General features: G+C 36.8%; 1 pseudogene; it reads left to right on the top strand.

Annotated features, from left to right (window-relative positions):
- Positions 1–46,156: 46,156 nt before the first annotated feature.
- On the top strand, positions 46,157–60,458 carry LOC113176081 (stathmin-2 pseudogene; annotated as a pseudogene).
- Positions 60,459–72,089: the final 11,631 nt, after the last annotated feature.

Below are 72,089 nucleotides of genomic sequence, written 5' to 3'. Positions count from 1 at the left end.
CGGGTAGTGGCTGTGCTCCTCCTCTAATTATGGTGGTCTGTCTACTACGCTGATCGGTCGCAGGTCTGCCCCCCCTGCGGGCACGGGAGGCGGCTTTGCTCTGCCCCCACTCCAATTGTGGTAACATAACTACCATGCCCTGGGGTCGTAGGTCCTGATGTGGATGTGGGTGGCGGCTCTGCTGGGTCCCCACTCCAATTGGTGTGATGTGTCTACCACGCTGGCAGACCTCTAGGCCGGTGGGTCGCAGTTCTGCACAGCCCCCACTCCCAATGGGGGTACCTGACTACCTCTCCAACAGGCCGCTGAGCCCCCTCCGGACTCAGGCGGCGACCCTGCTCCACCCCCACTCCAACCAGTGTGACGCGACTGCCTCGGTGTTACGTATCCCCCACGCTAGCAAGCTACCTGGCCTGACTTGCCAGTGGGCGGCAGGTCTGCCTGCCCTGTTTGCTCAGATAGCAGCTCCGCACAGCCCCTACTCCAAATGAGTTAACTTGACTACCGCGCCTCGGGGTCGCTGGTCCTATTCTAGGCGTGGGCGGCTGCTCTCTTCAGCTCCAGCTGCGTTTGGGGTGTCATGATACCACACCGGCGGGTCACTTGGCCTGCTCTGGGCACAGGTGGAAGTTCCACTCTGCCCCCATAGCACCCAGCAGGACCCTGATTGAGAAGCAGTCACCACCGGTTCCCTAGCCTTGGGCCAAAGCAGCTTAGGTAGCCGGAACCCCACCTCTCCGATCCCGATACACTCTCCACTGGGAGCTGGCTCCAGTGAGCGACCCCCACGGGTTCCCCAGCCCCAGGCCAAAACTGTTCCGGGAGTCAGAACCCAGTCGCCCCAAGCTCAGCGCTCCACTTGGAGCTGGCCTCCACAGGCAGTCTCCGCAGTTTCCTCAGACCTGGGCCATGTTAGCCCCGGGAACCAGAATGCAGCTGCTCAGTGCCCGGCGCACGCCTTGCCCAGCACGAGCCTCTAGGAATATTCTCCACAAGATCCCCAGTCCAGAGCCTGAGCAAGAAATCTGTCTGTTAGACACAGGCAACTACCAGCCTGAAATCACCTGTTCCGTAGCTGAATGAGCTGAGATCAGTAGAACATGGGGATGATTACATCATCTCTCCGAAATGGCAGCTGCTGTCCTCCACTGTGGTCCGACCGGTGTCTGGAACCAGGCTGGACTGCTTCTCTCCTCTGTCTCAAAGCAGGAACTCAGCACTAAGGGCTGCCAATGTACCCCTGGCGTGAGCCCCCACAAACCTGTTTTGATGTTGCAATCTGTCGGAGAGTGGTGGTGTATCCTTCAGCTTTCCCAGATGGTGGCCGCTATCTGCCTGGATGGAGTGTCCGCTGTGGGGGATGGGACGGGACTGTACTGCTTCCTTTCCCTTCTGAAATCCCATACTCGGTCCAAGGGTCCGTGTGGGCTTGGCTGGCAGGATTCCACCTAATGGCAGGCCCTAACCTCCCTGCTTGCTAATTAATGGCTTCTCTGAGGCGCCAGGCCTTCTGTAGCCGCAGGGCAGGCCGCGCGGATCAGTTGGCCTGGATCTCCTGGGTCCTGCTGCTGGCTGTTGGGATCCCCGGCACTCTATCACTTTGATTTTTTCTGCTTGCCCCTCCCCCAGTGCTGGCTAGCCAGGTTTCGTTTTGGCTGCTACTGGGAGGAGGGGTTGGAGGTCAGGTGACTCAAGATTCCCACCTAGCCTTTATGCAGGCTCACTTTGATCCTCCCTCCCCCGGAAAGCTTAGGAGAGATTTTATGCGAATTCCCGATGTCTGGGAGGTGAGCTGATTGACACAAACCTGTTTTGGTGTTGCAATCTGAAGGAGAGTGGTGGTGTATCCTTCAGCTTTCCCGGATGGTGGCCGCTCACTGCCTGGATGGAGTGTCCGCTGTGGGGGATGGGACGGGACTGTACTGCTTCCTTCCCCTTCTGAAATCCCGTACTCGGCCCAAGGGTCCATGTGGGCTTGGCTGGCAGGATTCCACCTAATGGCAGTCCCTACCCTCCCTGCTTGCTAATTAATGGCTTCTCTGAGGGGCCACGCCTTCTGTTGCTTCGGGGCAGGCCGCGCGAAACCGGGGTCCTGCTGCTGGCTGTTTTGATGTTGCAAGCTGTTGGAGAGTGGTGGTGTATCCTTCAGCTTTCCCGGATGGTGGCCGCTGACTGCCTGGATCAATTTTATTCTTCTTTAAGGCTGAGTAATATTCCATTGTGTGTATATACTACATTTCCTTTATCCATTCATCTGTTGAAGGATACCTAGGTTGGTTCCATAGTGTAGCTATTGTGAGTTGACACTGATAAAACAACCTAATCAATAAATGGACTAAGGAACTGATAGACATTTATAGAAGAAATATAATCAATCAACAATTAGAGAAATGCAAATCAAAACTACTCTAAGATTTCATCTCACTCCAGTCAGAATGGCAACTATCAAGAATACAAGCAAATATAAATGTTGGCAAGGATATGGGAAAAAAGGTACACTCATACATTGCTTGTGGGAGTGCAAATTGGTATAACCATTATGAAAAGCAGTATGAAGATTCCTCAAAAAACTTGGAATGGAACCACCATTTGACCCAGCTATCCCACTCCTCAGTTTATATCCCAAGGATTTAAAATCAACATAGAACTGTGACATAGCCATGAAGATGATTCTTGACACAAACCCATCTGCTTATTTTCCTCGGGGGAAAAAAAAAAAAAAAAAAAACTTAAAACTTTTCCATTAAATTTTTTGGGGGTGAGGAGATTAATGACTATATGTACTTTCCACCTTTGAGAATTATGGCTTAAAGCTGTCTAATAAGGTTTACTCTTAAATCATTAAGCAAAATGGTGGTGCAACCTCCCTGAAATATGGTTAGGATATTAAAATAAGAGTAAGTGGTAGTTTTGAATGACTTGTGCATATATTAAAAGCCAAGATGAGCATGAAACATAAAGCCATGGTATTATAAAAAAGTTTTAGGGGCTGGGGATGTGGCTCAAGCGGTAGCGCGCTCGCCTGGCATGCGTGTGGCCCGGGTTCGATCCTCAGCACCACATACCAACAAAGATGTTGTGTCCGCCGATCACTAAAAAAATAAATAAATAAATATTAAAAAATTCTCTCTCTCTCTCTCTGTCCCCCTCTCTCTCTCTCACTCTCTCTTAAAAAAAAGTTTTATCAGTTTATAAAACCGTGTCTGAGAAATGAACTGACATATATTCAAATTCCGTGTATCTATATTTTTGTCTAAAACATTCTAGGTATTAAGTATTTTTGTCTTTTAATTTTCTTCTTGTTTTCCCCAAAACTCTAGTGCATGTGAATATATAAATCATGTAAATGGCAATTCTCAAGAATACAATCACCACCAGAGACACTCTTTTTATGCCAGTCTTCCCAAAGATAACCACTATCTGCTTTCCAACTTTGGAGTTTAATGTTGCCTTTTATTAAACTGTATATAAATGGTGTTAAACCAAATTCTAGAGGCCAAAGGATATCTGAGATAAAAGGGTTTATTACCAGAAGTGATACTAACCAGGACTGGGTCCTGGGACAAATGCCTCAACTACCAACTACAGCATTAAGTAGCTGTTGGGAAATGTCCACTGGACCAGAGCTAAGAGTATTTTATTTATTTTAGTTATTGTAGGAGAAGGAAAACATTGCAAATGCGTTGGCTATAGACACTCAGAGGGGCAGGATAATGCAAACAAGGAAAACTTTGGAATAGAAGGACAATCCATAAAAAGAAGTAATTGCTGCTTCTAAATTGGTTGAGGTTTATAATAGTGCAAAATATTTACACATAAACAGAGTAGAGAGGCCCTGGTGGTCCACCATGAAGGGAGTTCAATTATGGTTCCAACACAAACTATCTTTTTGTTAGTTTTGCCCAGGTAATAACTGCATATCTTCCCTAATCTCTTTCTTTTGTCTCTTTTGTCAAGAGAATCACTCTTGCATTACCTGTCTGGCTTCTCTGACTCAGCATTAGTTTTGCAAGTTTTCTACATGTTGTTGGGTATAATTATTTTTGTCTATTTTTGTATCTGCAAAGTATTCTAATATGTGAATATCACACATAATTTATGCATTTCAGTATTTTTGGACATTTGTGTAGGACTGTGAGGAATTAATCAGTTATGTGCACTCTTACACAGGTGTTTATGTGATTACATGTGGGCCTTTTTGTTGGGCAAATACATGGGAGTATTTAGTATGTTTCAGTTAACAGCTTTCAAAAGGAATCGTACAATTTATAATCCCATTTGGTATTATAAAAGAGTTTTGGATTTTTTATATTCAAAATTTGGTGCTTTTTTGTCTTAGTTATTCTGGTGTTTGTGTAATCTGTCATGGTTTCAATATGCATTTTTCTATTAATTAATAATATTTTGTAGCTTTTATATGTATTTCACATCTGATCACTGTTTTTTGTGAAATTGCTCTTCAAGTCTTATATATATATTTTTTGGTAGGCTATTTTTCATCTGTGGATGAGGTAGTGCGAACCTGTCTGAGGTGTGAGCTGACTAAGAAATAAAAGCTATAAAAGTAATATTACAAAAATAATCATAGAAAGCCAGAATTATTTTAGAAGCAGGGGCCTGACAGATTGAGTCCATAGTCTTGCTATTGTGAATTCAGCTGCTATAAACATTGATGTGGCTGTGTCAGTATAGTATGCTGATTTTAAGTCCTTTGGGTATAAACCAAGGAGTGGAATAGCTGGGTCAAATGGTGGTTTCATTCCCAGTTTTCTGAGGAATCTCCATATTGCTTCCACAGTGGTTGCACCAATTTGTAGTCCCACCATTAATGTATGAGTGTACCTTTTTCACCACATCCTCACCAACATTTATTGTTGCCTGTATTCTTGATGATTGCTATTCAGACTGGAGTGAGATAAAATCTTAGATTAGTTTTGATTTACATTTCTCTAATTGCTAGAGATGTTAAACACTTTTTTATATATTTGTTGATCAATTGTATTTCTTCTTCTGTGAAGTTCTGTTCAGTTCCTTAGCCCATTTATTGATTGGGTTATTTGTTTTTTTTTTTTTTTTTGGTTTTAAGTTTTTTGAGTTCTTTATATATCCTAGAGATTAATGCTTTATCTGACGTGCATGTGGAAAAGATTTTCTTCCAATCTGTAGCTCTCTCCTCATGTTATTAATTATTTCCTTTGATGAGAAGAAGTTTTTAATTTGAATCCATCCTATTTATTGATTCTTGATTTTCTTGCACTTTAGGAGTCTTGTTAAGGAAGTCAGATCCTAGGACAACATGGTGAAATTTGGGCCTATTTTTTTTTTTCTACTAGGAACAGGGTCCCTGTTCTAGTGCCTAAGTCTTTGATCCACTTTGAGTTGATTTTTGTGCAGGGTGGGAGACAAAGGTTTAATTTCATTTTGCTACATGTGGATTTCCAGTTTTGCCACACCATTTGTTGAATAAGGCTATCTTTTCTCCAGTGAATGTTTTTGGCACCTTTGTCTAGATAACCATGTTTATGTGGGTTTGTCTCTGTGTCCTTTATTCTGTACCATTGGTCTAAAAGTCTATTTTGTTGCCAATATCATGCTGTTTTTGTTACTATGTCTGTGGTATAGTTTAAGGTCTGGTATTGTGATGCCTCCTCCTTCACTTTTCTTGCTAAGGATTGCTTTAGCTATTCTGGGTCTCTTATTTTTCCAAATAAATTTCATAATTGTTTTTTCTATTTTTCTGAAGAATGTCATTGGGATTTTAATAGGAATTAAATTGCATTAAATCTGTATAACGCTTTTGGTAGTATGACCATTTCGACAATATTAATTCTGCCTATCCAGGAGCATGGGAGATCTTTCTATCTTCTGAGATTTTCTTTAATTTCTTTCTTTAGTGTTCTGTAGTTTTCATTGTAGAGGACTTTCACTTCTTTTGTTAGATTGATTCCCAGGTTTTTTGTTTTTTGCTTTTTGAAGCAAATGGAGTCATTGCTAATGTATAGGAATGTGTTTGATTTATGGGAGTTGATTTTATATCCTGTTATTTTGCTGAATTCATTTATTAGTTCTAGAAGTTTTCTGGTGGAATTTTTTGGATATTGTAGATATAGAATCATGTCATCATCAAATAGTGATAGTTTGAGTTCTTCTTTACCTATTTGTATCGCTTGAATTTCTTTCTTTTTTCTAATTGCTCTGGCTAGACTTTCAAGGATGACGTTGACTAGAAGTGGTAAAAGAGGACATCTTTGTCTTGTTCCAGTTTTTAGTGAGAATACCTTCAATTTTTCACCATTTAGAATGATGCTAGCCTTGGGTTTTACAATGTTGAGATATTTTCCTACTATCCCTAGTTTTCTAGTGTTTTGAACATAAAGATATACAATTAATTCTTATATATTGAACTTTTACCCTATGATTCTGCTAAGGTGTCTTTATTAATTTTACTAATTTATAAAATATCTGGACATTTTGTTTCACAATCCTATTTTCTGAGAATTACAGCTACTTCTTTTATTTATTTATTTATTTTGTAGAATTATTTTATTATTTATTTTGGGTTTTTTTTCTTTTTTTTATTGTTGGTTGTTCAAAACCTTACATAGTTCTTGATATATCATATTTCACACTTTGATTCAAGTGGGTTATGAACTCCCATTTTTTACCCCGTATACAGATTGCAGAATCACATCAGTTACACTTCCATTGATTTACATATTGCCATACTTGTGTCTGTTGTAATCTGCTGCCTTTCCTATCCTCTACTATCCCCCCTCTCCTCCCCTCCCCTCCCCTCTTCTCTCTCTACCCCCTCTACTGTAATTCATTTCTCCCCCTTGTATTATTTTTCCCTTTCCCCTCACTTCCTCTTCTATGTAATTTTGTATAACCCAGAGGGTCTCCTTCCATTTCCATGCAATTCTCCTTCTCTCTCCATTTCCCTCCCACCTCTCATCCCTATTTAATGTTAATCTTCTTCTCATGCTCTTCTTCCCTACTCTGTTCTTAGTTACTCTCCTTATATCAAAGAAGACATTTGGCATTTGTTTTTTAGGGATTGGCTAGCTTCACTTAGCATAATCTGCTCTAATGCCATCCATTTCCCTACAAATTCTATGATTTTGTCATTTTTTAATGCAGAGTAATACTCCATTGTGTATAAATGCCACATTTTTTTTATCCATTCATCTATTGAAGGGCATCTAGGTTGGTTCCACAGTCTTGCTATTGTGAATTGTGCTGCTATGAACATCAATGTAGCAGTGTCCCTGTAGCATGCTCTTTTTAGGTCTTTAGGGAATAGACCGAGAAGGGGAATAGCTGAGTCAAATGGTGGTTCCATTCCCAGCTTTCCAAGAAATCTCCATACTGCTTTCCAAATTGGCTGCACCAATTTGCAGTCCCACCAGCAATGTACAAGAGTGCCCTTTTCCCCACATCCTCGCCAGCACTTGTTGTTGTTTGACTTCCTAATGGCTGCCAAACTTACTGGAGTGAGATGGTATCTTAGGATGGTTTTGATTTGCATTTCTCTGACTGCTAGAGATGGTGAGCATTTTTTCATGTACTTGTTGATTGATTGTATGTCCTCCTCTGAGAAGTGTCTGTTCAGGTCCTTGGCCCATTTGTTGATTGGGTTATTTTTTATCTTATTGTCTAATTTTTTGAGTTCTTTGTGTACTCTGGATATTAGGGCTCTATCTGAAGTGTGAGGAGTAAAGATTTGTTCCCATGATGTAGGCTCCCTATTTACCTCTCTTATTGTTTCTTTTGCTGAGAAAAAACTTTTTAGTTTGAGTAAGTCCCATTTGTTGATTCTAGATATTAACTCTTGTGCTATGGGTGTCCTATTGAGGAATTTGGAGCCCGACCCCACAGTATGTAGGTCATAGCCAACTTTTTCTTCTATCAGATGCCTTGTCTCTGATTTGATATCAAGCTCCTTGATCCATTTTGAGTTAACTTTTGTGCATGGCGAGAGAAAGGGATTCAATTTCATTTTGTTGCATATGGATTTCCAGTTTTCCCAGCCCCATTTGTTCCTCTCTAATCCTTACTTGTATTCTTTCTTTTGCTTGCTTTGAAGTGAATAGAAAATCCAATGCAGGGCTGGGGATGTGGTTCAAGTGGTAACGTGCTTGCCTGGCATGCTTGGGGCGCTGGGTTCGATCCTGAGCACCACATAAAAAAAAAAAATTAAAAATAGAGATGTGTGTCCACCGAAAACTGAAAAATAAATATTAAAAAAATCCTCTCTATCTCTCTCTCCTCTCTCTCTAAAAAAAAAAGAAAAAGAAAAAAAAAGGAAAATCCAATGCAATGTTGAAAATAACTAGTGAGTGGTAATTCTTTTCACATTCCCAATCTCAGAGGACAATCTCTTAATATTTTACTATAAAATATCCTCTTTCTGATAATTATTTTCTAGGAAAATTAACTTTCATTTCTAATTTGACACAAGTTTTTTTAATGAATACATTCTTATCAAGTACAGTTACTATAACTTCAATATGATTATAAAATTTACTCTTCCTTTTAAGTTAATGCTATGAAATGGATTGACTGTCTTGCAAATGATAAACCACTGTGCCATTCTGTGATGTATTTTCCTTTCAGATATTGTTGAATACTCCTTGTTAATATTATGTTGTAGTTTTTTTATTTTGTTCATAAAATAGACTTACCTGCAAGTTCCTATTGATGTGATGTCCTTGTCAGATTTTGATATCACTATGATACTGGTCTCTTTTTGTATTCAGTAGAAGATTTTGTATGATAATAGTGTTATATCCTTAAAAATTATTCAAATTTACTGTTGAAGTTATTGAGACTTACATTTCTTTAAAGAAAAAAATTTTAAAAGAACACAATTGATAATTGTTATAGGACTATTTAAATTATATCTCTGTTGATTTGTGTAAATTATAGTTTTGTTTATTTCATTTAAATTTTCTAACATTGGTCTGTGTCTATTAAGAATATCTTCTATCTTTTTAATTCTAGTAAAATTTGTAGTGTTCTAATTTTTAATTCTAGACTTTAATTACAATGTTTCTAAGGTTTATAAATTTTGTTGCTCTTTTCACAGTGTCAACTTTTACTTTGTAGATTTACTGCATATTTTTCTATTTGATTAGTTTCTTTTATTTTTCTCCCTTCTTCAACTTTTTTTTCTAAATTCTTTATTTTGAATATAAGATTATTGACTTCCCACGTTTTTTTCTTTTCCAATACATGCAGTATCACTGTAATCTCCTTCTACCGCTTAACTGAATCACAAGTTTTGAAATGTGGCTTCATTGTTTTCCAGTTTAAAAATTTCCCAGTTGCAATTTGATTTTTTTAATTGTATGTCTTAAATCATTATTATTAGTATTATTATTATATATTGATTATACAAATTAATGGGTTTCAATGTGGCATTTCCATACATATATATGTGTGTATATATACACACACAGACACACACACATATATATGATATGTGTGTCTGTGTGTGTGTTGTGTGTGTGTGTATATATCACATTCTGCCCGCCCCCTTCTCCTACCTTCTCTACCACCTATTTTTCCCTCCCCTTGGGACCCTAGTAGTATCTTCTACTTTCAGGTCACCTTTTTTGTTTTTTGTTTGCTTATTTGTTTTTAGATTTCCATGTGTGAGAGTAAACATGCAATATTTGTCTTATAACCCAGTTATTTCATCTCTAAACATTCTTGCATTGTCTTACATATTTACTTTTGGGGGACACATAATATCTTAATTGTAAAATACACATATTTCTGCAAATTCTTATGGCTGAATAATAATACTTCACTGTGTATATATACCATATTTTCTTTAACCATTCATCTGTTGACAGGCACCCAGGATGTTTTCTTATCTTGGCTATTGTGAACAGTACCAGAATAAAGACAGGTAGGCAGGTATCTCTTTTGTATACTAACTGCATTTCCTTTCCATATCCAGGAATGGATAGCTGGATCAGATGATAGTTCTAGTTTATTGAGAAACCTCCATAATGTTTACTGTAGTAGCTTTACTAAGTCACATTCCCACCAATGTTGCATAAGTATTCATTTTTCTCTCCAGCCTCACCTCACCAGCGTTTATTAAAATTTTTTAAATATAATAGTCATTCTTAATGGGGTGAGATAATCATATAGTATGATTTGCATTTCCCTGGTGGCTAAAGATATTGATCATTTTTTTCATGTATTTAATGTATTTATTCGCCATTTGCACTTCTTCTTTTGTGAAGCATCTGTTCATATCATTTGCCCATTTGTTGATTAGATTATTAGGTTTTTTTGTTAGTTTTTAGGGGGGACTTCTTTATATATTCTGGATACGAATCCACTGTTAGGTGAACAGCTGGAAAAATTTTTCTGCCATTCTGTAGGTTGTCTCTTCACTCTTTTGATTGTTTCCTTGGCTGTGCAGAAGCTTTTCAGTTTGATATAATTCCATATGTCCATTTTGGCTTTAGTTTTCTGTGATTTGGGGGTCATATCCAAAATAATTCACTGCCTATACTAATGTTTTGAAATGTTGTCTGTACGCTTTCTTACATTAGTTTCAAGTTTCAAATTTGATATTAAGGGGGCTGGGGATGTGGCTCAAGCGGTAGCGCACTTGCCTGGCATGCGTGCGGCCCGGGTTCGATCCTCAGCACCACATACCAACAAAGATGTTGTGTCCGCCGAGAACTAAAAAAATAAATATTAAAAAAATTCTCTCTCTGTCTCTCTCCCCTCTCTCACTGTCTCTTTAAAAAAAAAAACAAATTTGATATTAAGGTCTTTGAACCATTTTGAGTTCATTTTTCTACTGGGTGAGATAACGACTTAGCTTCAATTTTTTACATGTGACTATCCAGCTCCAACACCATTGTTTGAGGAGGCCATAATTTCTCCAAAGTATTTTTTTGGCACCTTTGTCAAGAATCAGTTGGCTTAAGATGCATGTATTTATTTTGGGTTCTTCTATTCTTTTCCTTAGGTTTACAGATCTGTGTTTATGCCAATATGATGCTATTTGAGCTAAATCAAGATTCACATCCTTTTCCTTCTTTTTCTCTTCCTTATTGACCTCCCCTTCCACTTTTTCCATTCTTGACTTCATAATTATAACTTTTAAAAAGAATAAAACTATGCACACTGCAAAAATTTAGACCTTAACTTTGCCAGATAGAAATTCCCCTACTCTTCTTTGTTTCTCTCCCATTAGTAGAGACTGTGGTGTCCAACAAAAGCCCTTTTTCAGGACTGAAATACTCATTCTCCCATCTGCTGATAGTGTTGGGTGCTGAAGATTTCATCCCCGATATATACCACTGGACAAGGAACCTGCCTATCCAAATATTAACTCCTTCCCAAGGGTAGTCCACATGCAATGACTGCTCATGTAGATAAGAAGGCATGAAGGCCCAGACTCTCTGAATGGCCATACCAATTGCAGAGCTAGTTAGGATATTGACTGTGGACTCTTATGGCTACTACATCACAGTAACTTTGCCTTTTATCTTAGCCTCTATCATTTACTTCTTTACCAGTATCGCTTCTGAGCACATACTCCTCTCAACCCCCCGCCACCAAAAAAAGACCAATTTTTCTTTTATAATCTATGGCCTTAGAAACCAAAACTCTGAGACATAGTACCCAAAGAGGTGCATGGGTGCAGACTCTGAAATGGCATTTTAGAAATGGGTCAATTCTTGGCTGGCAATGAGGACACCATTACTGTTGGAAAGTGGAATCCTTATAGCACCGGGTTTCCTGTAGCAAGCCATTAAACTGAGATGACCCATAATAGGGAAACTAAAGATAATATTTCCAAGATGATTTGTGTTTTTTAAAAATTTCTTTTAAGCCTTCAGTGTTCCCTACCCTAGCACAGACATGGCCTTTACCATTTGAGTATGTTTTATTTTGACAGCAATAGTAATTTTAACAGATAATAGATCTAACCCAGATAAGTATTTATATCTTAGTTTAATGAGTCTATTAGTGAGTTCAAACTGCTTAATGCACCCAGACACATTTGTGGTTTTCGATTCCTCTTTCTTTGGGGTTGAGGATAATGAGAGGCTGGCCAGAGCAGGGTTAGTTATGAAGGACTAGTGAAATTTGACAGTGTAGAAGAAGATATGATGACAGCTGCCAATTTTGACTCTACTAGAGCAGAGGGGGGTGTCTATGCAATGAACTTCTGAGCAGAAATGTTTTTTCCTCCTCCTGTTCCAACCAGAAGATGAAACAAAGGTAGCAAATGAAGCCAAAATGGGGTGGAAAGAATAGCAATAACTGTTGCAACTAGATAGATAATGAAGTTAAATATAAAACATAAATAAGAAGAGATATTTTAAGAGAAGAAAAATAAGAACAGAAAATAAGTGAGAAGAACAAAAGAAGGAGAGGTTGAAGGAAGAAATGAAATGCATAATATAATGAATACAAAGAAAGATAGGGAAAAAAGAGAGGGGCAAAGGGACCAGAGAGAAAGGGAAAAGAAACAAAAGAGAAATACATAGCAAAGAAAACAAATGTGGATTAGAGGACCAGAAGGCCAAAACGGGGAAGAGAGAGAGAGAGAGAAAGAGAGTAGGGAGGGGACCAGAGTTGCAGATATTGACACAATTTTATACCACATCTGTATAATTCTCTCTAGTCTATGGATTTTACTTTTTTTTTCACAAGTAAATGTAAACATGTAAGTGATTAGGCCCAGTTCATAGGGGGAGTACCCTCCCGCAGCATCTTTAAGGAAAGTATATTACAAGAGAGTCATCATGGAGTATCATCTTTTTAATTATAGAAAATAAATACTAGTTTATTTTGGTTTTGCTTGACCATAAAAACCCTTATACTAAAAGGAATTCTTCACTCACTTGTAACTCCCAAGCACCACAGAACAAGTTTATGTACTTTAAAAGATTTTAAAGTTTTACATTTAAATGTATGTAAGTTTTGTTTATCTTTGCGACAACGCTAACATAAATAAAGTAGACACTGGAGTTATTTTTCTGTGAATTGCCTAATCAAAATTTTTTTGCATGTTTTATCCATGAATAAAAGAGGGTAGGAATGGTCTATGAGAGTAGATGTTCAAATAATTTATTTAAAAATATGCATATTTTTGTTAGATTTAAGGGGGAAAAAAAAGACATGCCTTTTTCTCTGGCCAATATTTTCACCAGGCACTCCTATGAAGAAGCGTGCATCCCTGTTGTCTCTGTGTTACGCAGGTGTTCTTGCTTTACAAAGCAGGTATACACTAAGAAAATGGGCTGTAAATTAAAATCACTAAAAATAAGCTCTGTTTTTTCTTCCTATGCTTCATAAAAGACATTCAGAAATATGTTCTTTTTAGAGAAGGATAGGAAATCTAGCTTCTAATTTGGGGTGGCACATAGATACAGGGATATTTTGCCTCATTGCCTGCATTATTGAGTTTTAAACCATATGTTCCTGGCTTTCGTTCACAATATTTACACCACTGGTGAGATGATAAAATTTGAGCACAGTGTGTCCTATTCAGATTTCATCCAGTAACTCATTTTTATTTCAGAATATGTTCATCACACTATGTCATATGACTTAAACTTTTTTTAAACCAGGCAGAAATACCATTCTGAGCTCAGATTATAGAAACCAAGTTTCCTCTTCTACTTGTGTGAAAAAATGAATTAAAATGATAGTATCAAGAATAGAAGTGACATTTATGTATTAATATGTTTTTATCTTTTCTAAAGTGTAAGATTTGAATATATTTTCTATTCTGGGTTCTGGCAACTGAATTATTTCCTCTCCTACGCATTTCCATATCCTACACATCCTCTAGCCCTCATGTTCCACTTAATTGAAAGGGAGATCGCATGAAAGCTGAATTATGTCCTTATTCTGCACATTCCTCTACTACCAACTCCAGAAGGAGACACAGAGGCCCACAGCAGCCTGGCTCTGCATCTTCCCCATTCATCCACTGCAACAGGAGAGATGAACAGTTGCTCTCGTTCAGATCATAGAAACTGAATTATTCTCTGAAACCAACAAATAGCATTACCACTCCACTAATATTTTTTTTCACTCATCATCTAACCTGAAAACTTCTAAAGATATAATCCTGTAGATGAAGTTAGTAAGAACATGACATCTACAGTTCAAATATCTTCATTGCAAATCTACCTTTTAGAAGCCTAAATTGATTTCATGCATAATAACCATAATTCTTTGCTTATCCTAACTTTATTTTTTTTAACATTTATTTTTTAGTTGTAACTGGGCACAATATCTTCATTTCATCTATCTATTTTTAAGTGGTGCTGACAATCCAATCCAGGGCCTTGCATGTGCTAGGCCAGCGCTCAGCCGCTGAGCCACAATCCCAGCCCTTATCCAAACTTTAGTCAGGCTTCTGAAATTTCTTCTAGACCTATCTTGCATTTCGTTGTAAAACCTTGCTAGTTCAGTTGAGTAATAGCACCCCCACCATACACATGCATGCACACATGCATGATCTACTCACTTCCAATATCTTGTCAGGTTCTTCATTGTCCACCATCTCCCAGTAAGACTCCTGTGAGGGTAGTTAAGCCAGAATCCCTATTATCCCTGATGTTTCTTCATAGTCATTTTTCATCCAACTTTCTCTCTGATCCTGGGATATCATTTCTCAGTTGTGCACGCTTTTATTCAGATTAGACCCAATTCTATTGCCAAGATCCCAAAGTTTTCCTGATTGTATCTTAACAAGTACAACTGAACATTTTATTCTTTAACAATAGTTTAGTTTGATTTTAAAAAATATCATCAGGGACTGTAAATGAAATCTAAAGGGCCTCTCTGGAAAGCTCTCAATGAACTAATACTGTTCCCAAGTCAAGAGAACTGAAGCTTGGAGACAGAAATGATCTCACAGGTTTTGAAAAATCAGATTTCAAGAGAAAACTTGTCGGGCTAGTTGGTAGCTAAAATAAATTCAAATCCCAAACTCCTGGTTCTTAATCCAGTACTCTTTGTGTTCTACAATATATCCTTTCTTGAGACCATTCAGATGGCAAACTATTTAGAATATAAATCATTATTGCATACTGATTTTATTTAATGTTAGTAACATAGATTTAAAAATCATTTGTAAGTTTCAATAAATCATAATTCTTTTTAGGAAGTAATTTAAAATGATCTTCTGTTATTTTTAGAGTTGTCATGTATTTCATCAAATAACCAAACTGCTTTCATCTTTCCTCTAGTATTTGCAAATCTATGACATTGATAAGAATGAAAAGAAGGGAAGAATTCAAAAGGTAAAATAATGAGGATAACCGAGGAGATCATGTTTTAGAGTTATTCATTAATATACAAATTTGGGGGCATAATTAAATCTCTGTTGCAGTCCTAGTTCTCCTACTTACTGGTTATACAAGTTTAGCCAAATTATTTAATATGTCTGAACCTCAGCTTCCTCACCTATTATTAGGGACACTAATGATACCTATATCACAGAGTTGTGAGCACTGAATAAGTAGAAGTATATAATGCATAGTATCTGGCACTTAAAAATGCTCAAGGAAACTTGGTAAAATCCTGGCATCTCTAGGAAGACTTTGTTTGCAAATGGTCACATCATGGAACTATCATGCAATTCCCTCAGCTGGGTGTAATCTCCAAAACAAGTCTTTTGTAGAAGGGCTATGAGGAGCTTTATAGGGAATCTCTATCCATCACCCATCCCAAAGGTCATCAGCTCCAAGTGAGTGAATCACCTCTCTGCTGGGTTCAATGGACAAGAACCTTAGAAAAAGCACTTTCTTTGCCTTAGCAAGCCTGGAAGCAGATTATGATGTATCCCATGGTTAGAGAAAGAAGCCAAGATAGAAAAGTGCTTCATTTGGTTAAGCTTATTTACTGACTCATCCCTAAACAGTTGTGCCTGTATTAAAATTTCGTATATATGAAATGTACATAGAAACTTACACAGATGGAATGAGCATGTGCACACATACATATTCACACACACACACACACACACACACGTGCATGCATAGAGCATCGACCTTTTTAAATGACAATGAAGAAAATCTAGATATCCCTAGGAATAAAGATATTCTTTACTCTTTGGAATTCACTTTTGCTTTGGCAAATATTAGCTTTCCCCAGCAATACAACGACTAGCAATACGGTAAAATCATGTTGGACCACAGAAAGAAGACAATTTGAATTGAAAGTTTAAGACTGACTGTAGATTCTGGAATAGCAGGGACAACTACTATCACTGTTTTTTCTATCCTCTTCACCAGACTTAATGATAGGCATATAATGTCATTATTAAATGTTGGTTTTTGTAATGAATAAAGAGAAATAAAATCCCATATGAAATTCAGTATATGTTAATTTTGATGAAGACAAACCTTGTCATTTATCTTTATTGATCTGAATCACTATTAAAAATTTTTTTCAGCAAAACTAATAACTGAAATGGCTTTGATTTCTGGAGTTTTTATATACTTTGGGAAAGTGGCTCCATTTATTCAACAAACATTTGTTCTTATTAAATTTCAGCACTATATTGGCACTAGATATATGAAATTGAGGAAGATACTATCTTTTCCTCTCAAAGATTCACAACCTATCATGGTGGTAACATCTGTATGGACTTAGTAAAACACTGTATGAATGCAGTATGAATCAACATGAGATTTACCTGGGCACAGAGCAGCTTTGCTGGAGACTACTCTTTGCCTATCCAGATCCTCTCTCTCCCACCTCTTCACTGTGCTCTCTGCTCCCAGAGTAGGAAGAACTACATCAAGTTCCCCTAGATCTCCAATTTCCAGCTTCACTCAGCCAATAGGAGGCACTGGCTGGAGATCAAAGAGCAGGAGGATTGTCAGGCTGGGGTGCCTCTACTGAAGGAGAACCTATCAAGTAGCCACCTTCACACCTAACTTCTCCATCTTCCTAACCCTTTGCCCATTCTGGGCTAGATTGTAATAATCTGTCCACACCTGTGTAAACAGAATCTTAATAACTGTTCTCCAATGACCCAATTTTAACACACCATCAGTTTCTTTTCAGGAACTTAGATCATTTTTAGCATCTTAACAGTAAACTGGAGCATGATATCTGAGGTCTGTTTCAGCTCTAAAATTCCACACACCTAGAATTCTACTCAAATTTCAAATACTTTGAAACTATCACAACATTTTTTAATCATGATTTTGTTCAGGGAAAATGATATTTTATACAGGAAAGGTTTTATCATTGGATATTAGAAACTTACAAAAAGCATTGAAGGATCTGAGGAAATGAAGGTGAGGAAGAATTGCCAGCACAGTTCAAGACATCAGAAAAGTGTAGAAGGACCAAGAGGCACTGTCAATGATCTCGACTGCCTACAGTGCTAAAATGAATTATTTACAGGTGGATTCTCTGAAGCCACTGGCCAAAACCTCAGGCTTGTGGCTGTCCATGCACTTGCTGACTCCTTGCATAGAATAGCAATGGCTCCTATGTTTCTCTTATTCTCAAATTCTTCTATGAATTCTTTTCTTGGTCAGATGTAATAACTAATTCTGTAGCAATAATTCTTAGAAATATATATTACAGGAAGTTGGTCTCTGCATACAAAATAAATAAACAAAGATTAAGGGAAGGAATATCAGACTCAGTTTCCACCAATCTGTCATTGTACATTGAATTATGTTCAAAATTAGAGTTTGATTACAGTATTTTGTTAGATAAGTAACACATGAACAAGATTTAGGGTATGACTTAATGAGCAATGAATCTGTAGACACAATCCTGAGAAGTAATAATCTTTAATTCCTTTATTTTCAGTGCTTTGGGTAGTCCTGATTCCAAATACTGCACTTACATCTCTTTTTCTTCATCTATCAATTCCAAAGAGTATTAGATGCCTCGACAAGAGATTAGAAAATTACCTTACCTACATTATTCCCCCAACTCTCTCTAAATTTGATGCTTATAGTTTTTATTGAGTGATTACATTTACTCACTGATACTGTAACTAAATATTTATTTCTTGGTCCCTCAACCTCAGACAATATCTACTCATTTGACACTATTTTAAAGAGTCAGATAGCTATGATAATGCTCCTCTTGAGCTCTCTTATGAAAATTGAAAACAAATGCTGGGCTGGGGTTGTGGCTCAGTGGTAGAGCCTAACCCTAACCCTAACCCTAACCCTAACCCTAACCTAGCATGTGTGAAGTCTCGGTTCAGTCCTTAGCACCACATATAAATAAATAAAATAAAGCTAATGTGTCCACCTTCAACTAATATATATATATTTTTTTAAAAAAGAAAAAAATGTTATTTACAATATTATGATTACATGATAACACTTTTTTTAAAAGAGAGAGTGAGAGAGGGAGAATTTTTTAATATTTATTTTTTAGTTATCGGCAGACACAACATCTTTGTTTTGTATGTGGTGCTGAGGATCGAACCTGGGACGCACGCATGCCAGGCGAGTGCGCTACGGCTTGATCCAAATCCCCAGCCCAATGATAACACTTCTTGAGGAACCTCAGATTTGTGAATGGATTCATAGAGAAGGAAATTAAATGCAAACTCATCAAATGTGTTCTGATAAATGAATAATATACCCAGAATACTAGCAAATGGATTCTCTCATATTCTCAACATTGTCCAATTATTAATCATTAAAACATTACATTACATTTGAATTTTTTAAAGGTTATTTCGTTTGAAAGAATTTCAGGTTGCCTTTTTTTAAAAAAAGAGAAATATCCTCAACTTACCACTAAGACAATCTGCTGATAAAGTCACAATATTTAATAAAGTAGATTTGGTTTTGAAACAGTTGGGAAGAAGTTCAGCTCAAGTGTCTTGAACAGAGGTTTATTATTCACACTGTATGACTCCTGGAGAGAGGCTGTTGTAAGTTAGTGCAGTAATAAGATGATGCCTTCAGATTCCCAAAACTTTTCCACCTTCCTCCACCATTCTGACCACATGGGTCTCTACATCCTCTTGGTTGTCTTATTCACAAGTTGGTAGCTCCAATCTCTGGTATAAAGAGAACACATAAAAGAGTGAAGAAGTTCTCCCCTAGAAAGACATTACCTTTTTATTCAGGAAAACTTATGCTGAATAAATGAATCTTGCCTTTTTTTTTCATTTACCATCATTGTATATCACAATCATCCCTGGAATTACCTTGAGGTAAGGAGTAGGTAAGGATGAAGAGGCTCCTAGGTGGATTTTGGATCAGCCTGTTCTTAATATCTCTTGGAAGGTTCTTAAAGCATTTGTTTTTCCAATTGCTCCGAATTTTGGTCCCATCCTTTACTGAGATATCATGTTGAGTTTTCTTATCATTGTGTTCCTGGGTGAAACCCACTGTTTTTTATGTATTATTCCTTCTACTTCTTGTATTTCTTCACTATTTTGCCACAAATACATATTCAAGCAACTTCCTGAAGAAGATGGAATAGAGACAAGTTTGCTAATTCTTATAGAATGCAATAATATCTGAATATTACTTTCACACTTAATAAATGCCTTTTTAACAATTTCTAAAATTCTTCCTTGAAATTTTTCCCCCACAAAACTTTATTGTTTCATTTCTTATGGCAACTGTTATTATTTTAAGTGAAAAAAGTGAAGTCAACCAAATTCCTGTCCTTTGTTTAAAAAAAAGTTTTAAATATCTGTTTTTCCCTCTCTCAGAACTATTAAGAAACTTTCTCTGTCCTTATTGTATTTACAGTTCACTAGGTTATGTCAAAATACAATCATCCATTCAACTACTACTCACCAAGCAGCTACTCATTCTATGTGAAGGTTACTGGAGATTTGGCAAAATTCTATATAGGTTTAGCCCATTCTCTCATTATATTTCAGCTGAAGGAATAGAGTTTTAAAAACTAACAATCACACTTAAAAAAGTAAGACCATTTAAAATAGCTATAATGTTAAGAAGAAAATAAAAGGAGAGAAAATGATTGGTACAAAAATTGTACTATGGCTGAAGAAATCAATGAAGGTCTCTCTGGGAATTGACCTATGATCTAAAGCCAGATCCATGAGGTAAAGTCCTGGTAATAAGAAGGCCAGTACAGTGAGAGTATTATGAATAAGGGGAGGATGATATCAGAATTATGGAGTCTGGTAAGCATTTGGATTTTATTACATGTATGCAAGGAAACCATGGAAAGATTTTTAAGAAGGAATTCATTGATGAGAATTATGCTTTAAAAATAAGTTTCTTAATACTCACTAACTTCAACTTAGCTAGGGAAAAACACAAAACTGCATTAGAGTTTTTATTTTTAATTTATGGCCATAAATCCCAAATTCAAGTGAACTGAATGCCAACAACAAATTATGTCATATTTCCCTTCTATTATCTTTCCTATTCTTCTAGAGAACTCTCTACTCTCTCCTCAACTCTATAGTATTTTTGCCTCATACCTACTCTCAGTTGATGAACCTTCTATCTTACCAAGAAAATTAAAGACATCAGAAAGGAATTTGCACAAATTTTTTTAATGCAATCTGCTTATCTATCAGCATCTCAACCCTCTCCACCATCTTCTATCTTGTTTTCATAAAGGAACTAACCATATCCCTTCTTAAAAGTAATTCACTTGTACACTAGATATATTTCATTTCTTCTTATTTCCTTCTGTACATCACTTAAGCAAGTCTACCCCTCTCATAGTGTCACTTTTTCCTTCTCTGCTGGAATATTTTCATCAGCTTATAAATATGCTGTTAACTCTTTCATGTTAAAAACTCTCTGACTCCACTTAACTCATAATCTACTATTCCATTTCTCTGCTTCTTTTTACAGCAATGTCCTGAAAAAGATGTGTCTGTTCTACTGACCTTCTTTAATACACCTCCCTGTCACTTGTTAATCTGTTCTAATCTGGTCTTTTCCACCCACCATCACTCTTCTGGAACCACAGACTCAAGTTGACCCTGCAGTCTACATTACTAAATCTAACGTCAGTTCTCAATTTTTCTGTCATTTGACAAATTGACTGCATCTGATATAGTTGATTATGTTCTAAGTATTCTCTTGAGCCTCAAGGAAACTCTTGGTTTTCTTCCTACTGTATTGCCCTATTCTCAGGCTCCTTTGTAGCTTCTCTTCTTCCTTCTAAATTCTTAATGTTGGAATATCCCAGGGCTCAGAATTTTATTTTATGTTATTCATATCTTCTTTTCATTGGTCATGTCACCCAGTTTTATAATGTCAACTGCCACAGATATGTGAACCTACCCAAATTTATATCTTCAGTTGTATCATTTCCAGCTTCTCATGTGGTATTTCCATTTAGGTATGTAAGACACATCTCAAATTTCAAGGTCCAAAATTTAATTCCTGATATTCTACAAAACATATACCCTTTTCAGTTTTCCTTATCTCAGATGATGACCACTCCATCTTCCCAGTTGTTCAGGCCAAAATCTTTGCACTCATCATTGACTTCTATCTCACCCCAAATTTGGTCTGTTACTAAAAGATGTACATAAAGTCATCCCTTCCACAATTTCCAGTTACCACCTTAGATTAACCACTTTTTATTATGGGGAAGTTTTACTGGAACACTTTTCAAAACAGATTTTTGGATTTTTAGTTTCCTTCCATATGTGTCTTCCTATGGTGCCACAGAAGCCAAATTGATGGCTTTCAAATGTTAAATCCCATCACATTTCCCATTTGCTCAACTCCCTACAGAAGCTGTCCATTGTCTTAGAAGAATAAATTATATTATTCTTGGAAGAATAAATTAATATCAATTAAGTTGATATTGATTTATGTCATTAGTTAATCACAAATCCTAAAATCTTCTAGAAGATTCACGTCTCTGGACCCAGAATGACCTTCATTTTCTACTGTCTTCAACCTTCACTTACTCTTCTTCCATTATACTGGCTCCTTTCTGTTCCTCAAAAATGCCAGGCACATCAATAACTAGGGACTTTTGCACCAGCTCTTTGCTCTTTCTTAAATACTTTTCTCAAGTTACCCAAATGGCTATATTATCCAGCTTATTCAGTATTCATTTATAAATCTCTCAACATTTGGTTTTGTGTGTCAACTGGATTGAGACATGGTACCCAAATATCTGGTTAAATATGTGTCAGAATATTTCTAGGAGGGTACTTTTGGATAAGACTAAAATTTCAGTTGGTGGACTTTGAGTAATGCAGGTAGATGTACCTCATCCAACTAGGTAAAGGCCTATATAGAATAAAAGACTGACTTCTCACTAGACAGGAGGGAACACTTCATTATTGACTTATCTGTGGGTCTTGATCCCACTAGTCCACCCTGCAGATTTGGAGCTTGCCAGTCATTATAATTACATGAAAAACAATTCTTAAAATAAATCATATACATATACATATAATATACATATAGATATATACACACACATATATATATATATATATATATATATATATATATATAGGTTTTTTTCAGAGAAAATGAATAGTTTGGAGATAGATCTGAATATATATTTTCTCTGAATATAAATAAATTATATATATATATATATGTATGTATATATATACATACACAATACACACACACACACACACACACACACACCCTTACCCTTTAAGCATTCCTGTTGACCTCTATCCTGCTATATATATGCTGTATTAATTTTTATTTGCTTAATTATCTAGCCTGTCTACTTATAATGTTTATCTACCATATCCCCCCACTTGAATATAAGTTCAATGGTGTATAGAAATTTTATCTGTTTAACTTGCTGTTGATCCCTGTAATTGAGAAATAGGTGACTGAGTGATTGAATGAAAACAAAATTTTGGATGAATCTTAAAAATCTAACATGGCACTCAAAAAATAAATTGAAAGAATACCTACAATGTGATTTAACTTATATAGAACGTAAAAGCATATAAAATTTAGATATATAAACATCTGTAATAAAACTTTTGTTTAAAGGAATACTTTTTATATGGAAGTGAGCAAGAAGAACCCATTTGAAGACCTCAATTTACTATTTCTTAAGCCTGGTTATGAGGACACAGTCGTTACTTTTTTTATTCTTTAAACCATTCATAAACATAACATATACATTATGTGATATATATGATAATATAAATTAAACACATATTCTATTTCTTGTACATTTGAGTTTCTGGGGTGAAATTATTCTCAGGTATTACTTTTTGATGTAAACAAATGCTATGTTTTAAATTTATTTCATCCTTAAACCCTATTCCCAACATATAGATGATAAAGCTGGTACTTAGAAGCAAAACGATTTACTCAGGTCCTAAGACTAATCACTAAGAGAACTTGGAGCAGAACTTGAGTATTCTGATTTCAAAGATTGGACTGAAAAGTACAGTTATATTCCATTGGGTTTATAGGAGATATAAAAGCTTATTTAGTAACTTTGAAAATGTTGAGAGCAACTTGATATTAATTTATGTCATTAGTTAATCACATTTATTTTTATTCCCCTGCATAAAATACTGGCATGCAAATTATGTTGACCCGAAGTTAAAGTCAAGTTTTTGACCTTTGACCCTTCCCTCTATCCTCTTCTACATTCTATTTAAGTTATCCTGTAGTATTTCTCAAGTGTAACATATTCCTTCATATGTTACATCTCCTTTGTTATGATTAAATCCTTATCTTAGGATATTATTCTACTTTTTCTACTTATTGGACAATTGCCTTTCTCAGCTTAAATATCTTCTACTTTCATATACGCTATCTCCAAAGTCCCCATTTGGAATTAATTGCTATTTTCTTGATGCAACTGTTAAAAAATGTTAGGACTTTTATTAGAACAACTTGTTTATTCTGTCTCGTACTATTCCTTATGCTTTAAGTTAAAAGTGCTTAAGAAAATAGATATATATGCTCTCCCTTGTGTATTTTTATCCACCTCCAAACAACATATAATGATACAGTACATTCTTTTAATATGTGTTCAGATGAGTCAAGTAATTTATTTGAATAAATAACATATCAATCCTTAATGGATTCTAACTACATGAAATTTTCCTAAACCGTTTCTCTTAAATTCTTCAAAATAAATCGAAAATAATCTAGCAGTATTTTTTTTTCCTATTTGAATTTACAACCGTGTAAATAGCATGGCATCTCATTCTATCATAATCATTATTATTACCAGTATTGAAAATCATAGTGTTCAAGGGCTTATTTTTTGAATCTACAAAATCCAAACAAGGGTGTTTGTTAATGGCAGGGGAAATCAACACCTCATCTACTTGTTGCTGTAGATTAGGCACAGATGAGAGTGTCAGGTCCGACCACTAGTCCTCCTAATTTAATTCTTCATTTGTTATGTGGTCCTCCAGGTGCACCGCTGTTTCTGAGACAGGCAAGAGGTTGTGAATCACATCTGGTAATCTCATTCTTTGCATGTACAAGCACGTTTTCGGAGCAAAGCGGGAGTCGGCATAAATGAATCTATTGATCCTTTTCAAAATTCGACCACAAACCAATTTAGAATCAGATATATTAGATGTCAAGTGCAGCAGTTGTAGCAAGATCAGTGACATAATTAAGGACACTGTTGAGTATTAGGAGGAAAATGAGAGGCTATGTATTTTTGAGTAAGAAACGGTATTTGAATAACAATAATTTGGTTGCCCAGGAAAAGTACAGGTCACATTAATATTTAAGCCTCTTAATGGTCTCTAAATTCTGACAATTTGGCACTGAGACTGTCTGATGGGTTACATAATAAAGTGCTCCCAAGAAGGCCTTTCTTTAAAACTTTTTATTTAGTGATGGCACTCATTCTTCTATAATTCATCACACTGACTTCTCACTACCTTTCTCAATAAAAACTCGTGTTAAATATTTCCTCTGGGAGAATATATAAAGTAGGAGAAAGCAACATCCCACTATATAGCTATTTCTGAAGCCATCTCATTTGAAAAACCAAAGTAATTGTTTATATGATCAAATTAAAGACAAATGCACATAAACTAAACTTGCCTTCTTTTTCTACAGAGACCAAACCTGCAGTCAGATTTACTTTCAGAAATAGATGCTAGTCTTCTATTATTTGCATCTTAGTTGATTCAACATCAAAAAAATGTTCTTTACTTTAAATTTAATAAATAAATGTCATAAAAAGGACTTGGCAACTCCATCACTATTGGCTTATTCTCTGCAATGTAAGATAGCATATATTTCAAAGACCTCCATGACACCCATGATGCTATTATTTGAGTCTCTCTGCTTTTTATACCAGCCAGTTTTTATTTTTCTAAATATATTACCAATTTCCTTCAGTGGATGAATGGATAAAAAAAATGTGGCATATATGCACAATGGAATTTTACTCAGCATTTAAAAAGAACAAAACCATGGCATTTGCAGGTAAATGGATGGCATTGGAGAAGATGATGCTAAGTGAAGTCAGCCAATCCCAAAATAAACAAATATCAAATGTTTTATCTGATATATACTCAGAAAAATGAGAAATTATATCCCATCTATATATGAAACATCAAAGTATATAAGTGCATTCTACTATAATATATAACTAATTAGAATAACAGCAACAAAAAAACAGAATAATAATTTAAAAAAAAATGAAGTTTGATTCGGAAGCAGTTCTTTTGGCAGCAAATGCAAGGATGATGGAGTTATTTTGCTTTGTTCTGTTTCATAGCTTTCTATTATCAAATGTGAGGCGTACATCACCATATCACTGATGCTTTTATTCTGTGAATGTATTAAAGCAATGTCTAAAGTTCAATAAACTCCATTAAAGGTTAAAAATAAATAAATAGATAGATAAATAAATAAATAAATAAATAAATCTCTCCCATTCTAGATACATTACATGAACGATTGTCAACCTAACAGCTACAATAACAATCTCTTCATCTTGTGCCCTCCCAACTCCTACTTCTCCTCGTCAGCCAAACCTCAGGAAAGAGTCACCCATGCATCCTTTCTTATGTTTCCTTACTGTCTTTTCATTCCTTCCTATCTCTCCCTAGAAATGTCTGTGACAATAGTCACCCTTCACTTGAACTATTGCAAAGGACACTTGGCAGCTCCATATACTGAATCCCTTTGCTCCACCATGCACTGTTGGCTCCCAGTTTTTTTCTGGTCCACACCTATGCCACTACCCATGTGCCCTGACTTGCTCCAGGTCAATTCTTCTTGCCTCCTTTCACAAACTCTTCCTCAGTTGTCCGTCAAAAGGATGTAAGGAAACTGGTCTATGATACTGCAAAGAAGACCCTTAAATGAAAAGGATAGAAGGCAGGTGTGATATCTGGAGGCCCAGGAGCTATCTTGGAACCTGAGGTTGATCCATTTGTTGAGGGTGAAGTATTAACCAGTTAAAAGCTGTCATTGATAGTTAATAATGGAGCTATTCTGCCAACCCTTATTATAAGCCTGATTTTAATGTTCTGTTTAAACATTGGGACTTGCTGGCCAAGAGAGAGACAGACTGCCCCTCCTAGGTCTAGTTTAAGCTTAGGGATAATAAACTTGCCCGCTAGTATCCCTCACAGATGCAAACCAATCAATCCTGAGTCCTCACCTTCAACCATCTTCTTTATCTAACTCACACACACAAAAATCAACCCAGGGCCAGGTACCAAACAACTAGGAACACCTATGCCTAAAGACCCACCAGAGTTTTCCAAACAAGTGAGTCCTAATCTGTATATACTTCCCTGCTTTCTCTTTCCCACAGAAACCAAAGCGATGGCTTTGATCTGGCCTTTCCCCCTCACTCCTGCTTCTGCTTCCTAAACCAAGCCTGGTGCTTTCCTGTGTGGCCCTGAATGGCGGACCATGACTCCCCGACCCTTCCCACAGTTCTAGAGGGACTGTAACAACAAACTTTTCTTCCTGTGGCTTTGACTTCTCCCTGTCGTGATTGAGTCCCCTCTATACATTAAGACCTGGGCACAAATCAGTCCTGGACTCTTTGATCTCTGAACTTTTAATCTGAGGCAGATAGAAACTTCTGTCTGCTTTAAGTCGCTGTTATCTTCAGTTTTCTCTCATTTATAGTCAAATCTTCTAAGAGAGACATATGTCCTTGTGGTATTCTACAAATCCTTCAAAAATATCATGTTCAAATTATGTTCAATATTCCATCTCCCTCAAAACTGCCCTTATTCTTTATTTTTTAGATAATATTCCATGATCTATGGGGATACAAAGCAGAAACCCAGGAGTCATCCTAGAATCTTTCTGCATCTGCCTGCCCCATGTCTGGTGAATAACGGAGCTTTTTCATGTTACCTCACCCCTACATGGTTCTCAGATATACCTGTCTCCTCTTTTGCATCTTAGCTTTCTCTGTTTTGAACTTCTTTCCTGCACTAATAAATACGATGAAATATGAATTATTATGACCACAGATCATTTAACATGATTTTTCTCCTGTACCTTTACAATCCTACTCTTTCCTACTATTTTTTCCATTCAGGCACAATACCATCCTTTCTGTTTCTTGAAGATATTGATCTTATTCTCATCTCGGAGCCTTTACACCAGCTGTACACACTGCTTGGAGGGATAAGCCTTTCCCCAAGCCCTTCACATGGCGTTTCCTTCTTCACGTCTGAGTAAATGTTGGTTCCTCAAGGAGGCTCTCCCTGATCACCCTGTTTAAATCACCCCAAAACACACAGATATGCACAGCTACTCTCCATCACAGGATTACACCTTTTTTCTTTATAGCAATTATCATGTCTGCAATTATCTTGTTTCCTTATCATTTACTTGTTTCTCGTCCATCTATAGTGACAAGCAGGTTAAGAGAGACAGACTTGATCTGTCTCCTTCACTTCTGTGTTCTTTTTTCTTTTTGACAAACACATAAGAGGTGCTAAAATGTTTGTTGGATAAATGAATGATTCTTCTATTTCTAATCTTTCTCCTCTTTGGACCTATTTCTTCAACGATGCTTGAATGATATAGACAGAATCTAACTATTAAATGATACTAATAAAAACTTTTCAAGGATCTACAAGGGATTCCCAATTTTTAGTTTGCTAGGAAACACACTGAGGTATGCAAAACAGAATCCCAGACCACCCTAAAGAGATTGTGCTTTGATACATCTAGGAAAAAAAATCAGTAAGTGTGTTTTGAACAAGCACTGTAGATGATTATGAGGCAAGTGGCTCATGAGATATGTAAAATATAATTCACATTCCTGAAGCTGCCCTACAAAGTCGTCTATAACCAGACATTTATCTGGCCCCGAATTCATTTCCTGTCATGTCTCTCCTGAACTTCTTGTTATACAGATGTGTAGCAGTTCTTAAACACATTCCATTATTTCTTGTACCTAATACCACCATTACACCTAGCTGTCTCTACCAATTCTGCAAGTTTCTTCTTTTCTAGAATTATTCACTAAAATCCTAGAGAGATTTAATACTTCTAGACAGAGCAGGGGTTTGGTTTTGTTTTTCTTCATCTCTAAATTGCTATCTAGGATCAGGTTTGAACATCTAGTAGTTATAATCTCATTTCTAATTATTGAAATCCCTCTTTGGTTCAACATTAGTGGTGGAATAATCTATTTGTAAAATGTTATGAAAAATGTATTGAATTTGGACAACTTGGGATTGCTTATTAAAGCCAAACCAATAAATAAACAGTACCAGAAGTAATATTCTTCCTATCTTTCCCCAGTTTCCTTTGAAAATAGTGCCTGAGATAAAAGCTTATATTTATATTCATATTCTGTTAGGGGTGTAGGATCTCAGTTAAACAGAACTGGGGGTAAGGCAGTGAACCAGAGAAAAATGAGAAAATTTTCAGTGGAGTGTTTACCAAGCTGGCTACATGTTCATAATAAATGCAGTTGATGACTCAGTTTCATGAGGCATTGTCCATAGACTGATTCCATCGTGAAATGGTCCATTCATGAAGAGGAAAGAAATGGTCCATTCATTTCCTGCCAGCATCATCCTCTCCCGTGTGCCATGCCCATCAAGAAGTTAACACTTCCGGAGTTTGTGCTACCTGGCTTTTCAAGACAGCTGCTGCCATAGTTAGACACAATAGTTAGTCATTCTTGTCAGGCTATGTTTCAAGCTTAGTGAACAGAGTGGGGACATAATGGGAACCACCACTTCTGCCTCCCACAGATATTTGATGTTAATGCCAATCTTTACAATCTTCCAAGTAATGCTCATTATTAACCATCTTGACTAGGAGGGGGTAAGGACATCTTTCACTAATAACTTTTATAACTTTTATATCTGTGGTTACTCCATAGTCAGACATATACAAGTCAGAAGTTCCTGCCAGATGTTAATTATATCTATCCCAATGATACATTTAGGATCTCAAAAATAACTGCAAATGGTCCCAGATATCAGCTGGGTACGTGGTAAAATGCACTTGACTCAAAGCTCTAGTATACCTGAGGTACCACGAGGGTGTTTGTTTCCCTAATAGTTAATGAAAATTCAGGCCCCCTAACTAACCATCCTGTTACCTCATCCTAAAGTTATCCTGGTAAATGGATCAGGTCTGTTTCAGGAAGGATCAAATGAGTATTTACCTCATATACTTCTAAAGGCATCATGCAAGAGGAAGACTCCCCAGCTCACCTATCATCAATGTGCTCCTTGTCTATTCACTCAGATCTAAAAACTTAATGGGAGACCATAATTTTCCGTTGCAACAACTGACATCAAATTTCTACTTGTCAGTTTTTTTTGATTATACAAAGAGAGCAACATCCTATTTTAGCTTCCTGTCTATCTCACTGCTAAAATCCCCATAATCCATCAGCGATCATCAAAGCTATCTTGTTTAGGCATCCTTTCCCCCATTCCAGCCTTGTTGCCTATTATGATTGTCATATTAATCTTTGCTCTGACGCTTAAGTACCTCCTCAGTACCTGGCTTCAGTGAGTTCATAATATGGGGGAATGGAGAATGGTGAGTTAATATTTAATAATAGGTACAGTGTTTCAGAATGTGATGATAAAAAGAGCTCCAGGGGTGTTTAGTGGAGATGGTGACACAATAATGTGCTTATAATTAATGCCATAGAATTACAAACTTTAAAATTAGTAAAAATGGTAAATTTGTATTGTATATATTTGATCACATATCTATTATCATCTTAATTATTATTGCCCCCTACCAATTAAGTATGACAGTCACATTATATTTTGTACTTTCCTGAACCTCATGGGGCCTAGTTTTATAAAAGCTGTTTTAAAATCATTGGGTCATCTCATAGTTGGTGTGTGTGTGTGTGTGTGTGTGTGTGTGTGTGTGTGTGTGTGTGTCTTGCCTTTGGCTTGGGAATTGGTTAAATTTTCTTGATTCTTTTATTTTGAGTAATTTGAATTGTACTTTAGACATTATGACAATTATGGTGCATAGCTCTGGGTTCCGTTATAAACATCTAGATAATGTTGGTGTTTATTTTAGAAGGCATTTAACCTAGTTAGGTCCCTAACTCATGTTCTCTTTCCTTCTGTAGAGGTAGTATTAGTTTCTGCTGGATTCATCAAACTTCTACCACATTGGTTTGGGTTGTGCTATGCATGAGACATGTACAGATGATTCAAATTTCAGTTAAATTCCCTTACACATGGCAATAAATCTTTGGTTGTATCCCATGCATGTGCAACTCAGGGAATGGTCTGAGGCTAGTTCAGGCCAATAAAAAGAATTAGAAGTTTTCCCTGGCACTCCTCCCTTTAGGATCTCCCTACCACAATTCTCTGACCTACACAGGCCCCATTTCCTGATTCTTCTAGCCAGAAAGATAGAAACTATATCAATTTTAGCTGCCTATGCTGATGCTTAACTGGCATGTTCCCATTGGGAAGAACTCTGAAAGGGAAAAATAATAGTAACCTCCCTGCTTGGAAGCATTTGACTTCTCCAAGATCTGGTTCCTCTCTATAACCTGCACTATCCTTTGCTTTTCAGAATATTTATTTTGTTGTTAATTTTGTTCTGAGTTTCCAGTTGTCTTCAGCAGGTGAGACAAGCTGGAAAAGACTTTGTTAAAAGGACAATTCCTTATACCAATTAAATGTAGTAGAGTTTATTTGATCAGAGAGCAAAGCAAAGAAAAATAAAAACAAGCTGGGTACAGTGGTGTGCACCTGTAATCCCAGCAGCTGGGGAGGCTGAGGCAGGAGGATTTTGAATTCAAAGCCATCCTCAGCAAAAGTGAGGCACTAAGCAACTCAGCAAGACCCCATCTCTAAATAAAATACAAAATAGGGCTAGGGATGTGTCTTAGTTGTTGAGTGCCCCTGAGTTCAATCCCCAGTACCAAAAAAAAAAAAAAAGAAGAAGAAAGATAGAAAAGAAAAAGAATTTGCAAATAGGATGATTCCCAGAATGAGAGAAGGGTTTGAAAACTCCAGTGAACAATGTGATTTTACAGCATATATAGCAAAACAGAAATGAAGACTAGAAAACAATTCAATAGGCTGTAACTTAGTCAACCAACCACTCAGTTGGTCGCTATATAACTAATGTTTGCATCTAATTAGTTAATTGGCTACAAGGCATTCTGCAGCCAACCAAAGCTCAATTGTTTTCATTCCCCCCTAAATTGGTTTAATCTTGTGGGACGCATCACAGGTGCCCAAGTCCAAATTTATGGCCTTCCACTAATTCTGTTTAACAGTTTGCAAACCATAGCAGAATCAGGATGTTCTTCCTCCCACCTTTCTATTTGCTCAGTGCAGTTCAGCCAAGGAAATGCAAGAACTACTTCAGTTTTTTTTTTTTTCCCAAACAGAAGGTCTTTAAAGTGAATTGGTTTTCACAGGTGACAGAAGGTCCTAGGAGCTAAGAAGAAGATCACAAATCAATACAGTGATTGATAAGAACTGGAAATTGCTACTGCCCCGTTTTAGAGGGACAATGTAAAGAGATGCTACTTTGGGAGGAGAGATGTCAGCACTGTCTAGCAGGAGTTAGAATATCAGATGTGCTGTGATGACCATGGAGGGAGAAGCTTAGAGCTACAAGGTCAAGTAAGCCAAAGATGCTACAAGAAGCAGAGTGATTGGGAGTAGGATAGCCCGGCTTCTCCCATGGTTTCTGCCTTCCAATCACCCGATAGTACTTCCCACTGATCAAACCTACCTGGAGGCCAGAGTGCAATAGAGCCAGGAAAATGAAAGTTTCTTAGCATAGAGAGAAAAGAAGGGGAAGGTAGGTGATACTGTTTGAAAAGCCCCTCTTCGAAATTCAGGTGTAGCCAATGTGATAGAACTGAAAGGTGGGGCCTTTAACACGTGGTTAGACCACGAGGGCACCTCCCTCGTGGTTGGAATTAGAGCCCTTATCAATGCTGCTTCGTGAAGCTTTTGGCCATTCTACCTTTCCACCTTCTACGATGCAGTCCACCTTCTGAAGACACAGCCACGAGGCAGAGGAAGCAGAGGAGACTCACCAGACAACAAACTGCTGGCTCCGTGATCTTGACCTTCCCAGCCTCCAGAACGGTGAGAAATTAATTTCTGCTTTTTATCATTAGCCAATTTGTGCTGTTTTGTTCTTGCATCACAAAAGAACTACGATGGTAAGAAAGTACATTGAAATCCAATGAATGTTTGACCAGCTTGTCAGTGAATTCTCAAACCTCAAACATCTATCATTCCACCCACAAAAAGTTAGCACTTCACATTTTTAAGTTCATTTTAAAAAAAAGCCTCAGTCTAGATCGAACAACAATAGCATCAGTTTTCTACAAGCTTGATATCTGCTAGAAGTTAAAGGAATGGTTAGCATTTGAAATTATTATTTTTCAAGAGGCAGTTTGTGTCATCTGCTGCCAATTCTGGCTATGAGAGAATAAAGAGGCAGCCACCGTTCTGTTCATCTCAATCTCTAATAAAGGCACAGATCACAGCCAGGAACCAAGGGCCAAAAAGAAAGGAAATCCAAACTCAGATGCTTTAATAACTCAGTAAAAGGGAGAAACGTTTCCTATTACTATTGTTTTAAAAAAAAAAGTCCCTGAAAATACATAAGATGCAGTTTACAGGAAAATGAGCTACTTCTGCAACATTATAATATCAATTTCTGAAATGATTTTTTTTTAAAATTTAGGGATATTTAATGGGGAATAGTTTAGGAGAGTAGGCAATATTTTCCTCTACCATGTTTCAGATCCTTCTTTCTAAAAAATGGTAGACCTTGAGTTCTTAGGGAAAGAAAATTCAAAATAAAATTGCTAATGAAAAAGAGAACTTCTAGATAGTTTCATTAAAGTCATACTCGCCCTAAGATATTCTAAGGTTCTATTAGGATTAAAATTGACTTAGTCAAATTTTTCTTTTTACTTTATTAAAATTTTAACTGTATATATTGAATAGGTATTGTTTCAGTTACCTTTTCTGCTACTATGACCAAAAGACCCGACAAGAACAATTTTAAGAAGGAAAAGTTTATTTGGGGGCTCATGGTTTCAGAGGTCTCAGTCCATAGACGGCTGGCTCCATTCTTCAGGGTTGGAGGTTTACCAAAACATCATGGCACACGAGTGTAGTAGAGGGAATGGGCTGACATGATAAGGAAAAGAGAGATTCTACTCGCCAGATACAAAACATACCCAAAAGGTATTCCCCCAATGACCTGCCTCTTCCAGTTCCACCATGCTTGCCTTTAGTCACAACTCAGTTAATCTCTATCAGGGAATTAATGCACTGATTGGGTTAAAGCTCCTGTAACCCAATCATTTCTCCTCTAAATCTTCTTGCATTGTCTCACACATTCCTTTTGGGGGATACCTCACATCCAAGCCATAAAGGTAGAGTGTGATAATTTGATACATGTATCCAATGTATACTGATAAGGCAGTGGAAATGCCAATTCCCCTGATTTTGTGTCTTTGTGTTTGGAGTGGTCTAGCTTCTCTCAACTAGTTATTCATAAAATCTATAATAGGTTATTGTTAACCATAGTCACCCACTGTGCTATAGCATGCCGAAATGCATTTCTGCTTTGGTTAGTTTCCATTTGTCAGCTTCCTTCTGCCACTTTCCCTCAACCTTTCCCAGGCTCTAGTAAGTAATTGTTAGTTTATAGACAGCAACTGTTTTAGCTTTCACGTGTATCAGAACATGTAGTACTTGTCTTTCTGGGTCTTGCGTTTTACCTAACATAATGTCCTTCCATTTTTGCATCAAATAATTAAAAAAAAAATCCATTGTGTATGTATACCACCATTTATTCAGAGATTGATACTCAGGTTCAAATATATATTAACAATTGGGAATAGTGCCACAATAAACATGGGAGTGCAGATCTTTTTTTTTTTTTTTTTTTTTTTTAACCAGGGATTGAACCAAGAGGCATTTTACCGCTGAACCACATCACCAGCCATTTATTTATTTTATTATTTATTGACTTACTTAGAGACAAGCTCTAAGTTGCTTAGGGCCTCTCCAAGTTGCTGAGGCTAGTTTTGAACGTGTGATCCTCTTGCCTCAGCCTCTAAGCCACTCGGATTACAGGCGTGAGCCACCCGAAGATATGTTTTTGATATACTAATTTTATTTCTTCTGGACATATAATCAACAGTGAAATAGTTGAATCAGAAGGTTTATCTATTTTTAGTTGTTCTGAGAAAACTCCATACTGTTTAACAAAATGATTGTATTTATTTACATTTCCATGTTCCTATTCTCCACATCCACCCCAGCATGTATCACATTTTGTTTTTTCAATAGTTACTCTAGATGAGGTGAGATGATATCTTATTGAGTTTTATATTTGCATTTTGATGATAGTTAACAAGCATATTTTAAAATATTTATTGGTCATTTCTGCTTTTGAGGAAAGTCTATTCATATCATTTGGGCCCTGTTAAATTGGAGTATTTTTATTGTTTTGGTTCCCTATATATTACAGGTATTTGTCTAATAGTGGGGAAGTATTTTCTCATGTTCTGTAGATCATGTCTTCACTGTTGATTATCCTTTGCTGTGCAAAAGCTTCTTAGTTTGCTATAATCCCATTGGTCTATTTTTGCTTTGTTGCCTATCATTTGGGGCCATTATACAAAAGTATCACTGCCTTTACTGCTGTATTGAAGTGTTTTCTCTAACAGTTTGAGTTGTAGGTCTTGCCTGTAAGTCTTTGGTCCATTTTGATTTGATATTTTTTGTGCAGGACGAGAGGGAAAAGTCAAATTTCAATCTTTTGCATATGGATAACTGGTTTTCCAGCACCACTTATTGTAGAGGCCAATCGCTCTAATGTTAAGAATCAGTTGGCTATAGGTTTGTGGTTTTCACTTTTGGAAGCTCTATTCCTATACACTGCTCTGTCAGGTTTTTTGTTTTTGTTTTTTTTTTTTAATGCCAGTACCATGCTGTTTTGATTAATGTAACCCTGTAGTATGTGTTAAGATTAGGTATTATGATGGATGCCTCTAGCTTTTTATTTAAGCTCAAGAGTTCTTTGGCTGTTTGGGGTCTTTGTGCCTTTATCTGAATTTTATAATTAATTTTTCTCACTCTAGGAAGAATATCATTGGAAATTTGGGGATTTCATTGCCTCTATAAATCATTTTGGGTAACATAACTATTTTCACAGTATTGAATCTTCCACTGTGTGAACATAGCAAATGTTTTCTCTTTTTGTATCTTCTTCCATTACTTTAATCAAAGTTTTGTAATTTTTATTGTAGAGGTCTTTTACTTTTTTGGTTATATTTATTTGTAAGTATTTTGTTTTTGTAGCTACTATAAATGGGATCTCTTTCTCATGAAGTTCATTATCGTATATATATTTCTCTTGGTGTATAGAAATGCTACTGACTTTTGTATGTTTTTTTTTATTTTATTTTTATTTATTTATTTTTGGGTATCCTACAACTTGGCTAAATCTTTAACAGTTCTAATAGTCTTTTGATGGAGTTCCTAAGGTTATTTCTATACAGAGAATCACATAATCTGCTAAAAAGGATAATTTGACATGTTCCTTTCCGATTTGTATGCCTTTTCTCTTGTACAGTTGTTCTAAGACTTCCAACCCTGTGTAGAATTTATTGAGAGTGGGCACCTTTGTCTTGTTCCTGATCTTAAAGAAAACACTTACAGCTTTCTCTAGTATGACACTGACTGTGGGTTTGTTGTATGTAATCTTTATCACACTGAAATATATTCCTTCTACGATTTGTTCACTATTTTTATCATGAAAGAATGGTGAAATTTTATAAATTCCTTTTCTGCATCTACTAAGATAATGATCAAGAGATTTTTGTTCAGCTTTTGGTGTGATATATTAAGATTATTAATTTGTGTATGTTGAAGCATCCTCGTTACCCTTGGACAAAGTCCATATGATCTTTTTGACATACTGTGGCAGTCAGTTTACTAGAATTTTGTTGAATTTTTTTCATCTATTTTTCAGGGATATTGAGTAGTTGTTTTTATTGTTTGTCTGGGTTTTGATATTAGGATAACCCCGGCTTTATAGCTGATTTGAAAGAACTCTCTCCCTTTTATTTTTTTTGTGATAGCTTGAGAAGAATTGGCATTAGTTTAGTGAAATTGGCATTAGTTTAGTGAAATTCGGCAATTAAGTTACCTAGTCCTGGGCTTTTCTTCATTAAGGAGACTTTTTTTGTTACTGATTCAATCTCATTAACAACTACTTGGTATTCAATAGTGCATTAACTGATCTCCATATAGTTGCATAATTTCTAGTTTATTTTGTTTTTTAGGGTTTTTTCCCAATGTATTCAGAAAAAAATGCACAACATTATTTTGATTTTTTAATTGTTGAGAGTTGTTTTGTAGCCTAATGTATGATCTATCCAGAAGAATATTCATATATTCTGCAACCATTGTAGGAATTATTCTGTAAATGTCTGTTTGGTCCATTTGTTCTATAACATAGTTTAATTCCTATGTTGTTGTTTTTTCGGGGGGGGGGTCTGGATAATCTGTCCATTGATGAAAATGGGATCATGAAGACCCCAACTATTACTATATTGGAACCTATCTCCATAATGTTTGATTTTTAAAACTGGAGGGTTCTGGCAATAGGTTCATATACATTTATTGTCATATCTTGTTACATTAATCCCTTTATCATTATATAGTGACCATCTTTATTCTTTTTTCGTGTATCATCTTAAAGTGTATTTTTTTTCTGGTAGAAGTATAGCTACTCCTGCTTTTTGTTTCTAATGGCATGGAATATCTTTCTCTGTCTTTACACTTTCGGTCTCTGTGTACTTTCCTGGTTCCTTGTACTTAGCATTGTTCTGGGTCATGTTTTACTATTCATTCAGTCTTTTGTGGTTGTTGTTTAAATATACATGACAGAGTATATTTTGATATATTGTACATACATGCATTATAATTTATTCTAACTAGGATCCCATTCTTGCAATTGTACATGCTGTGGAGTTTCACTGGTTGTGTATTTATTTATACATGAATATAGGAAAGTTTTGTCTAATTAATTCTACTGTTTTTTTTTTCCTATTCCCACCCCACCCTTCCCTTCACTCACCTTTGTCTAATCCAATGAACTTCTATTCTTCCCTCTCCTCCCTGCCCCCTTCATTGTGTTAGCACATAGACATGAGAGAGCATTTGGCATTTGGTTTTGGGAGATGGGCTTTTTTCACTTTAGCATGATAGTCTCCAGTTCCATCCGTTTACCAACACTGCCATAATTTCATTCATGGTCTGTCTTTTAATTGAGAATTTACTCTTTATATTCAAAGTTAATATTACTAGTCAAGACTTAATCTTATCATTTTGTTAATTTTCTTCTCATTGCTTTGAATACCCTTTGCTCTGTGTCCCCTCTTGTTATTTGTGTGATTTGATGGTTTTCTATATTGGCTTAATTCTTTTTACCTGTTGTGTATTTGCTCTTCCAGTGGGTTTTATTCTTTGTCTTTTCATGATGGTAGTTACCTTTCTTTCACGTCTCAGAACTTCCTTACATATCTTTCATAAGCCCAATATAGTGCTGAAGAAATTTCCTCAATTCTTGCTTCTTGTGAAAGATCTTTAGTTCTTCAGTTTCTGAAAGATAGCTTTGCAGGTAATGTATTATTGGTAGGCAGGTTTTTCCTTTCAGAACTTTGAAAATAGTTTCCTTTTCCCTCCTGGCAGGTAAGATTTCTGCTGAGAAATTTGCTAATAGTCAAATGGAGGGTTTTAAAAATGTAAATTGGCACTTTTATTTTCTTTAGAATTTTCTCTGTCTTATACTTTGACAGTTTAATGATGATATATTCTCAGTAAGGATCTTGTCAAATCTGCCTAGGGTTCTTTGGGTTTCCTGTATCTGGATGTTTATCTTTGCCCAGACTAAGGAAACTTTCAGATATCATTTCATTGAATAGGTTTTCTCTGCTTTTCTACCTTCTCTTTATATTTAGGTATACCCCCACCTTCTCTGTCCCCAAAGAAAAAATTCAGTGATATCCCGTAAGTCTTGAAGGCTTGAAGGCATTCTTCATTCTTTTTAATTGTTTTCCTTGAGTTATTTTGTGTGATAAGGATATTTCAAAAGACCTGTCTTTGGGTTCATATATTCTATGTGATCTAGTCTGCTATTGAGACTTAGCTATTTTTTTTAATTCAATTCATTTAAGTTCTTCATCTCCAAGATTTCTGTTTGGTTCATTTTTTGTGATCTCTCTTTGCTGAATTTCTCGTTGATACCATGAATTGTTTTCCTAATTTCACTGATGAGTCTCTTACTTTCCTCAGAATCATTCATTTGAATTCTTTCTCAGGCATGTGGCTAATATCCTTTTCTATGACATGTCCCTCTGTTGATATTAGCCCATCTGGCAGGTCAATTGACTACCAATTTTATAAAGTGTCCTGTGTCAATCAGCCTTTTGTCACTGTGACCAAAATGCCCAATTAGAACAACTTAAAAAAGGAAAAGTTTATTTTGGATCATGGTTTCAGAGGTCTATGATTGGCCATCTCCATTGCTTTGAGCCCAAGGTGAGATAGAATATCATGGCAGCTATTGTGACCGAGGAAAGCTGCTTACCTCATGGTAGCCAGGAAGCAGGGAGAGAAAGGGGAAGGGACCACAAGGAAGATTAATGCTTCCAGATCACACCCCCAGCAACCAACCTCCTCCAGCCAGGCCCTACCTACTACAGTTACCACCCACTGAGTCCATTCAAACTAGGATGGACTGATTGGGTTATAGCAAAAAATTTTGCCTCTGCATGAACACAGGAGCTTTTGAGGCATACCCCATATTCAAACCACAACATGTTTTACTGTAGAAAGCTTTTTCCCAAAGATGTGTCTTATGGGTATCGATTTCTTAGGCTACATTGGTATGGGTTCCAGTTGGGTGCCACAGTGTCATCCACCTATAGTTGCTTCTTCAGCTTTATTTCATGGCATGGGGCATGGAACAAGGGGCAGCAGAGTAAGATCCCATCTGTCTCCAGGGGCTGTGCAGGGGTTGGGGGAATGGGAAGGGGATCCTAGCAGCCCATGAGGTATACATCAGCAGTGTTGAGGTGTGCAGGTTGTGGCCATTCTGGCAACACGAAGAGTGGTGGGTTGGGGAGCATGGCACTTGGTGGACACTTCCTCATGTATTGCTAGGGTGAGCTGTCCTGTTAACAGTGACCCCTGGCACTGGACCCTCAGTAGTAGAAGTAATGTTGCACCCACGGTAATGGGGAGAGAACCTGGTACTTTCCCTCAGTTCCAGCAATGGAGCAGGCCCAGAAATAGTTTATTGCAAGGGAGAAAGTGAGGGGAAGTGAGCAGAATGGGCCCCAGATCCTAGGGGCAAGCACTCTAGTGCCTCGGGTCTTGGAGGTGGCAAACTTCTCCTTCAAGGTGAACCACCTATCATCTGTAGTGCAAGGTACTTGTCACTCTTGGGCGTTGGTCACAGTTGCTCCGATGGGTTTTGCTGGGATCATGAGGCTTCAGGCTCATGTACCAGAGTGATGTGATATCTGTGGAGGCCCATTAATGGGGATATGGAAAAGCCTGATGGCCTCTAAAACAGTTTGAATTCTATAGTGGTTCTCTTCTTAAGATGACAGCAAGGTATAATAACCAGAGCTCTAGAAGTCTGGAGGGTAAATGTGTTTCTTCTACAAAGAAATCTACCGTGCAGACTCTATTAGGCAGCTCCCCAAATGGGGGTCCAAACTTGAGAGCTATAGGAGTATTCCATATTCCTAGGATTATTGGCTTCCATGGTTTGGGGGTTGACTGGGACTCTCTCATGAGGACTCCCTTGGCTAGGGAGCTAGGGTCATGGTTTCTGGTCTATTTTGGTTTTGGTTTTTTTTTTTTTTTTTTTTTTTTTTTTCCCAATGCTTGCATCCCATGTCTCTGCATCTTGCTAAGTCCTAGAACTCTTCCTTAATCACTTCATTGGAATTTTTCCTCTCAATTTTTTTCTTATTTCAAACATAACCAACTTGTATTTAAGCAATATCCAAAATCACTTTTTAAAATCAGTTGTACAAGTAATTTCAACTAGGACTTGATGACTTTTTTCTGGAAAAAAAATAATGAAAATAGAAAATGTCATGGAAGTTTCTGTTTTATTTCCTATTCAAACTCTTCAATGTAAATGCTGAAATGGTGTCTAGTCCGAAGCTAACATTTTATTTCTAGGAGCTTAAAGCCAAGTGCCTTAAATAATTTACCCATATGTAAGTATTGTTTTATTATTCTAAAGTAAAACACTGGAGTCTGCTACTATAAGTTGCAATAGAGGAGAAAGAGTAGGGATTAACTGTTAAGAATGTATTTCTCTTGAGATATAATTAGTTTGTGTAATTTTGAGCTGGTCAACCGCAATATAATTAAAGTTTCCAAATATGCCAGTAATTCTCAAATCCCCCATCCCTGATGGGCATGGCATAGGTTCACATACAGGGCAATGTCATGGTCAATATCTGACTTGGCTGCAGGGATGTAAGCATAACTATCTCTGTCTTCACCCTTTATCACAACTGAGCCCACCATGACCTGAAGAATAATCTGTGTAAGAAGTAAATAATTTTTCCTTCAAGATTACATTTTCCCTTCGACACAAAAACAGTTATAATGGTCAAACGGAAAACAATGCACGCATCCCTTCTGACAATTTTTATGGTACAAATACACCTGGGTAAGCATAAATACTGCAGAAAGCACTCAGAGTTGACATTAACATTCCCAGGAAAATACGTGAACTTGCCTTGGTGCCTTCACAGAAATAGTACAGCCAATATTGTGCTTTGCACAGGTGTCATTTGTCAGTTTTATCACACACACAAAATGGCATTGTCTACTGAAAAATATTCTTAGGATGGAAAACTAACCTCCCCCAAATTTCATGTTAAGCACAGTTGAGAAAACTGGAAGGGTCTGCAGATAAAATTGTAATTGCTATAACAGATTTAACCCCACTGCACCTGGAGAGGAATGGAGGGAAGTGGGAAAAGAGGGGGAAAGCTTCAGGGGTGATCAGAGGAAGAGAAGGTTTAAAAACTTTGTCCTTAGTTGTGGTTCTATTTTATCTTGATATTTTCTGTAGCTAAATGTATTACTTTGATTTTTAATTTTTTAATCTTCAGTTATATATGACAGTAGAGTCTACTTAGATATACATGCAGTATAACTTACCATTCTTGTGGTTGTACATGACATGGAGTTACACTGGTCATGTATTCCTAAATGAACATAGGAAAGTTATGTCCAGTTCATTCTACTGTCTTTCCTATTCCTACCCCCCTACACACCTTCCCTTCATTTCCCCTTTGTCTAATTCAAGGAACTTCTATTCTTCCCTTCCCCCACACTTATTGTGTGTTAGCATCCACATACCAGAGAACATTTGGCCTTTGGTTTTTGGAGGATTGGTTTATTTCACTTAACATGATAGTGTCCATTTCTATTTACTGGCAAATGCCATACTTCATTCTTTATGGCTGAGTAATATGCCATTGTTTGTGTGTATGTGTGTATATACACGTGCACATGTGTATATCATATTTTATTTACCCATTCATCCATTGAAGAGTACCTAGGTTGGTTCCATAGCTTAGCTATTGTGAATTGAGCTGCTATAAACATTGATGTGGCTCTGTCACTATAGTATGCTAATTTTTTAAGTCCTTTGTATATAGACTGAAGAATGGAATAACTGTGTCAAATGATGACTCCATCCCAAGTTTTCTGAGGAATCTTCATACTGCTTTTCACAGTGGTTGTACCAATTTGCAGTCCCTCCAGCAATGTATGAGTGTGTCTTTCCCCACCCCCCACATCCTTGCCAACACTTATTGTTTATATTCTTAATAGCTGCCATTCTGACTGGAGTGAGATGAAATCTTAGAGTAGTTTTGATTTGCATTTCTCTAATTGCTAGAGATGTTAATTTTTTCATATATTTATTGACCCATCATTTGTTCTTTTTTTGAAGTGCCTGTTCAAAGTGGCTGTTCCTTTGCCCATTTATTGATTAGGTTATTGGGGGGGCTGTTCTTTATTATATATCCTGGAGATTAATGTTCTGTCTGAGATGCAGGTGGCAAAGATTTTCTCCCATTCTGTAGGCTCTCTTCATATTCTTGATTGTTTCCTTTGCTGTGGAAAAGCTTTTTAGTTTGATACTATCCCATTTATTGGTTCTTGATTTTGTTTCTTGTGTTTTGGGAATCTTGTTGAGGAAGTCAAATTCCTGAGCCAATATGTTGGACTGTTGGGCTTACATTTTCTTCTAGTGGGCTCAGGGTCTCTGGTCTAATGCCTAGGTCCTTGATCCACTTTGAGTTGAGTTTTGTATATGGTGAGAGAGAGGGCTTTAATTTCATTTTGCTGCATATGTATTTCCAGTTTTCCCAGCACTATTCATTTAAGAAGGTATCCTTTCTCCAATGTATGTTTATGGTACCTGTGGCTAGCATGAGATAACTATTTATGTGAGTTCTTCTCTGTCTTCTATTTTGTGTTACTTTGATTTTACATGGACTGATGTAGGCTATTCAAAAGTAAAGGATTGATGAGGGAATCCCCATGTACAGTTTCCGTCAGTATCCAAGGGGAATCAAGTTCAAGACTCCCTGCAGAAACCAAAATCTGCAGGTACCCCAATCCTTTATATAAAATAGTGTAGTGTTTGTATGTAACCTAATCACTTTAAATCCTCTCTAGACCACTTATAATATCTCACACAGTATAAATGCTACGTAAATAGTTGTTATACTGTGTTTAGGGAATAGTTTAGAAGATAATCCTGTACATCATCAGTAAAGATGCATCTTTTTCTGAATATTTTTGATCCATGGTTGGTTCAATCTGTGGATGCAAAACTCGGGGATATGAATGGCTGACTGTATATTTTACATGGGTTTTGGAATTCAAATGTATCATTATAAAATAATACATATCTAATCTTCCCCAGATACCATCATTATCTAAATTACTTAGGCATCACTATCAGTAGCTATAAAATTTGATAAGCCCCTACTTGATTGACAGACATTAAACTTAGGTCAGTTCTGTGCAACTCCTTATAGAAATTCACCCCCATCTTGGAAGAATACAAAGGACACATATAAAGCAAATCAAGCCTCAAACTTTCTCAAGCCCAGCCACAGCCTCAGGGTTATATGATTTGAGTCTTGCACAAAGCATTTGAATGGCTACTTCACAAAAGATATTACATGACTATGTAAATATCTAATAAGCCTATGAAAAAATATTCAGTATCATTAGTCATCAGGGAAATAAAATCAAAACTCTAATGAGATATTACTCCATACCCAATAGAATGGCTAGAATAAGAAAAAAAGAAAAAAGAAAAAGCTGACAAGTGTCATGAACTGGTTGAATAAGCAGAGTAGATTCTTGATCAGGAGTGCAAAATTGTATGAACACCAGAAATGACAGGCCGTTTCTTGTATAGCGAAACATCACAGCTGTTCTACTCCTTGATCTTTGCCCAAGCGAAAGGAAAACGTGTTTACAAAAAAATAATGTAACTAAAATGCCCCTCAACATTTAATTGGGGGAAAGGGGATATATATTCATAAAAAGACATACCTCTCGAAATAAAAGACAACAGACAATTGATACACATCATGAGTGAATCACATAAAACATGGCCCAGTAAAAGAAACCAAATATAAAGGGATACACAGTAATATGATTCCATTCATCTGAAACTCTAAAAGGGGAAATCATCAGTGATATCAGAAAACAAATTGGTAGTTACCAAGAGCAAGGGAAGTGTTGGAGGAGTAATTAAAAAAAAAAGGTGATTGAAATGCTGATTATTTTGATGGGTTAGTAATTAATGTGTCAAACTTATGAAGACTGAGTTTATCTTATTGTGGAGAAATCATGCTTACCCCAAGGTACCATATTTTCAGAAAATCGTATTGTGTCATTTCTTAATATTTGTACCTGTTTGTTGCCACGACTTCTGTGCTTAATTTTAAATCATCCCACATAAGGCTCATAAAATACTCCCAGTTAGGTGGTATTAATGGTATCAAAGAGAAGGAAATGGGTCTCAAAAATACTAAGTAATATATTAGTTTGAGATGATATAGCCAGCAAATTACTTCACTATGATTAAACTTGATTGTCTCATTACCACCACTCTAGATTCTCTCTACAATCCCTTAGGCCTTAATTTAGCCAGGGTGAAGAACATATCACCATCTTGTATTCTTACATTATCCTACTGCTCTTTTATTTTAGAGAGATCTGAAAGCTCTCACTTAAGAATTCCTTAGAAGCAGAAAAAAAAGTGCAATTATCTTATTACCTCTGTATTAGCTCCTAATTATTGCCTATTAACTGGGCTTAACTAATTAAATTGCAGTGAAGGATGTTACTTTAATTTTCCATCAACTATGAAAATAAAATGTCCCCCATTTTGCCATCTTCATCACCTATGTTCAAATATTTGTCCTCCTTGTTACATCATTCTAAGGATATTCTGAATTTTCTTCTCCTTCAGCAACCAACTCTTCTACCAGGAATGCTCATCATATTGAGGCTATCCTTGCACAGATGCACAAAAACTTATTTGATTAGGGCCAGATTCTATCAGCAGCTTTGCACATGCCTCCCATTAAGTTTTATATTTAGTCTTCCTACACTTGTTTGAAATGCTTTAGTCCTCCCTTCTTAGTGGAAGGAATCTACTAATATCTACAAACTTCTTAAGAAGCTAAAAATCCACACTTTATTAACCTTTTTGTTGTTTTAATTAGGACCAAATTTATAGTTTACTCTTCAGGAAAAAAAAATTATGCCACTAAGTCCTATGAAAATCCCATACGGTATACCAGTAAATTTTAGTACCCTTTAAAGGAGTTTGCAGTCATATACCACATATCATTTTAGTCAACAGTCTGCATGGACAATAATGATATCATAAGATGGTAATGGATCCAGGAGAGTAATGCACAGTTGAAAAAGCCAAAGGAAACTGCAGGAGAAAGAATGACTCCCAGGAAAAGGTTTAGCAGAAGCCTTTGCAAACCTCACATGCTCCTTAAAACATTTGAACACCTGGACCACAACACTGAAGATTTTCATTGAGAGAGGAATGTTTGTGGTTCATGATCTGCTTCCAAGCATATCTATGATTGAAGAAAAGAACAAAGCAAGGAAACCAGAAAGAACCTATTTCTGGATACCTCCTCAAGAAGAGCTTAAGTTGCAACACTTGAAAATCCAATGATTCATGAGCAGGAATCAGAATGTTCGAGTCCAAAATAGTTCTTTCCATTGTCTCTTAAATAGGTCTTAAATCCCAAATTAGGTTTCCCCCCCCTGTTTTCAGACTCAATATAACTAGCTTTAAAGAAAAATGTACTGATTTATTTTTTTCTATGCACTCCTTACTTCAAACACCAAATGTGTGGGTTTTCTGCACCAAGCAATTCTCCAATTCTCCTGCAGACACCATCTGGGTGTCCCACTGTTGAGCTCAATTCTGACACTAACTAGCTGGAGTTAGCACAGACCCAAGAATCAAGCACTCAGCAACACCAGACTAACTTTCCCCAATTGTAACTGCCAATCACTAGTCCAGGTTGTCACCTCTGCTCTTATGAATAAATCAGAGGTTCTCGCCACTCTCTCCTCAGGCTCCATTTATTTGCCAGAATGGCTCACACAACTCGAGATAATTTACTTACTAAATTTCCAGTTTATTATAAAAAGACACAAATGCAGGAAGAGCCAGATGAAGAGATGCACAGGGAAGGTATGAGGGAGGTGCAGGAAGCTTTCATTTCCTTTCTTAATGAGCCACCCACCCAGTACCTCCACGTGTTCACCAGCCCAGATGCTCTTTAAACCTTTTTTAAAAATTATAACAATTATATACATTTATCATGTGCACCATGATGGTTTGAAATATATGAACATTGTTGAGTAGATGGCTAAATCATTAACTAATTAGAGGAGATTCTGATCAAAGCTTACAAAATTTCTTTTTGATAGGGAAATTCAAAAAATCTAGTGAACAGTGTGGTAACAGATTTTTATGGTGGCTTCACTATATGGACACGATTAAATTGTCAACCATTAGTGATTAGGTCAGGGTCCTTTTCTTGTCCAGGGGTTGGAGATTAAAACTGAAAAATTCCAACTCTGACCACAGGGTTGCTTTTCCTGGCAACCGGTCCCTATTTATAAGGACTTTTGAAAAGAGTTAACTTGTTACTATAAACCCTGGTCTGGTTGAAAGGGACTCTGATGAATAACAAAAGGTATCCCTTTCAAACCTTTATGGCACTTATCACTTAGGAAATTAAGAGGGTTTTAGTTTAATTAAGAATAGGGCCAACCTGAGGATATGGGGGAAAAGGTACAGTTACACATTGCTGGTGGGACTAGAAATTTGTGCAACCACTCTAGAAAGCAGTATGGAGATTGCTTAGAAACTTGGAATGGAACCACCATTTGACCCAGCTATCCACTCCTCAGTCTATACCCAAAGGACCTAAAATTGGCAAACTGCAGTGATGGCAGCCACATCAATCTTTTTAGCAACTCAATTCACAATAGCTAAACTGTGGAACCAACCTAGATGCCTTTTAATAGATGAATGGATAAAGAAACTGAAGTATATATACACAATTGAATACTACTCAGCATTAAAAGAATAAAAATGTTATTTTCAGGTAAATGGATGGAGTAGGAGAATATCGTGCTAAGTGAAAAACCAAAGGCCAAATATGCTATGATATGTACATGCTGATTTCCATAGTTGGTAGTGGGGAGTGGGAAAAATGAAGGAACCTTGGACTGGGTTGAGGGGAGGGGAAGGGTATGGGAGTAAGAAACATGATGGAATGAGATGGACAACATTACCCTGGGTACATGTATGATTGCACATATGATATGACTTTATATCTTGTACAATCAGAGAAATGAAAAGTTGTGCCCCATTTATGAATAATGAATTGAAATGCATTCTGTCATAAATAATTAGAACAAATTAAAAAATGGGGCCAACCACTAAATATATATTTCTTCATTATATCATAATATTACACAAGCTTTAAATAATTATCAAATCACAGATAAATCATGGAGAGTTGGTTTAATTCAACAGATAAGTGTGAAACCTTCCTCATATCAAAGACAATACCAATAATTATATTAGGAATACAAAATTTCCTATGTTGTCAGATTCACAAAATGTTTTTTCCCTAGCATTGACTAATAAGCAATTCAGTCCACATTTGCCTTAATTTATTTACTCAGAGGAAGCATGCTGCTTCTTCAATCTTAGATAGCAAAAGACAAACTGAGACAGACCCTCTGAGTCCTAAGTAACCACTGTAGCTCAGATAGGTCCCAATTATGATAATAGCCAAACATCCCTGTCCACCCACTCCATTACATCCAAGCCTCTGAAGCCCTTTAGTACTGCTACCTTTATTCACCATAGGTGCTACAGAAGCAGCAGGTGAGAAACAGTAGCCCCTGCTCCATCCCACCCCACCACTCCACTAAGTAACCTGCTTCAAATTCCACAACCATCTGCTTTGTGTTTGGATAGTCATTTCTGAGCTTGAAATACTGGCCTTGAAAAATCAGATATATTCGATACTTCAACAGTATGTCCATATCGATTTGTGTTTTTTAAATTTTTAATCATTTTTATTCATAATAATGGAATGCATTACAATTCTTATTATATAGAGAGCACAATTTTTTATATCTCTGGTTGTATACAGAATATATTCACACCAATTTGTGTCTTCATACCTATACTTTGGATAATAATGATCATCATATTCCACCATCATTAATAACCCCATGCCCCCTCCCTTCCCCTCCAACCCCTTGGCCCTATCTAGAGTTCATCTATTCCTCCCTTGTTCCCACTCCCTATCCCACTATGAGTCGGCCTCCTTATATTGAAACATTTAGCATTTGATTTTGGGGGGATTGGCTAATTTCACTTAGCACTATCTTCTCCAACTCCATTTACCTGCAAAAGCCATGATTTTATTTTCTTTTATTATTGAGTAATATTCCATTGTGTATGTATACCACATTTTTTTCCCATTCATCTTTTGAAGGACACCTAGGTTGGCTCCCACAGTTTAGCTATGTGAATTGTGCTGCTATAAACGTTGATGTGGCTGTGTCCCTGTAGTATGCTGTTTTTAAGTCCTTTAGGTACAGACCAAAGAAAGGGATAGCTGGGTCACATGGTGGTTCCATTCCCAATTTTCCAAGAAATCTCCATACTGCTTTTCATATTGGCTGCACCAATTTGCAGTCCCACCAGCAGTGTCTGAGTGTGCCTCCCCACCCACTTCTTGTCAACACTTATTATTGTTTGTACGCCCAAAGCAATTTGATGTTAGAATGCTATATGGTTGTGTCTCATTCATGGGGGAGTATTTCACCCCTCTTTACAACCTTTGGGAGGAGCATCCTTCAGAATATTAGCATGCCCTGGCTTAGTTCAAAATCCTACCTTAGCAACTTCCTTTGGAGGTAGGGCAAAATCAGTGAAAAGTCCGTCATTGACAGAGGAAGCAAGATAAAATTATTTGTACCAGAGATACATTTTCTCTGAATATGCTGCGTAAAAGTTTTCAAAGGCTTTTCAAAGCTCAATTTATAGAAAATCCCTGCATTGAGTGGCCAGTGAAAATGAAATTCTACCCCTTAGTCAAATTATGAACATGGTGGTCTTTTTCTTTTTTGTCAAATTATTTTTTAAAATTTGTTCTTTTTAGATATACATGACAGTAGAATTATAACTGAATTGATTAAATACGGCCTGGAACATTGGATCAGCTCACCTACATACGGCATGTTGCTAAACCCAAATATGCAATTATGAGATGTGTCATGGCAGGATCTAAAATTTTCCTGGAGCCATAATGACAACTATATTCTAGAATGTCAGAGGCCCATTTGAGGTAGCAATGGAGTGAGCCCAAAGGCCATGATGATTGAGTGACCCACAGGGCTTTTTTACCAGCTACATAGTGTGCTAGTTAGCTTTTTGACACTGTAACAAAATCCCTGATATAAACAACTTCAAAGGAAGAAAGGTTTATTTTGGCTCATGGTTTCAGTCCATAGTTAGTTGACTCTGTTGCTTTGGGGCCTGTGATAGGGCAGTACATTGTGGTGGCCATGGAAAACTGCTCACCTTGTGGCAGCCAGGAGGCCAAGTGAGAGGGAGGAAGGGCTAGAGTCCCAATAGCCCCCTTCAAGAGCACACCCTGGGTGCTCTTACCTTCCTCTCACGAGGCTCACCTCTTAAATCATTCACTACCTCCCAGAAGTACCACAGGCTGGCAACCGAGCCTGGCTTTAACACATGGGCCTTCCTCTTCTCCAACCTAACCCTGGCTTTCAACCAAAAGCCTCTATCTTATTGTCCTGGAGTAATCAAGGTCTACCCCTAATCGGAGGCTTTCTCATCACATGGCCCTCTCAGGTACCGCTGCTCTCTCCTTCTCCCTCACCGAGTCCCAGAGGCACAAGTCCTCTCAGCCCATTCTATAGGAGTTATTCAGTTATCCTTTAATTACATCCTGTACTACCCTGTTCCTGCACCCCAACTGCCAGCTCCTAGAGAGGAGGGGCTTTGTCTTGGGTCTGATCCCAAGGAACTGGATAAACCAATACACGAAGATAAGAAGCCAGAGAACACTATCTAATTATTTATTTTTGTCAAATAATATTAAACATTATCTAAAATAATACTTGGAGTTGTTTTAGAGAAATGGATATTGTGGCTGATCCGCTTCTGCTTCCCAAGTCTGGAACCAAATGTAATCCTGACCTAGGAGCATTAACAGCCTGTGACTCAACCAGTTGAGCAATGTTCTTATATCCTCATTTTACATACTAGTCTAAATAACTTGAGTCTTTATTGCCACCTCTCTGCTTAAATCCCTCTTCTATGTTTACACCTCTCTCTACTCAGCCTAACTTATTCCTGGAACTAAGTTCCTAAAATCTTCATGCCTAAATGGTGTCCCAACTATATACATCCAGGCCATTCCTTTGTGACCCTGTCTGCACAGTTATATTTATCCAAATTGCATTTTCTTTTGAGTGTGTTCATCCCAGTCACCTTTGATCTTTTAGATCATCAAGGTATTAACGTATGACAACACCCCCCCACACACACACACACCATAACCAGGGGCTTAAAACAATAAAGTATTATGTTTCATGGTTCTTTGGGCTGACCAGGCTCAACCGGACAGTTCTGCTGGTCTCATCTGGGTCACTTACGCTTCTCACCTGATCTTCATGCTTGACTGGGACTAGAGATAATAATCTCATGTCTCGCTTTTAGACAGTGAAAAAGGAGAGCAGAGAGCTAATTGCTTTCAGCTCAAAGCTATTCTTAGGCCATTGTGGCATGTCTTAGGTGCATATTCTGGTATCTTCCATTTGTTTAGCTCTTCCTCCTTTCAAGAAAGCTGGGTAGAAGTGCTGCCTTAAGGTTTGTTCTACATTTGTTCAATTCAGCCCACAAGGCCAAGAGGAAACTAGAACTCCTACATAATGTCTGGATTATCGGCACGTGAGTGGGGGCAGAGGTGTCTCTTAGGGTGACGTGGTAGGGAAGGTGCATCAAGTGGTGAGAGAGGAAGCTGCAGAATACTGCATGGTCAAGAGAACCACTCACAGGAGCAGAAGGACAGGAGAGCTCTGATCTGAAGTATGTGTGTGCTTATGTGAAGAATATACATCAGAAACGCCCTGAATGAATTCTATTTTAGCCCCTTTCCTGGTTCAACAATCTATTGACGAATATATTACACCACCACTTGTGTTTTCTGCACTTGGAACTAGTACCTTTTATCCAGCCCATAATTCTCTCTCAACGTTGGTTATTGTAAGGAGAAATTTAGTCACACTAATGGTGTAGTTTCCTAAGTTAATGATGTCCCAAAGCAACGGAATCATTATAAATGAGTCCCATATTCCTTTCCTTTAATATCTTTCCGAAGTTTAAATGAGTTTACATACTAATGGGTATTAAAATCGAATTTTTGGAGGCATTTTCAGGATGAGTTTCTGACTCAGATTTTATATTCCGTTTTGGGAAGGAAGACTGTGAAGAAAAATATACTCCATTAAGTTTAGTCTCAGTGCATTGATACATTATACACAAGTATTGGAAACAATCAATATAATCATATCTGTGTTAATTAGAACATAACATAAACCTCTATGGTATTATTTTTATGTTAGCCTTGATGTGGAAACATGGTCTGAGGAGCTGTGTACTTAACTTGAATACACAAGCAATAACAAACTATTAGGGAATAAAAGCTTTGGAAGGAAATAAGAATATATCCTACATGGTTTTACAAAATTGGCCGACCTTGGGAGGGAGAACTTTGTTTTGGTAAGGGTAAAAAGATGACTATGGGAATAGAATAAACCAAAAGGTTTTGATATAATCATTTATTGGATTTCACTTTAGTTTTGGCAGAGAATTGGAGTGAAGAAGTTATCAACTAAATATCCAAGCCTTGTTTCCTTAAGGTTTTAAACTATATCTCTAATATGAATGAGTTCATTACTGTATAATTATCTGCATCTTTATGAAAAATCTATGGGCATTTCCAGGCCCCAAATGGACATTTGACTAAATGATTTTGATTGCCCATGATTATACTGATGAATTGAAGCCAAGTAAATTGAAAATTATGGTCTTCTAAAGAAATATATTCCAACAGAGTTCAAAGTCAATTTTTGTGCAGTTTTTCTGTACTATCTCTGAAGATTTTAGAGCCAATTTCAGGATTTTGGAGTCGATTGTGACTTGGAAATAAATCTATTCTGTACTGAGAGAATAAATGTATATCTTTATGGGATACCCAGCGATGTTTTGGTGTATTTGTACACGGTGTATTGATCAACTCAGGATATTCACATTTTTTTCATCATCTCAAACATATCAGTTATGCATGCTAAGAATATTCCAAAATCCTCTTTAAGCTATATTGAAAGGATACAACATTATTAACTAGAACCCCGCTTTGTATAATATAACACCAGAACCTATTCCTCCAATATGGCTGTGACTTAACCCTTTAGCCCCTCTCTCTCCATCTCCTCCTCTACCAACCCTCCCCACCCTGTAGCAATCTCTATTCTGCTCTCTACTTGTATATGTTCAACTTTTAAATTACTCACAAGAGTGAAAATGATGTAGCATTTGTATTGTCATGCCTGGCTTATTTCACTTGACATTAATCTGTCTCTAGGTACATCCATGTTGTTACAACTGACAGTGTTTTTTGTTTTTTGTTTTTTTATGACTGAATAGAATTCCATCATGTGTGTGCCATGTTTTCTTTATCCATTCACCCATTAATGGACACCTCGGTTGATTTCATGTCTTGGCTACTGTGAATAGTGCTACAGTAAACATGAGAGTGCAGGTATCTCTCTGATATGCAGACTCCATTTATATACTTGGAAGTAGAATAGTTGGATCATAAGGTAGTTTGTTTTGTTTTGAGGAACCCCTATAGTGTTTTCCATGATGGCTATACCAGTTACATTGCTATCAACAGTATATATAGGATTTCTCCTTTCTCCACATCCTCCAGTATCTTTTGTCTTTTTTATTGTAGTCATTCTAAATAGGATGAGGTGATATCTAATTTGGTTTTGATTTGTATTTTCCTGATTCATTACATTGAACATTTTTGCATATACTTGTTGCATGTTGGTGCCATACAAAAAGAAATAACCAATACAACAAAGTAGAAACCTCAAAAATATGCTCATATACTTAGAGCTAAATATTTTCCACAAAAAAATGTTCTTGTGGACAAGAACATTCACCATTTATAATGGTGGTGGGAGAACTGGATATTCACATGAGTAAAATGTGACTGGAGTCCTCTTACCATATACAAAAATCAACTCAAAATTAATCTAAGACTTAAACTTTAAACTTGAAACAATAAATTTTAGAAGACAATGCTCTTACACTGGTGATAGGGCAAGGATTCTTTTGGGCAAGAATATAACACCACAGGCAACAAAAAGAAAATAGAAAAATTAGATAATATCAAATTGAGAAATTTGTAAAGGAAATAACAAAAAGACAACATACATAAAGGGGGAAAAATATTTGCAAACTACCTCTCTAATATAAATTAACATCCAGAATAGTAAGAAATCAAAAACTTGATGGCAAAAATTCAGTAGTCTAATTTTTTAAATGGGCTAATATCTTCCCTGATTAGTAGATATAAGTGTGAAATATAATAGATAAAATAGTATAAATTAAGTATCAGAGGAAATACAAGTCAATAAAGCTTTGAAGTTTACAATTACAGTCTTCATTGGGAAAAAATCTAAAGGCATAATTTATGTAAATATAGATCACTTTTGTTATAAGTACCTAAATTATAAAGCAGTTCAGTATCTAGTTCAAAATTAGGATTTTAAGGAAACTCCTAAAATCATATTCCACACTTCTATTTATATCTCTGTTTATAACTCAATCCTGTAGCCACATTAGGGATCAAAGAAGCTGGGAGATGAAGATGATGAATGGGTAATAATTCACCCAGTTAAAAAAAAATGTCTACAACAGAAAGGAAAATGGGTATTAGTCCGTAGCTAGCAGTCTGTTCCTATTCCACAGCTTTTTTCATGACTCCTAAAATGTGATTGTAAGGGAGAAGTTATACATTTTTCCCCCATCAATAAGATCATGGCCAAAATCCCTATAAACAAGAGATTGACACACATAAAAGCATATAAATGTACTTAATAAATGTTTTATACCCCACAAGAAGTCTTCACCAAATGAAGACTCTGGGGGGGGGGGTGGGGGGAGAACAAGCTATTTTTATGGACACTCATGCCAGAAGTAAGACTAAAGGACAAAAGGTTATGATCTAATGGTAATAAAATTGAGGGGTAGGGCTGATGGGCTTAGCAAGGTGTTGGTTCAGATTCTTTGTGGCATCTTGATTTGTTCAGAAAAGGGAATGTCTGTCTTCTAGGTGTAGGCTGGACCTCTCAGAATGAGGGAAGGTTGGCCAGGTTGGATGATACACTTCAAAGGATATGGGAAGAGAGGAGATCAGAGACCAACCTACTTCTATGGTTTTCACAGATGACAATACCATGATTTGGAGCAGCATGTCTTGAATCTTCTCAGACATAACTTCCTATTAACGTACCACATGCTGATTTGGGTAATCCCACACAATCTTGGTTAGCTACATATGACCATGTAAGATAGACAGTATTATTACATGTTGTATAACCCTAATTCAAAATGCTTGGGACCAGAAGTATTTCAGATTTCAGAGATACTTGAATTTTGGGATGTCTGTGTTGAGTTTACTGGTTGTGCATCCATAATCTAAACATGAGAATTCTGAGGTCTTCTGATATTTGAAACTTGGAGTATCATGTCAGCACCCCCCTTAAAGATTTTAGAGTATTTTGGATTGCACATTTTCATACTGGGTTTATTCAATTTGTATTACCTTCCAACTTTACTAATAACAAACAGAAGGTTAATTATCATAATTTGTTAAGAAGCAGGACACACATGGGTTATGTTTTCATTATTATCTTCCTTTGTTTCACTCCAGGCCACATCTGTTCATCATTACCCCACAACTTTAAGTTCTTCTCCTGCCACTCAGATCATTCTTCTACCATCTGTGAAGATAATTTTCAGAAAAAAAGTATAATCACAGTTAATTGGTAAATGCTATCTTCTTGACCAGGTTACACCCTTGAGACTTGTCCATAAGTCCACCTAGCCCAGGTAGCAACAATTCTGCTAAACCGGTGTAGAGAAATTTTTTCCCCCTCTTCAATATCTGATCACTCTAAAATCTCAATATCTGATCAAATTTCTCATCCCCCTAGGTCATTCAGATGACCTTGGCCTATCTTCAATAAGAATTCTGTTAGGTCAGTTTAGCAAGAATTCCCCCTTGTTCTTGGTGTCTCTTATTGATAATTTTCCACCCTCCCCCACCCCAATTGCTTTTTCAACTATAAATCCTCACTTCTCCATGTTGTATTCAGAGTTGAGCCTCATCTCCCTCCCCTGTTGTGATAGCCTTGATACCTACAGAGAATTCTGAAGAAGATCTCTTACATCTTAAAAAATACCAGAATAACATGTACAGATTTCAACATGACTGTGTGGTAAAGACTCTTTTACTCAAATGACATGAGAGCACGAAGCGGATGATCCAAGTCTAAAGGGAAAGTTAAAATAGCACAAATTTATATAATGGAATTTGGAGATGAACTTCAAATAGAGACAGAACTGCTTTCTTTTTACAAGAAAGAGTCAATTGAAATCACAGGACAGTATTTACATACCGGTTACTCACAATGTAGAAAGAGTTTCAAAAATAGCTCAAAGACAATGAACAGGTCTTGAGTCACCAGGAAGGGAATGCTGCAGACAATGAAGAGTTTCCAATGAAACACATTTCTTTTTAATGTACCCACTTAAAAAACGAGATCTTTAATTCAAGAGTTTAGGCTCATCTCTTTCTATATTGTTTCCTCAAATACAGATTTTGATTTAGGTCTCTAACAATCTAAAAATACGTACTCCCATTGTCTCATCCAAGGTCCAGATATGGTCCAGATATGTCCAGATGTCATAAGGCATCTTATTTGAAAACTCAAATACTGCCAAACATGTGTTTAATCCCTTTATGCTCCCATGCAGTTTTTTTGTATCTATTTCTGTTGTTGCAGGTCTTTTCTGGAATCCCAAAATTAATGCCTTAGAATCATTTTAAATTTTCTGTCAAATTTGTGCTTCACATCCAGTAGCAATTACATTCTGCTTATTTTTCCAACAAAATATTGCTCGGATGCAAGTTTTCCATTCCTTTTTATCATTCACATATTCCTAAATCACTTTCTAGTATTGCCTTCATCATTTCCATCCCCTCTTATTCTAATAATTGGGCACGAGATCGATCTCTGTAAAACTCACCTTCAGCACATAGCATAGGTATTCACAAGTATAATAGCTACAATATTATATAGGTGAGGCCACTATATTTTTCAAAGACTACATTTAACTATCTATATTCTCCTTACTCCTGTGCAAAGAGGTGGAGTTTCTTTTGTCTCTTAATACTAAACATTCCATTGTGACTGCATCAACCAACAGGGGACAGTGGAAGTGACACTCTGACTTTGAAGGCCAGTTCTGAAAAGGTGATTATCTTCCACCTGGATCTCTTGGTATGCCTGTTCTTGGAACCTAACCTCCATGTCATAAGGAAATTTGAGCTGCCTGGAGGGCTAGATGCAGGTGTTTAGGCCAGACTTAGCTGAGGTCCTGTCTGGTAACCAGCACTAAGTACAAGACATGAGTAAGTCTCCTAATGAAGCCATCAAATAAAAGAATCCAAGAGATGACTACCTAACTGAAGCCTGTCAACTTCCAGGAACTCGAGAGAGAATAACAGTAAATAACTTGTTGGTTTTCATATGCCCCTGTATTTGGGGTCAGCTCTGAATAATATGTAAGCAATAATGTAGGATAGGTGTTACAATCACAGATCAGGATTTCATGAGTAAACTGGGCAATCCAAAAGTTATAAATTGCTGAATTAATTTTACTAAAAGCATTTTTTGAAATGTGGAGTTCCCATATATAGTGATTATGTGCATTATCTTTAATGTTTATTTTTTAGAAGTAGTTGGATACCAATTGTCCAACAGTGTCTGGCCCATTGAGAATGCAAAAGAAATAGTGTCTAAATGATTAGTTGAACAAATAAGGCCATATGTGGATTTTACTCAGGTTAGCTTGATTGAGCCTTGAAACAAACAGGGATCTTAATTTAAAAACTATAATTTTGGTTTTGTTTCTTTGTTTGGATTGTGTTTTTTCACCTTGAAACTAAAGTAATCATTCTTAGAGGTTATACCAAATAGGACCATTTAAAAGCCAGATTTATAATGTAATAAATCCTGATATAATGGCCTGAGATTTCAGAATATTTTTCTCATTCCCATAATCACTTATTTTAATTGTGAATGTCAGATGCCTTGATCATAAAGAAAACATAATTGAGAAAATATTTTGTCACTCACATTTGAATTTTTATTATATGTCTCAATTATATAAATTTGTTCAGCTCTAAATATTACTGGTACAAAGTGTGAAATAGTAACTGTTGCTCTTTTAGCATAGTTTTCCAGAAATATAGTTTTATGGTAGAAAATACTCTTTAATATTTACAGAATGTAAGATTTTGAAACCCTTTGACAATTATATACTTTATGATATTATATTATTATATAATCATTTATTCAGTTCAAACAACTATAATAATTCTAGCAGTTGTATATTTGCCTGACTTAAGATTTTTGAGGAGTCGAGTGAGTTTAGGTAAATTGAGTTACGCAATAGAATTTGAAGACTTCAAATGTATAATGACTGAAGAACAATTTTAAATCTGGAAAAGTTAAGGAACAATTGTTTTAGCATGAATCCATAGTCCTAGCCATGAGGAAACAGAAGAGGCATCCTCCATGAAAATTAAAAAAAGAGCAGTGTCCACACATTAGTTCAATTGTCCACCAAAGATTGACTCTCTTATATGAATAATCATGGTGGGCAGAACAATGACACTCAAAAGAGGTCTATGTCTGACTCCCAGGAACTTGTGAATACATGATGTTATGTGGAAAGTGGGGATTAAGTAGCAGATAGAATGAGGTTTGCTGAATAGTTGACCTTAAAATAAGGAGATCATCCTGGATTATTGGATGGGCCCAATGCAATAAGAAGGATTTAAAAGCCAAGAGGAGTGCAGACAAGTCACTGTTGGAGTGAAATGATGTGAGAAAGGTTGGACCAACCGCAGCTAGCTTGGATAATGGGGGGGGGGGGACATGACCTGAGAGATATAGGTAGGCATCCTTTAGATTTTAGAAGGTAATTTCCACCCCCCCTTGGAAACTTCAGAAGAAACCAACTCTGCTGACACCTTAATTTTAGCTCAGGGAGACCTATACAGATTTCTAATCTCCAAAACTAGGAAAAGATAAATTTGTGTTTTAAGTCACTAAATTCATAGTCATTTTTTACAGCAGCAATCAGAAACTAGTACAGTAACCAACGTTATCCATCAAGAGAAATATATCAAGAGCAGAAAACAATCTCCCAAATCCTACATAAATAGAATTGGGGGGGGACCCTAACTACCATTTACTCCTTCTGATACTAACTTCATCTGACCAAACATTGAATGGCTATTTGAAATAATAAGTAGATGTGAGAGACTGAGAATAGATGAGTCGTCTATGTTCTTGAGCCATTTTTAATCTTCTGTTAAACTAATTGGGAATGAAAGAAACCCTAGATTCCTTGAAGTTTTGTTAATGTGTTTCAATCAATGAGAATCTGGTTATTCCCTTCATGACTAATAAGCTGGAATCTGAATATAGGGAAGACTATATGCAGAAGTGCTTTTGTAAACACATCACATGGAGATGTCCAACACGCACAGCTGCCTGCCTATTGGCACTCCGCTCTCAATTCTGGAGAATTGGTCTTAGTGTGTAGCCCCAGGTGTTACTGTTTACCACGAAGCCTGAGAGTCCATGTTCTGGTGACAGCAGTGGGCAAGACTGGGCATGGTGGGTCTCAGTAATGCTGGCATTGCTCTAACCTCTGAAATTCCCATGTTCTGACGAATTTCCTGATCTTGGACCTACACCTTCTCTTCATGGAGCCCTTGAAATCCAGTAATTTATCTTTTGTTTATGTAAATGAATAAGTTTCTATAGCTTCTAACCAGAAACAAAACAGATAATAATAACAAAGAAATTTTGATCTTCAATCATCCCGAAATAGCTATAATATTTTATTCTATTTTCAAAATCAGCAGTTGATTCATGAAACCATCCTAATAAACCATTCTGATCCTGACTACATGAGAGAAGATTTGGATTTTTTTTTTTACTTGAGTCTATTCCCTGCTCTATAATCAATTAAAATTTCATCTTGAAGATGGGAAAATTCAACTGCAAAATCACAATGGGGAGACCGACATATTTGACTACCAAAATATTTATTTAGTTTTTAAGAAAAATAGAACAAATACTAAGGAAAACCAGTTTAGAAAATTTAAGTGTAAAATACAAAATAGAGCTTATATCAATGTCTCCTAAACATCTAAGATCCCAAAGACATTTCATACTAGAGGAAATAGAATCTGTTACAAAATATTGGTTAATATTTACTTTTGGTTTGAAAGTAAAATTAAAATATGTATAAGATTGTATCTTAATGCTATTTAAATACAAAAATAAATCAATCTCCTCTCTTGCTCTCTTGGCTTATGTAGCCAGACCCTTCACCACTGTTCAGCATCTGCACAACCCCTATGATGGCTAAGACAGCAGTGGGTGTATAAGAAGAAAATCAAGAAACTGTCCGTGCTGTCACTGGTCTGCTCTTGTTTTCAGAATCTCTCAACATCTACAGTTACCATGATATGCAAGTGAAGCAAATCAACAATTGTGCCTCTTGCCAGACATCTGAGCTGATCTTGAAGCCACCACCTCCTATCTCAGTAGCCCCATGGAACTTTAGGTTCTCCAAAGAATAAAGACCTATTCCTGGAGAAGACATAGGCAGAAAACCATGGAGGCAGCAGAAGAGAAAGAAGAAATGTCTCAGAAGGCCAGGTGCTGAAACAATGGACAGACAAGAGGGAGAATAAATGAGAGATCCTTCAGAAGACTGGAGGAGATCAACAGCTTCAACAAGTTGGCAGGGGAAGAGTTGACTATGAAAATGAAAGGAATCAAGGAAAACTGTGAGGCTAACCTCATTGTTATTACAGAATGTCTGCAAGGAAAGGAGAGGCAGGCTGTAGAGGTGCACAGGAACAGAGAACTCCAGGTTGAACTGTCTGGCTGAATTGATGGAGAACATAGTACCTCCAGCAATAGGAAACCCCCCTCCTATTTTATATGGATCGTGTGATGTCAGCATGGGAAATGTATGCTATGGTTTTAAAAAAGAACTCATTATGAAAAAAAATCAATCTTTAAAAATGCAGAAAAAAAGAACAAATTTAAATCAAAAGAAGCATCAATGATTTTGATATGAGGAAACTCATATAATGCAAAACTATAAAATAGCATCTCTGGATGTTCTCGACTATAAACTGATCATTTTTGAAAGTCATAAAATTTAATAAGTAATTCAAGATAAAGAATAGCTATCAAGGCAAAGATAGTAATTACAGTATTATCAAATAGATTTTTTAAAAAAATCAGTAAAATGGTAAAGTAAATCATAACACAATATCTAACCCAATATTATATAGTTACAGGCAATAATTGAAGAATCATTAAAAATAATTAAAGAATCTTAAAGACCACGACATTGCAACCATATAGGTGTATTCACAAACCAAAGACAGAAAATGAATACTTTTAAAACTTTGTGTTCATTTACTGAAATTCTGAGATCTTTCTTTAAAAATTGTCTTTAGCCAGATAAGGTGATGCACGCCTGTAATCCCAGCAACTCAAGAGGCTGAGGCAGGAGGATCACAAAGTGGAGGCCATCCTGAGGAATTTAGCAAGAACTCATGTGAAAATAAAAAGGGCTGGGAATGTGGCTCAAGGATTAAGCACTCCTGAGTACAATAAACTGGTACCCCCCCCAAAAAAAATCTTTAATGTGAACACATAATATAATAATAAGGGAAGAAATAGATCAGTGACAACATAAACCTAAAAACTGGAAACCTGGGACATAATCAAACTTTTGAAAGGTACATTGACTTTTTGATTAGTTCAGTCAAGTTATTAATTAAAATATAATAGTGAAGTAAATCTACCAAGTACTACATACTTATTTTCTTCAGTGTTAAACAGAATTTTTTACTCTTACTATTTCTTAAAAAAAGTCAAAATTCATAATTACCCCAAATCTAAAATAATTCATAATGTGGATACTCTGTTGGGAAAAAAAATAGACTCATCTTGTCTCTGCAATACAAAATGCCTATTTTATTATGAGACAAGATGGGATAGATGTAAAGAGAACTGACATAAAAAATACATATAGTCTAACTGCAAAGTAACCATCCAAAAATGTTTGTCTTTTTGAGTGACTTTTACAGGAAGCATCATCTCTCTAATTAAGAAGATGCAAAAAACCTACCATCCTTCAGTAAGGAGAGTCGAGAGCAAGTTAAAGACTGAGGAGATCTACTTGTTCATTAGACATGGCCATGTGTCAAATATAAAATAGTGGTTTGTTAAAAATACTAAATGTTCATCTGTGAGCTGTCCAGTCACAGATGGAAAATTGATCTCATGAAGATCTTTCTTTTATAAATACTAATATACTGGAGAGCGTGGCTTAGGCTGAAAGGTATTTCTAGTCAGGCTTCCACATACATTTTTATGTTCCAAGCCTGAAGCCCATCTCTTCCTTGCCACAATAAAATTCTAATCAAACATAAAGATGAGTGAGGGAAATGGCACAGGTAGAGCTGGCTAAATGTTAAAAGCCTATTATCCCCTGTTTTTATTTCTTATACAGTAATAATGATTTATAACTAGCTGAAAAATTAGTAGCCAGATGAGAAAAAGTATGTTCTTTATCACGGATCAGTTAGACCAGATTGGAGCATGCTGCTGACCAGCTCAGTGGCCAGTGCAGTTAGGCTGTCAACAAATATCCATGTGGCACCTGATCTTTGAGGGCTGACAATCCTGTGGATTTCCTCAAGTTAGTATGGAAAACACATTCATGAAAGATGCACAATGTAGTGAGCCACACAATGTAGTGACCCCGGAGACCACTAACAGTGTCCTTAAAACCCCTGGTTTTACATTTTATTCAACTTACATTTTTAAATAGGTTTACTATAGTATAGAATTATCATTTTTAAATGGATATAAAAGCAATATTTCCTTAAAAAAAACCCTTTGAGCATAGCTTCTGATGCTCTCTGGGTTTTATTACCAACAAAAAGAAATTCAAATATACCATTGACCAAAACAAATAAGCAATAGAGTCACTTTATATTAAGGATTTCATATTCCACTACATATGTTTCAAAGTGTTCTCACATAGGTTATTTCATGTGTCAAAGTTTGGGTAAGTATTGAGGACCTGTTTCCCCTAATAGTCAGGAATTGGGTGCCAAGAGTTGAGGGGAAATACCCAGCAACCCAGAAGCTGCACAAAATACACTTATACTTATGAATCAAGGATCCATCCACTCCATACTTGGATTTGTCATATTTTTCACATATATGGCACATAGTAATTAGGTTCAGTGTTATTTTCATAATACATATAATGTGCATGGGTCAAATGAAACCACTGTTTTTTCTACCCCCCAATACATATACTTCCCAATCCCTTATTTAATGATTAAGCATTAAATTTAATTTAATATCTACTTTCATGTAGACTTTTTTTTTAACTTCCAACTATGAGTGAAAACACGAAGTACTTGTCTTTGTATACCTGGCTTATTTCACTTAACACAATGCCTTATAGTTTCATCTGGTTTGCTCCAAATAGTACAATTTCATTCTTCACAGATGAATAATAGTCCAGTGTGTGTGTGTGTGTGTGTGTGTGTGTGTGTGTGTATATATACACACACACACATACATACATACATTGTCTTTATCCACTTGTCTTTGGATGGACACCTAGGCTGATTCTGTATCTTAGCTTTTATGAATAGTGCCACAATAAACATGGGTGTGCAGGTATCTCTTTGGTATGCTCTATGCTCATTTCATTTCCCTTAGTCAATATCTATACCCAGAAGCAAGATGGCTACATCATATGGTAGATGGATTTTTTTTATACCTTTTGGGGAAACTTTCATAAATTCTCTATAATAGCCTAATAGCCATACTGATACATGTTCCCACCAATAGTGTGTAAGAGTTCCTTTTTCATCCTTGCTAGTATTAGGGATTTGTGATTTTTTTTAATATTCATACTAACTGGGGTGAGATGATATCTCATTGTAGTTTTGATTCACATTGCTCTGAATGTTTTAACAACTCCTGGCCATTAGTAATTCTTATGAGAAGTGTCTATTCAGAGCATTTTCCCATTTTTTAATTATAATACTAATTTTTAATTTATTGAGTCCCTTTTTTCTGAATATTAATCCTCTACCAGGTGAACAGTTAGCAAATATTTCTCCCATTGTCTCTTCACTCTTCTGTTTCCTTTATGGCACAGAAACTTTTTAGTTTCATAAAATCCAGAATTTCGATTTTTTGCTTTAGTTTCCTATGCTTTGGTGGGGGGGTCCTATTCAGAAAATTATTCCCTGGGCTAATATCTGAAAGTATCTGCCCTATATTTTCTTCTAGCAGTTTGAGAGTTTCAGGTCTTAATCCATTTTTTGTTGACTTTGATACAGGGTGAGAGACAGGATTCAAGTTTTAATCTTTTGTGGACACACAGAACCCCTTTAGAGGTTGTCCTTTCTCCAATGTATGTCAACACATATGTATGTGCAGAGGTCATGCTTCTAAATTTGTTCCCTGGTAACACAAATCCTCACTTCAGGTGACAAATAACTGGTGGAAGAAAAAGAACCTCATCTTTAATTTCAATTAAGCCTTTTATTAAATATGCTCTGTCTCTTTTTATCACTGACCACAGAAGGGAAAACAGTTTAGTCAAGTACTCAATATAGAAATGTTCCTATCATTCCAAATTAGTTATGACCAAAACCAGACTAATTTAACTATGGAATAAGGTTGAGTCTGCAGGTAATTATCACAAATTTCGATTGAGAATTATCCCTCCCAACAGCGGTAAACCAGACGCTTTCCAGCGTTAGAGGCAGACAGAATTTTATTAACTGCATAAAAATGTTCTGCTTAAAGAAATTTTAAAGGCTCCTGTAACTAAGATCCAAACTGTCCCAACCCCACTAGATCTTATAGCAAACAAATCCTTTCAGGAAGTTGAGTAAAAGCAGGATTCTTCCTAGAGCATTCATTTATTATGTCCCAAGAGTTAGATGTCTTGAGAATGATACATTTTAGAGGCATTGAGCGTTCTGGCTTTGAGTCCCAGATAGAATCATAGACCTTATACACAGAATTGTTGCAGAGCTCAAACAAGAAAATTACTTCCTTGATAGGATAAAGGAAGTCAAAGTTTTGATCTGGGTACACTCTGATGAAGAGAATGGATTCTAATCTTTACTTAAAACATAAATAAAATGAACATAGTGATCCTCCTGGTCATTTAAGCCAGCAACACTCTCATTTGGTACCAACATGTAAAAAGAAAAACAGTAAGAAACAGTTCCAAGAGATAATAAAATCAGAAACAAATAGCATCTCAGTAGTCCATTACAGTTTTTCTAAGTGTTTTATATTCATTATGTTCCTCCTCAAAACAAATCCAAGCTGCGTAATTATGACTCTCCATATCTTACAGATGAAACTGAATTTCAGAAAATTGCTGAATGACAAATGCCACATGGCCTGAATTTGAACCCAACTTTTCTGACTTCAAAAACAGTACTATTTCGTAACAGCTTTAAAATTTGTAACAATTATTTATTTTGATAAGAGTTGATGACAATTATAGAAACACTCAAAAGCATAACAATACAAAAGAGAAAATTAAAATCATCCCAAATTCTGCCATCCTAAACAAGTATCAATAAAATCTGGCATATTTCTATGGGCATGTAACACATTTACATATCCTATCTCAGATTAGATTTTCTGCCAAGTAGAATGAATCAGAGATTTGCATGAAGATTAATGATTTATTTTGAGAGAGATACCTGTGCCAATAGAAAATTGCAGTGGGTGACTTGGTCAATTCCATAGAGATCTAGATCTTGGGTAGATCTTCCAACTGATGTTGAATTAATATCAGGAACCCCACTGTGACCATAAAACCGATCACCCACTAGATATAAGCTGCCCCTTGAGAAGGGATTGGACAATCAGATAAGATAGCTCCAATGGGTCAAGAAAATTACAAGAGAGGGACTGAGATGTGGGTTGTTAATAGCCAATCAAATCATCCAAGCAGCTGATGGAATAAGCCTCTCTGTCCTAGACAGGGAACTAAGGTCTCACTACAGTCCACACTGACACAAATAGATCTGCTTGCTTGCATAGAAAGTCCATCCCATTTGAGGTCACCTTCTCTGGGATTCTGGTTGGTCCTTCTCCCAGCGGAAATTTTAAATGGAAGGCTAGTAAAATGAACTACAGCTACTACAATTGGTCTCAAAGCCACCACTGACGCTCATTGCTTCCCCCCTCCATAATCTTTCCTAGACACTCTCCCCTTGCCTTTGGATAGCATATCTGCTGATCTATACCATGAAACCTGGGATAATTGAGCCCCCTGCTCACCATGCTTGTCTCAGACTTTGACAGGGGAACCTGCCAATTTATCCAAATTGGCCATGGGAATGTCAAGAGAGACTTCAGTGGCAGCTCCCTTTATGTCATCAATCCTACCTCCTCTAGGTGATAGTCATCCTCTTACAAAGGTGAATCCTTTCCTTGTCCTTGGGACCCTTGGCAAAAGGGACCCAAAGTCATTTGTCATCAACTTATAGGAATTCATGTCAAGTGGAACTATTTCATCAGGATAAGTGTTCACCCTCTGGGAACCAAGACCTGTGGAGATAGGAGGTTCAAATTCTCCATGTGGCTCATTAAGAGTGATGTTAGGTCAGGCACACCTGTAGCGCACATCTGTAATCCCAATGGCTTGGGAGGCTGAGACAGGAGGAGTGTGAGTTCAAAGCCAGCCTCAGCAACTTGGGCTGTAAGCAACTTAGAGACCCTGTCTCTAAATAAAATACAAAACAGCGCTAGGTTATGGCTCAGTGGTTGAATGCCCCCGAGTTCAATCCCTGGTCCTCCCTACCCCCCCGAAAAGTGATGTTAACTAGGATAACTTTTTTTTTATATTTCAGAAATGACTCAACACCAGAGAGTGAACATTTAGTTAAGGTACATATAATGTGCCCTGGAGGATGGCATGATATTCACAGAGCATCACGTACAAGCTAATGTTTAGCTCTATGTTCAACAAGCCATTGCATTGTTCTAACAAGTCAGCAATTTCTGAGTAATGTGGTGTGTAAGAGAATGGGGAAATCCCATGGCCGTACACTTACTAATGCAACTTCCGTGTAATGTGGATCTTTTAGTCTGGGGGCACTGCTCTGCCTGATTCTATTGGTGAGTCAAATACTTTGAGCCCTTAGAAAAATGTTGCTGGCAGAAGTACAGCCCTCAAAAACTCCATAACCAAAATATGGGTTACTGTTCGTCATCCCAAATCACTGACCATCCTACCAGGACAAGGATTCCAGATAACTATCTGACTAGTTGTTCACCTGGAAGAATGAGGTATCAGGAGTTAGCAAATTTATCTCTTCTGCTGATAGGGTGGACTTGAGACAGTGGAGTGACCAGAGCAGCCTCAGTGAGCAGAGTCCAAAGGCAAGAAGCTTTTGTGCTATGCTGCTATAGCCATTCCATTTCTGAATGCACTGGGTTAGCCTTGGGGTGGATATGACAAAGACTGATTTTTGTCAATTGCTTAAATTATTTCATGTATTTATTTAGTGCCTCTTCCATGGAGATGCTCTTTGGTTTGTCCTAAGATTTAAAACAAAATTCTTCACTCTTCTTACATATATCCATAAGACAGTACATACACTTTTCCCCCTTTTGTCCCTAGTATCTCAATTTTTCTCTCGCCAGTTTTTCTCCCTGTCCAGACAAGCCGTTGTCATGGAAGGTGAGTCTGAGTTTGTTGTTGCCTTGGCCTGTTTCTGTTCCTGGATGGTCAGGTGCACCCTTCAAAGCACTAGCCCTTGGGAGCATTTCCCCTCCTATTTTTCCTTCGTGAGTGCCACCCATGAGAAGAACTGCAGTGCATTAGTATTTCATTTCATTTTCCTTTTCTATCAGCTAGTCATGAGAACCTCCATGTTACCATGAATATGAACTGAGAGGGCGGCCGTAATACAACAGTCGTAATGACCTGAGGTTTGGATTACCTTCTCATGTAGCTCTCTTGTGCTCTCTGGTCCCAATCCTAGATGTACAACTTTTACAGCAGAGTTCTTCTAGGACTGCTCCAGACGATGACTTGATGGTGACAAGAGCACCCAGCTTCTAATGGGGAGCTCTAACATACCACGAGCCAGTTTTCAAATCCTATATAGTTTCCTTCTGCAGAATCCCTTCAGGTCTACCTTGTGGTTCTTCTATTGAGCTTTCTATAAGTTACAAAAGACACTTTTTTGTCACCATAGGTACTATTAATCCTATAATGCTCGCCCAATCATAGGGCCTAAGCAGCAGGACTGTTGAAACCTTACGTGGATCTATTGATGAGTCCTTTCCTACTCTGGGCTCTACTCAAAATTGCCAAACATTTTTTGTCACTTAGTAAATGAAAACATTTCCAAATGAAGAATATTCTCCCTCTGTATCTTCAAGGGGCCTAATATACATTGTGGTCCATTTGGCCATGTTTTTAATTGGCAAGGGATATGATATGTAATAATCTATCCTTTCTTTTATTTTGGGGAGAATGCCCCAGACTTTTAGATTCCTAAAAATTCCACTCATGTGATTGGTTCCTGAATCTTCCATCTCCCACTTCTGAAATGAATAGTCTTACTAAGGCATCCAAAACAATTGTTATGACTTGCTCCTCTAGACCAATAAATATGATATCACTGATACTGTAGACCACTGGTGTGTTCTGCAGAATGTTCACATGATTTAGGTCCGTTTATGCCATCTTCTGAAAGGTATAAAAAGAGTATAAATATAATAAAAATGGTTCAAGAGGGAAGTTGTAAAAAAAAAAAAGAACCATAAATGTGAAATGTATATCATTGCCCATCCTTGGGAAGCCCAATATTTTTTATTTTTTATGATAAGTGTGGAAAAGAATTCATTCATCAGTTCATTTGTGATAGTAAAAACAAATGTGACTCCATTTTGTTTTATGACTTCATCCTGTAAAACAACCATGCCAAGTAGAAGGGTCATGACTGGGGCAAGATGTTCTTTTCCTTTTGCTATAGAAACCTTTAAGAACACAGAACAACCAAATGGGGCATTGTTTCTGTAACTGGAGTGACTGGGCTAACTGTGATTGGTTAGGCTTCCCTCCGCTTGACTGCACTCTCCCACCTCTGTAACCTGGCTTGCTTGCATTGACTAGACCCCTGAACATCCCTTTTGTGGTTTTCAGGCTTATAAGAAGCACCCTTACAATTTTGGGGGGCTGATCAGGGGAATAGCTTTATGTTCTGGTCAGCTGCCACCCGTGTGCTTCAATAAAGGCTTGATTCGATTATATGTGAGTGGTCTGGAAGTCAGTTTATGAAACCCTGGGACGAAGCTTTAACTATAACACATTGACCACATTTCATATTCCTCCAGCTTTGACAATCTGCTTCAACAAAGATCACATCTTCATGATATCTGTACTTGGGATTACTACCTATTTGTGTTTGTAGTAGTCGACTGCTGTATACTAAAACCTATTAGGCTTTTTAAAAGTTCAGACTGGTGACCCCAATGAAAACGTGATATGGATTACTACCCCTGAATTCTTTATATACTCAAGTGTGGCATTAGCTATTGTTATGGTTCAAATGTGAGGTGTCCCTCAAAAGCTCATGTGTGAGACAATGTAAGAAGTTTAGAGGGCAAATGACTGGATTATAGGAGCCTTAATCCAATCAGTACAAAAATCTCCTAATGGGATTAACTGGGTGATGACTGAAAGCTGTCAGGGTGTAATGGGAGGAGGTGGGTCTTTGGGGACGTGCCTTTGGGGTATATATTTTGTATGTATCTCCTCTTTCTGATCATCACATGAGCCATTTCCCTCTACCATATCCTTCCAACCTGATGTTCAGCCTCTCCTTGAGCACCAAGGCATGAAGCCAGCTTCCTATGGACTCACACTTTTGAAACCATGAGCCTTAAAATAAATTTTTCCTAAGATTGTTCTTGTCGTAACCTTTGGTCCCAGCAGTGAAAAAGCTGATTAAAACGTCTATGGTCCTATTGTGGAATACAATCATTTATTTTTTAATTTATTATAGTGACTGCCAATATAAGGGTAAAGGAAAGGAAGTTTCAGAGATTTAACTTGGATTTTCTGAATTTGATAACTCTTACACTACAGGCCAAGAAACCAAGGTATGGGCTTTTAAAAACAGCCATCACATATATTCATTACAATGGTACCTTTAGAAACTGGAGAGATGATTACCAGGTGATATAGCTGAGCCAGAGCCAGGTTGGGACTTCACTTATTAGTTGGTATCCATATGTCATACACCTGAACAGTGGTACATTAATATGCTTGAGAACCCCAGAATTTGTCAACACAAACACAATACTCAAAAGTCCTTGAAAATTTTTTTCCCTGTTGCCAGGTGTGACTTACCCAATTATGGGTCAATTTTTTTAAGGAAAAGACAGAAAATTATTACTATAGATGTTTACCATGATGTTGCAGAATCTTTCGTCCTAGGCACTCTTATTCCTTTTTATTAGAACATTATAATTGTACACAGTAATTGAGTTTGTTTTGACAATGAAATTTGACTTACTCAATTTCAGTCACCTCCTGCCTCCCCATACTCTCCTCCCTCTACTGATCTTCCTTTTACTTGTTGATTTTTGAATTGCTACCTTCTACATATATAATGGACAAAAATTATGAAAAATTGTTCAACATCACTAACAATTAGGAAAATGCAAATAAAATTACATTGGAATTTCATCTCACACCAATGAGAATGTCAGTTTTCAAGAATACAAATAATAAATGCTAGCAAAGATGTGGGGGAAAAAGGTACACTCATACATTTTTGGTAAGACTTTCCACACTGGAAATCAGTATGGAGATTCCTCACACAACTAGAAATGAAAACACAATATGGCCAGATATCATACCCCTTGGTATTTCTCCAACATGTATTTTTCTCACCTTTGTCAAATATCAAATGACTATAAGTATATGGTATTGTCTCTGTGTCTTCTATTTGTCTTGATGTCTATTTGATTCCAATACCATGCTGTTTTTGTTACTATAGCTCTAATATAATTTGAGATCAGGAATTAGTATGCCTCCTACATTGCTGCTATTGCTCAGGATTGCTTTGGCTATTCTGGGTCTCTTATTGTTCCAAAATTTAAGTTTTTTGTAGTTCTCTAAAGACTGTTATTGGTATTTTGAAGGAGATTGCATTGAATCTGCATAATGCTTTTGATAGCATGGCCATCTTGACAATATTCTGCTTATCCAAGAACATGGGAGTTTGTTCATCTTCTAAGGTCTTCAATTTCTTTCTTCAGAGTTCTATAATTTTCATTGTATAGATTTTTCACCTCCTCACATTAATTCTCAAGGTTTTTTTAATTTTTAGTTTTCATTTTTGAGTTTATTGTGAATAAGATGGTTTTTATTTCTTTCTTAGAAGTATCACCATTATACTTTAGAAAAGCTATTGATTTAAGAATGTTGATCTTGTATCCTGCTACTTTGCTAATAAATTCATGAATCAGCTTTACATGTTTTCTGGTGGAGTTTTGGGGTCTTCTGGATATAGGATCATGTCTTCTATTTGTATTCCTTTAATTTCTATCTCTTGCCTAATTTCTGTGGGTAAAATTTTGCAAACTATATTGAATACAAGTGGTGAGAGTGGACATCCTTCTCTTCCCGATTTTTTTTTTATTGGTTGTTCAAAACCTTACAAAGCTCTTGACATATCATATTTCAAACATTAGTTTCAAGTGAGTTATGAACTCCCATTTTTACCCCAAATACAAATTGCAGAATCACATCAGTTACACATTCACATTTTTACATAATGCCATACTAGTGACTGTTGTATTCTGCTACCTTTCCTATCCTCTACTATCCCCCTCCCCCCATCTTCTCTTTCTATCCCATCTACTGTAATTCATTTCTCCTTATTTTTCTTCCGATTCCCCTCACAACCTCTTTTATGTAGTTTTTTATAACAATGAGGGTCTCTTTCCATTTCCATGCAATTCCCCTTTTCTCTCTCTTTCCCTCCCATCTCGTGCCTCTGTTTAATGTCAGTCTTTTCTTCCTGCTCTTCCTCCCTGCTCTATTCTTAGTTGCTCTCATTATATCAAAGAAGACATTTGGTATTTGTTTTTTAGGGATTGGCTAGCTTCACTAAGCATAATCTGCTCTAGTGCCATCCATTTCCCTGCAAATTCCATGATTTTGTCATTTTTTAGTGCTGCGTAATACTCCATAGTGTATAAGTGCCACATTTTTTAATCCATTCATCCATTGAAGGGCATCTGGGTTGGTTCCACAGTCTAGCTATTGTGAATTGTGCTGCTATGAACATCGATGTGGCAGTATCCCTGTAGTACGCTCTTTTAAGGTCTTCAGGGAATAGACCAAAAAGGGCAATAACTGGGTCAAATGGTGGTTCCATTCCTAGCTTTCCCAGGAATCTCCATACTGCTTTCC

Source organism: Urocitellus parryii, chromosome 13 (assembly GCF_045843805.1).
Source record: "Urocitellus parryii isolate mUroPar1 chromosome 13, mUroPar1.hap1, whole genome shotgun sequence".
In the NCBI taxonomy this organism is placed as follows: Eukaryota; Metazoa; Chordata; class Mammalia; order Rodentia; family Sciuridae; genus Urocitellus; species Urocitellus parryii.
Note: the sequence above shows the minus strand (reverse complement) of the source record. Positions and strands in the feature narration are given on the sequence as shown.